The 61,423-nt window shown below is 35.3% G+C and overlaps 5 protein-coding genes across 6 annotated transcripts; 4 read left to right on the top strand and 1 right to left on the bottom strand.

Annotated features, from left to right (window-relative positions):
- The first annotated feature begins 20,661 nt into the window (after nt 1-20,661).
- LOC113779626 lies at nt 20,662-23,928 on the top strand. Of its 2 annotated transcripts, XM_027325277.1 has the most exons (5): nt 20,662-20,953; nt 21,266-21,421; nt 22,288-22,359; nt 23,218-23,359; nt 23,499-23,588. In XM_027325277.1, exons 1-5 carry the CDS (start codon nt 20,732-20,734, stop codon nt 23,549-23,551), a joined length of 645 nt encoding a protein of 214 aa, XP_027181078.1. In that variant the 5' UTR covers nt 20,662-20,731; the 3' UTR covers nt 23,552-23,588. The 2 variants fall into 2 exon arrangements, with proteins under 2 accessions (XP_027181078.1, XP_027181077.1); XM_027325276.1 differs by having other exon boundaries at nt 23,218-23,928.
- Nucleotides 23,929-26,858: 2,930 nt separating this feature from the next.
- On the top strand, nt 26,859-34,378 carry LOC113781204 (nuclear valosin-containing protein-like). The gene is made up of 16 exons (XM_027327079.1): nt 26,859-27,070; nt 28,114-28,235; nt 28,324-28,412; nt 28,655-28,690; nt 28,826-28,919; nt 30,173-30,215; nt 30,313-30,413; nt 30,871-30,935; nt 31,075-31,571; nt 31,666-31,753; nt 31,834-31,950; nt 32,320-32,888; nt 33,103-33,241; nt 33,578-33,646; nt 33,749-33,877; nt 33,975-34,378. Exons 1-16 carry the CDS (start codon nt 26,859-26,861, stop codon nt 34,089-34,091), a joined length of 2,487 nt encoding a protein of 828 aa, XP_027182880.1. The 3' UTR covers nt 34,092-34,378.
- A 606-nt stretch (nt 34,379-34,984) lies between these two features.
- On the bottom strand, nt 34,985-37,590 carry LOC113779619 (reticulon-like protein B2). The gene is made up of 5 exons (XM_027325268.1): nt 37,146-37,590; nt 36,079-36,259; nt 35,824-35,965; nt 35,488-35,557; nt 34,985-35,398 (listed from the first exon to the last, which is right to left on the bottom strand). The coding sequence occupies exons 1-5, from the start codon at nt 37,339-37,341 to the stop codon at nt 35,229-35,231; spliced, it is 759 nt and encodes a 252-aa protein (XP_027181069.1). The 5' UTR covers nt 37,342-37,590; the 3' UTR covers nt 34,985-35,228.
- Nucleotides 37,591-39,944: 2,354 nt separating this feature from the next.
- On the top strand, nt 39,945-42,765 carry LOC113779957 (50S ribosomal protein L25). Its single transcript, XM_027325756.1, has 3 exons — nt 39,945-40,436; nt 41,635-41,764; nt 42,247-42,765. The coding sequence occupies exons 1-3, from the start codon at nt 40,008-40,010 to the stop codon at nt 42,465-42,467; spliced, it is 780 nt and encodes a 259-aa protein (XP_027181557.1). The 5' UTR covers nt 39,945-40,007; the 3' UTR covers nt 42,468-42,765.
- A 12,258-nt stretch (nt 42,766-55,023) lies between these two features.
- On the top strand, nt 55,024-56,993 carry LOC113781545 (probable membrane-associated kinase regulator 2). Its single transcript, XM_027327502.1, has 2 exons — nt 55,024-56,438; nt 56,672-56,993. Exons 1-2 carry the CDS (start codon nt 55,130-55,132, stop codon nt 56,734-56,736), a joined length of 1,374 nt encoding a protein of 457 aa, XP_027183303.1. The 5' UTR covers nt 55,024-55,129; the 3' UTR covers nt 56,737-56,993.
- Nucleotides 56,994-61,423: the final 4,430 nt, after the last annotated feature.

Here is a 61,423-nt window from a genome sequence, read left to right as displayed (position 1 = left end):
GCTTAGGAGTAAGTTTACAAAATCCGAGTCTAAGAGTCTGAAGGTTAACACAAGAGGACAACATTCTCGGTAATTCTCCATCACTCAGGTGAACCAAGTCTAAATAAAGGCCCTCAAGGGAATTAAATTGGGTAGGGAAACTTGGTTGCAAAGAACAAGCCAATAAGCGCAAATGTTTCATTGTAGCTACTGCAGTAAGAAGCTGAAATGAGACAGGGAAAAGCTCACCCATGTTGGATTTTACACGTTCATAAAGAGGCAAAGAAGAACAGATAAATTTGAGGTCAAGTTCCTGAACATCTAAAGTAGCTACAACCTGCATCCATTGAGTGAATTTGGGCTCAAATTCTTTCATGAAACAGCATGAAATTCTCAAATAAGTTATGCTTTGATCTGAATAAAGCTGTAAAGACTGATCTACAGCTTCCAAAAACCTACACTTTACCCGATGGCTACCCATATCGTGAGAGCAATTAGGCCTAAACATGTCAAGGCAATCTAGGTGGAGTTCAGACATAACTTTGCAAACAATTTTCCACCTTCTTGACAAAATTCTTGTCCCAACGGCCTCTATCAGGTCCAAACGTGAAAGGACATCTGACAGCAAATCATCTGGCAGTCGACTGATACTATCCTCATTCGCAAGACCATCATCAGCCTGATTCAAAATTCCAAGCAGAACACAATGTACATGTTAGGAAAAAGAATCTATCAATACATCATACCCACTAGATAAACTAGCAAACATTATAATAACAAACTTTTTGTGATAAACAACTTATCCTTTCCAAAAATACACTTTCAAATTGCTTAACATAATAGAGCAACAATTACTTCTTTTCCAGAGGAAAACAATAAGATTTAGCAGATATGATTACAAATGCATTACTATGGGGCTGTTTCGCTCGCTTTACATTTAACAAAAAGGTGTTTAATCAGAATTAGCAAAAGATACTATTGGGAAGATTCAGGATTTCAGTTCTCAGTTCATTTGCCAATTACAAATAATCTAAAATGTAGACACAAAAGCAAACAAGAACATAGATGCTGGAAAATTAGAATCTAAAATCAGTTGAAAAGTCAATTGAGAACACCCCCCATTAACGTAACAAGAGTGCCCTGCCACTTTTTCCAATGCCAATGTTTGATTACGTCTTTACCCACTCGAAATCTTCATCCTTTCATTATTATTACAGAAAATATATCTCAATGTTCACAGAAAAGACACCCAGATTCAACTTGAATAGTTACAGTCTACTCAAGAGTTAAACCAAACTGTAATCAAGTTAAAACTAAAGACATAGATTAAACACAATTCACCAGGTTTTTCATCAGAATCTTAAAACTGTTATTACAGTCTAAGAAAGAGCAATTGAAAGTTTATCCTAACTAATAATGGTGGGTCACCTGGATTTTTTGACAACTCATACTTACCTGACCATTTTATTGAGTCAAACTAAAACTCAATTTTCACAAAACTTCTCAATAAGCACAATAAATTGGTCCCTATCAACCAAGTCTCTTTCAGTTTTTGAATGTATGTCCTATTATTACAGAATAGATTTTCTCTTCCATAATATTGATTCCTTGAGCAGCGCCATACTATAACTGTCCAAACAGCAGAACAAGCAAACATCTTTCTTGTGGAAGCAAGACCTATCAATATTTGCCCACTAATGGGTGGTCACCCCCTATTCCATATTGAAAATAATGGCCCTTTGACCAACTGTAATTTTTTAGTCTTGACTTCATTAATAGAATCTACAACAGCATCCACTGTCTCCTTGCCGTACTCCCCGACGTCACGCATCATTCTGTTTGCATTCCTCCCAGCAACAGACAGCATAAAAAAGGTTCCACCGATGGCAGCTGCATTCAGCAACAGCCTTGCCCATTCAACATGGAACCGCCTTTTTCCAGTAGAAGAAATCTGCATTTGGTACATGCAAAACAATGAATAAAACAATGGTACATGCAATACAAAGGAACAAGGAATAAAAGAAAACTGATGAAATGTGAAGCTGACCTGGTTAAGATCTTTCCTAATCGAAGTTTCTGTCCCCTTCATTTCTTTTATTATTTGTGTCTCCAGCTTCTCAATTCGCTCCAGAATAGCTTTCTCCACCTTTTCGATCCCATCCATATATTTCCTGTAATCGTGGAAGTGATCACGAACAGTTGGTTCAGCTTCAGCACTTTCTACCACATTAACTGCTTCTCGCTCAGCTGAAGACAGACAAAACAAAAGCATATAGACAAGAACAACAGTTTGGTGTAGCAGAACATATCTTAAAGGAGAATTGCTAGTCATACCTTTCAAATCAGGTTTCCTTTCCACCTTTGTCCGGTTTAATCTATTAACTATCTCATTTATTCGTTTCTCCACTTTGACGATACGAACCTAAAGCAGAACCAAGATCAGATATAGGTAAATTTTTTGTCTACCATCAACAGAGAATGGAACTTCATATCCTGAAGCACAAGGCACAATGAGAATCATACTCCAGCTATTTAAAAATAATATAGACTCACCATTTTTGAGTTGTGGAAACCAACATGGCCAACGTCCATGGAGGCAGTTTTTTTAAGATTATGCCATGGAGTATAAACAACATCAATATTGTTCACCTCATTTCCTGCCACATGACAATGTCAGGCTAATTATGAATGAATAAGAGATTAAGAAAAGGAGATGTGTCCATATTTTCTCCCCATTCGATTAAATTTTTATACGTTACACACTCTCATTTATTCCTCAAAAACCGGGGCAAAATAAATTTCACCAGCTTTTGAAGCTGAAGACTAATTCCATTAAACAAAAAGAGTTTCTCTTTGAAACAGCACATAACAGGAAAATAAGAATTTACCTTCGATGGAATTTGCTTTGACTAATTGTGCACAATCTTCCAGTACACCTTCTGGTATATCATCAAATGTTTGGCCCTTGTGCAATCTCAGAAAGACATGGGCGGATGGCATTTCATCCACATGGAACCTGCAAGGCGACTTCAGGTTTTCAATAAGTGGCAAACAGGTATGAAAAACAATGCACTGAAACAAACGGCACATAACCTCCTTGCCCATCAAAAGACACATATATCCCTTGGGAAATCTATAGCATGACACCATGATTCACAGGTATAATAAAATTATGAAAGGAAAGGAAGTTCATGCACTTACTAGTTACACCTACCACCTAAGAACATATCAACTTAACTACAATTTCATGATTTCCTCAAACACATGGCTATGTCATTCTAAAATTGTAACAGAATAGTTGCTGGTAGACACTGTCCTGAATGCAACATTGTTGAGAAACAAACAGCTTAAAGCATTAAAGTGGTTAAATAAAGGACCAATACAATGGTTTCCTTCAAGAATTCAAGAACAGCTTTAAATTTAGGTCCGAGAATTCAAGAACAAAATTAAATAGCCACTAATCTAAATCAACATTTTCCAGGAGACGTACTTTTTCAACCGATAACCAAAAACTCAACGGAGCACTAAAATTCTCAACTCAATACAATCTCAAAATACAAAATTAGATGCTAATAAACAACACGTAAAACATCAAGAAAACCATTTTACACTCCAAAATCCAAACAAAAATCTAAAATTTCACACAATGTATACGCTACCTAAATTAGAAAAAAGCTAGGGTTTGAGAATTACCAAACGTCTTCAGGGAAGCCGTCTTTGAAGAGCTCCTCGTTCTCGTGATTGTCGAGGCTCATGAAGATGGTGTAATCTCCGGCCTCAGGTCTCGCTTTGAAGTAGTACACCATTTTTGCTTCCTCCTTTTCCCCTTTTCTTTCCTTTCGTTTTTTTTCTTTTTGTGGTTAGCGGAGACTCGAGAGTTGAGAGTATAAGTGTCAGGTACCTGACCTGATCTTGGATGTCTGAAGGGAGAAATCAGAGAAATCAGGAATTGGGGAAATTAGGGAAAGGGTTTCAGACGAGGGAGAGAGAAGAGCAGAGGAGAGAAGGGAGGGAAAGTTGAGAAGAGAATGATTAATCATGCAATTGGCAGTGATTAACCATTCAATTGGAAAGGATTAAGAGATAAGAAGAAATGAGAGAAAGAGAGGGAGAATGCGAGAGAGAGAAGTTGAGAAAGAAAGAAACAGATTTCTGTTATTACTCTTGTGCCTTGCCAAGCAGTGGGCCCCGCTTTTATTACAGCGTCCGTGACTCAGCCACTAATTAACTAACTGACTTTTAAATCCCTATTTAATCAAAACGACAACGTTTGGCCCTCCCCAATTTACAATCCTGATTCAATTACCCGCCATCCAATGTTTTAAAAACCGGACCGTTAATTGAACCGGTGAAATGAAATGGTCGAGGTTTAACCGGTCGGATCGGTTCAATCTCGGTTCAATGAATTTTTTTAAAAATTATTTATATAAATGTATATGTACAAAATAAGACATGTAATGGATTAATTTAATACTTTATATGATGAAAGGTTTACTATTTTTTAATAACTTGGATTTTTTAAAAATAAAATTTTAAATTATAAGTTAAAACAAATAATTTCATCTCGATTTCAATTATGTCTAAATCCAATCCAAAAATATCACAATATTTTGAAATTATACAAAATTCACGTCTATGAGAATTTAGATATTGTGAACTTAAATTTTAATTTACGTTTTAGAGATTGCAATTTAAAAAAGGAAGTTTAGAGTTCGAAGGAAGTCAAGAAAATCGAAAATAGAAATGTAAACTTGATAAGAAACAAAAAATGAGATAAAAGAGAGTGGTTGTAGCATTAAATAATTTGGGTTAAAAAAAATAATTCTTTTTTAACTTTTTTCAATTTAATGGACAAAAACCAAATTAAAAGATGGAAGAAAACGTCAATAAATTAAAAATAAAGAGATTTGATTAAAAAGGGAGTGACAAAAAAAAAGATGATAGAGAAAGAGAGAGAGTTGAAAATTAAAAAGAAAGAGCCATGAGAGGATGAGATTTTGTAAGAAAAATAGAAAAAAGAAATATAAGTGTTTGCTTTATATAAATAAGTTATCAAAAAAAACTAATAAGATGTGATGGTGCAACAGTTAATACATTGGTCTTCTATTACAAAAGTCTTGACTCTTGAGTTCGAATCTTGATAGCTGCATTTTACAAAAAAAAAAAAAAAAAAAAAAAAAAAAGAGGAAGGTTGAAAACCGGTTCAATAGCGGTTCAATCGCGATTTTTACGGTTCGACCGGTTCTTGACCGGTTTTCTGACAAAGTCAACTATGGCATTGAACCGGACCGGTGCCATTGCCGGTTCACGGTTCAATCGGTCGAACCGGCCGGTCTGGTGTTTTCAAAACATTGCCGCCATCCTAACAAACCACTTCCCACCAATTAGGGCTGCAAACGAATCGAGCCACTCGCGAGCGGCTCGAGTCAAACTCGAGCTCGAACTCGAATTCAGAATATTAAGCCCGGCTCGCGAGCTTGAATATATATAATTTTTTTTATTTTTATTTTTATTTAATAATAAAATTACGTATATTATATATATTTTTTTATTTTTTATTTTCATAGTGAAATTACGTATATAACCTTAATATTTTATTATTTATTCAGAAAAAATATTATTTTATTTATTTTTTAAAAAATAAAATAATTATTTTTTATTTTTTTCGAGCTCGAGCTCGAGTTCGAGCTTGGTAAAATTTAGTCGAGACTCGGCTCGATTAACTCAAAGCTCGACTCGACTCGGCTCGTTTGCAACCCTACCACCAATTGCATGAGTACAAATAGACAAGCTAACCGACTAAACTAATTTCTTATTTGGCTATCAAAACGACGCCGTTCCACTTAAGCCCTAATTTCATCTGATTTCAAGCCATTACGACGCCGTCTTACTTATGCGTTGTTTCCTTCCTTTTACTTATACAAATTGCTTAAAACGGTGACGTAGCACTCCCAATTCCTGACAATAAGGGTTATTATGTTAGGACCGAAGGCTCTAATGACCGGAATATTCACCGGAATCCGAGAGTAAAGGGTCTGAAAAGGGAAGAGAGAGAGAGAGAGAAAAGGAGAGAGAACATGACAGAAGAAAGGAAAGAAAAAAACAGATTAACCAATTTGGTATTAATTGCTTAACAGAATTGCTGTTACAAGCTAGGGTTTTATGCAAATATCTGTAACTAACTACAATTAATGACCAACGGACAGCTTTAAGTAGGACGACACCGTTTCGTGCATCCTTCAGTGTATTTGGCTAAACGCAAGCTTTATTGAATAAAACGACACTACTCCTAAATCAGTTCCTGACATATTATCACTTTACCCTCTTAGGGCCGCAAACGAATCGAGCTCGAGTTGGCTTGAGTCGAAATCGAGCTCAAAATATTAAGCCAGCTCGCGAGTTCGAATATATATATAATATTATTTATTTTTTTTAATTTTAAGTATATATATTTTTAATTTTAAGTATATATATTTTTATTTTCTTATTTTAATAGTAAAATTACATATATATTCTTAATATTTTATTATTTATTAGGAAAAAAATATTATTTTATTTATTTTTTTTAAAATAAAATATTTATTTTTTATTTTTTTTCAAGTTCGAGCTCGAGTTTTAAATTGTCGGCTCGTCGAACTCGAGCTCGAGTTCGAACTTGGTAAAATTTAGTCGAGACTCGGCTTGATTAGCCAAAAACTTGACTCGACTCGATTCGTTTGTAGCCCTAATCTTCTACAACAAATGTTTTGAAAATCGGACCGGACCGGCCGGTTCGACCGGTTGAACCGCGAACCGGCCATGGCACCGGTCCGGTTCAATGACATTGTTGACTTTGCTAGAAAACCGGTCAAAGACCGGTTGAACAGTGAAAACCGCCGAACCGGATTAAACCGGCGGTTTTTCGATTTTCAGCATTCCCTCTTCTTTTTTTTTTTTTTAAAGTTTTGCTAAATGCAGCTGTAGACACCAAATTTTTGTCAATTTTTAATATTTTCTCAGGATTTTTCTATTTAATAAGTTATTTATTTTCTTGCATTTTAATGTGCATTTTCTCATTTTTGCAGGTTTGCTTTACGAAAAGGAAAAAAAACAAAACAAAACAAAACAACAAAAATCAAAAAAATCAAAAAAATCATTTTGATCATTTTGTTTCACCAAATTAACTATTAACCCATTTCACACTCAATGGCCATGGACTTGTCTTTTCATTAGTTGAGAAATCATCATTTTGGCAAAATTGAGGACAAGCTCCACTTTCTCTCCCAATAGACATCTCTCGGCTCTATTTTTGCTCTAAAGACAAGAAACAAAAAGGGGGACAGAAGAAGAAAAAAAGCTCTCTCGGCTCTTTCTCTGGTCTCTGGACCGAAAAAAAAGAAAAAAGAAAAGCTCCTCACCTCACTCTCTCCCTCTCTCGGACTTGGGCAGAAGAAAGAAGACAAGAGGAACAAAAAAAAAGGGCTCCCTCTACACATTTTCTTCCACAAAATCCAAACACAAAAAAGGGAAAAGGCAGCTATCGGTCAAGGCTTGGAAATTTCATCAAAACTTCAACCGAAAGATTTTCATATTTATTGAGGTATACTTTTAGTAATTTTTTTGTCATATTAAATCAATGCTGCATTGTTTAGTTTTCTTTCGTTTCTGCTGGCTGCCTTGCATTGTTGTTGTTGTATTGTTAAAAATTGGGAAATGGCATGAACCAGATTTAGAAAAAGGAAATGTTTCTTGTGAATGCATGTTAATTGTTTGAAAAAATGCCAAAAGGAATTTTAGGGACTGTTTTGCCTTAATTTAGCCTTTTTATGTTGTTTTCTTGTCCAACTTAGATTATAGTTATAATGTAGAAGTTATAAGGAGGGTTTTGGCATAATTTTTATGATTTTTAGTGAAGATTATAGTGTTTTAAAAAATAAAAAAACTGGACTGACTTTTTGCTTTTCGGCCACCTTCGGGTCATCTTTTGTAAAAATTAACTCCGGAAATGGAACCTACGCGAAAAATGGAGTGAGGGGGTGCATTTTGAGAAATTTTGGCGACCGGAGAAGTCACCGGCGACCGGCGGCGGCGCCACCGGCAGCCTCCATGGCCACCGGCTGAAGTTTTCTTCAGCTGGCCGAACAAGAAGAAGAGGAAACGGATGGGGAGAAGGAGAAAGAAAAGAAAAGAAGAAGAAAAAGGAAATGGGCTATTTGTTTTAGGTGGGCTTGTGGTTATTTTGGTTGGGTTTGGGGAATGGACTTTTGTTTTATTTCTTTTGGGTTTCGTTTGGGCTAGAAGGTCAGAGCCCATGCCTTTATTTTGGTTGGATCTGAGTGACAAAAGACGGGCTGGCCTTGTGTTTTGGTTTGGACTTTCCGTTGGGCTTAGGTAGTTTTCGGCCCAAAGAAATAGAGAGTGGCCCGATGCCCTTTATCTTGCCCAGATCTGGTTACGATTTGCACTTTTGCCCTTGATCTTTGGAGTAGTTTTACTACGGCCCATAACACTTTAAATTCTTTTCAACTCGGTCCTTATAGTAATTGCACTTTGGTCCCTGAATTTTATCTTTTATTTAATTTTTGACCTCTAAACTTTGGAAAAATATAATTTTTATCCCTGAAAGTTTTTTCAATTTTTGCAATTCAGTCCCTGATGAATTTTGACTCTCTTTATTATGATTGTTTCTTTTCTTTAATAGCTAATTATGCTACTTTTGAATATACTTAACTTGTAATTTTTAGATTTGCTTAAATTTCTTTATGTCTGACATATTAGTGTGAATTTAGTGCTTGTATTATTATTTTCTTTTTCAATTAAATTGGTGCCATGATCCTTTTGTTCATTGTGAGTATAAATAGGACAATTTGACTTCATTTAGTCACCACTTCAAACGGGAGGTACCCCTATTTTTATTATTTCAATATCAATTACGTGCTCTTATGTGCTCTTATGTGTTCCTATGTGTTTATATTTTTATATGCTTTATTTATTTGATTTAAATATTCATTCAAATTTTCTTATATATGTTTTAGTTAATTTTTACAATGATTCAAGAGGCATTTAAATACCTAAAAAATGTAATAGATAGGATAATTAGATTTGTTTTATTATATTTTTCCCTTCTAGATTATAGTTAGGCGCTCCCCGATGTAATAGATAGGTTGCGTGTTTATGTGGCTTATGTGTTATGTGTTTTATCCGCTTTTCTTAGGATTTTGACATCTAGATATTATGTTTACATGTTATGTGCTACGTGCTCTTATGTGTTTATTTGTTTTAATTTGTGCTTTATTTGTTTCACTATGAATTGTTAATGCATGACGTCACCACACTAGTCCAACGCTAGTTGTGAGTCCTCCCTCCGCTTACTTGCTAGTCCAACGCTAGTAAAGATTTTTAGAAATGGGCTAGTCCAATGCTAGACCCTTTAGGCCGTCTTGCGCTAGATTCATCTTTGTGTGCTATTCACTACATTTTCATGCATATTTTTATTGTTAGGATCTTTTCTCATTCATATGATATCCCCTATTATATTATCCCCTACCCTCTATAGGTGCTAATCATTGCATTTAGAATTGCATCTCATTTAAGCTAGTTCATTTGCTTGTTAATGTTAAGATAATTATTTTCAAACATGGGAAATTGGTGATTATAACTTTTTAGTTTAAATACCCTATTAATCCATGTATAAGATAATTATGTCACGAGTTTTTGCCTCCCGTACCCTTTATGTTGCATTCCCTTTTTCTTTGATCACTTATATCTATGTATATAATTTAATTTCTTTTCTTTACTTTTAATTTCATCATTTGCATACTCGTGACACCTTCAAGGAATTATTTTGGCATTCGCAATTAATGCGATTGGCTCAATTAAACCCTTGAATTAACATTTTGTCCCTTTCGATATTTTTATAAATTTAGATTTGCATCCATGTAGGAAACATCCAAATGTGATAAAATTAAGGGTTAGATTAGGAAAATTTTGACTAAACCTCGCAACTAGCTTCGACTAGGTTGAAAGGGTGCCTTAGGTTTGAATTAATCGAGCTTTTGCCTTCCCTTTCTTCAACCGTGACTCCCGAATCCATTTTCTCTGTTTTTTCAAAGACCTGGAGTTGTCAAAAAAGGGTTTTATTTTATTTTACTTTATTTTTTGGTGACTTGGTACACCAAAACTCAATACCAAGTGGCGACTCTTATTTTTCTTAAAAACCCTTTTAGACTAAATTTTGGACCCAAATTGTCGCATTTTTTTAAGTCCCATTCTAGGTCCTTTTTCACTTGTTTTAAAATAAAATCACATCTTTTTATAAATCTTTTTATTTCTTTTATCATCGCGAAAAAATGGGGCGCGACAATTTGGCGACTCCACTGGGGACGCTGGAGAGTCCAAGCACTTGGTTTAGTCGTCTTTTCTCTTTTTAACCCTTATATTTATCATATTTGGGTGTTTTAGGTTGCATTTTTCTTTTTTAGGATGTTTTTCATTTCACACTCGTAATCGTTCCTCGTCTTGCGTGTATGTGATGAATGGCTTATTTATTTACTTATATGTATCGCGCTTTGCATTTGGGGTGGAGAATTTTACCCTAGAGCCTCGCATTGGTTCTCGATCCCTCCCCTCCAAACCGAGCACTAGCATACGTGCATACGTTTTATTTTTTATCCCTCATGTTTTTCTTTTAGTGGCTTCTCACGCCACTCTTCCTTGTTAGGATTAGGCGACCCACTTGGACGTGTGATCGCGACACGACGTGTGCGTAGCATGATCCGAGGGGTCACTCAATCTTCCATTTTAAGCTTTGGGTTGATAGCCTTTAGCTTTTAGTCGAAGATTGAGGATTTTGATAGATTCACTTGGACATGTGGCCGTGGCACGACGTGCACGTAGCAATGTCTGGGGAATCGCTCGAGCCACCGACAAAGAACCTTGGGATTGATGACCCTTGGTTTCCAAGTCTGAAGGCTCGGGGACCTAAAACCTATCGAGTCTAGATGCATTAGTGAGCTGATACCTCATGCATCCATGATAATTTACCTAAGGTAGAGTTTGCCTTACCCTATTAGGGCACTATTCACGAGGGGAGGGATCCAACCCCTCTTTTCCTTTTATTGCTTTCTCTCTTTGTATTGTTTTGTTACAACGTGTTATGTGTATTTGTCTGATTAAACTAACTTTTCTTGATTTTGTCTCCATTGCATTCTTAAACCCTAGAAAATAAGAGTCCTGGCATGGTACTCTCTAGGAGCCTACCCTATTTGATATGACACGTTTAAATTCAATGCTTCGCATTTAAAGCATGAATACATTTTATGATAGGCTCACCCCGGCATACAAAAGGAGGTTCTTTTAGGTCATGTTTCATTTGTATGCTGCATATTTAGTCGCTTTGATAAATTGGCATCATGCATAAACTTTAGAGGGAATGCTATGTAGGGGATCCCATGATAGGAATAAACCGCCTTGTGTCTCGGATATGTAATCCAATGAGACTTGCACGTTTATATTTTTTGTACCATCCAAAGGGGTAGTGCACAAGGTAAGGTAGGATTCGATCCCTTCCGTGTGACGACATTGAAAATGATGGAACAGTTTTTACGCATTAGAATATGAGCATCTAACAATCATCTTTTGGCCATTTTAACATATTTGGTAAAATTTCTTTGCGCAAAAGATATTAATTTGAAGAAATTCACAAAAAATTTCACATTGTTGAGATGATAAGTATGTTAAGACCAAATCTTGATTTTCGAAGGCTCATAGACTAATAAATCACAATGAATTTTTTGAAACTACTAATGGGCAGACAATTCCATCGATTTTGATAAATCATCAATTTCATTCATTCCATTTTTACATCTAAGATGATTGAATTGATTTTTTCATAGATCATTCGATCCTTACAATTTTGCTTATTTTTCTAATTTCATTTTCATTCAATTTCATTTTGGATAAATCATCAATTCCATTCTGTTCATTTGGCTAGTGATCCAGTCGATTTTTGAATAAACTGTCAATTCTATCCAATCCATTTGACCAATTTATTCATTTTTAGGACAATACAATCAATTTTGAATAAATCATCAATTCTATCCAATTCATTATTCATTTAGTCAATTTTATTTATTTATTTATTTTTGAATAAATTCTCAATTTCATCCATTCCATTGGATCAGTTTTATTCACTTTCAGGATAATCCAGTCAATTTTTGAACTAATCATCAATTTCATTCGATTCATTTAACCTATTTATTCTCTTTTAAAGTTTCGATCTATGGTTCACCGAATAAACTAGTTGGGACATTTCAATCCTTTCAAAAGTAAGTTTTACACACTAAATTGATTTTGACATCATTATATGTGTCAATCAAAGCAATCAATCCATTCGGACTTTGTCCTCATTTTGTTAGGACAAATTGTCTCTTGTCACTCCAATTATTTAGTTTTTTCAAAATTGTCTTTTCATTGAATCTTAATAAGTCGATCGGATCCATCAGGTATTGTATGGTGCCTACCCCAGAGGATTGCATTTTTTAGGGCAACCCTTGGCATAAAAGGGTTCCCCCATAGGACATGCATACCAATTTTGCAGTTTTGCTTACTAATTCTGGGTATTTTGCTTTTATTTTTTCCCCCTCCCCTGCATTTATAAAAGTTGTTTCAACAAGGTAAAATTTTTTTTTTCCTATATCTGATAATATTTTTGGTCTGATAAATTTTGAAAATTACAAGTGTTACTTGATTCTTGGGCAGATCCTACAATGTAAAAAAAAAAAAAAAAAATGAAGATGAAAAAAATGAATGAAAAATCCATTTGAAAATGCTAGTGTAAAGTATCTCAAAAATCTTTTGATTCATTGTTTCTAATATATTTTGTCTCAAAAGATAGAAAGAGAAAGTGTGTATATATTTGAAAATGTATTCTTTAGAGATTTTTATTTGCTCACATGTATTATATTTGAAAAAAAAAAATTCAAACATTTGAATAATAAAGTTTTTATTTAGACAATTATTGTTTTGTATATATTCATTCTTTATTTGCTCATTGAGAGATTTCATGATAGATTTTAAGGAATAAGGTTAAATTGAAATTTTTCAACCTCTTGTTCGAAATTCATGAGTGCATGTCAAATTCCCAAAATTCTTTGCATACACTAGATTTGTGGCCTAAACTATTCAATGAGTATAGTCGGAAATAAAAGGGGTCATTCAAATTTGATAGCTTGTCATAAAAGATCAACCCCAACACTTTTCATTTTCATTTTTTGTCCACTTTTATTGAACCTCCAAGATCAGTCGCATTGGCTGACTAGTTTCAAAGTGAGATAATTTTTTCCGTGAAAATGTCCGGTGTGTCTAACCAGATTCAATCCACATCTAAGTGAAAGCAAAAATGCACATTACTTCTTATTTTGTTTTGAAAATTTGGAATGATACTTTAGGTTTTCGTTTCTCTATCTATACAGATTTTATCATTTGTTTCCCCATTTGAGACTTCAAAAAATAGAATTTCGTTTCAAATAAAAGCCTCAATGATCATGACCCTCCATGGAAAAATTTTCGAATGTCAAATGGAAATGGATTTTCCCAACGGGTTATTCTTTACTTTGGTTGTCATGAGAAATAAGAATGATGCTTTGGCCATCGTTTCTACCATCTAAATACTTTTATCCTTTGCATCCTCATTTGAGCCTAAATTGGTGGTTCATTTCAAAAGCACTTATGATTGCACCCTCACACTGGGGAAGGAGATTTCAAAAAAAAAATAAAAAATAAAAAAAAGAAGAAAGGAGAAAATGCCACAAGTTGGGGAAATTTGACTCTACCATTGATATTTGGTCTTCAATATCAAAAAGAAAGAGGGGCCACCTACACTCCAAATTAGGGAGTTTTCAATTTTATCATTGACATTGGGATATCAGTATTGGTAAAAGAAAAAAAAAATTTTAAAAAAATTTAAAAAAAAAAGAAAAAGAGAGAAAAGAAAATTGTGGAAAAATGATGAAAAAAGAAAAAGAAAAATGCGAAGACATCCAATGCTGCATTCCCCTTAGTGATTGTTGAAGAAAAAAGAGGATTGATGAGAAAAAGGGAGTCAAAATGGGATTCCGGATTTTAAGTCCCAAACTGTGGCAATTTTTGGGAAAGAAGGCGATCTTAAGTGCGTTATCCTTGAAAATTTTATTTCTTTTAACTATCGTTGTCAAGCCACCTTACAAGCTCATAAAGTCCATTGTTGACTTATTTTTCATGACAATTTGAAGTGAAAATATTGTCTCTAAGGAATCTACCAATCACTCATGATCATAAGGCCATAACCTGTTTTCATATGTTTAGCTATCGTTTCTACCCATATATTACAAGCCTATACAGCTTATATGTTGACTGAGTTTTCTCAAAAAATAAGAGTGACAAGTTATTTGCTTTCACCAAGATGTGATATTGAATGTGTTGGATACAATTTGGGCACAAAAAAAAAAAGAAAAAAAAAAGACAGATCTTGACATACCATTCCCCTGAGCCATCTCAAAATCCTGAATAATATCTATTTGATTGGTCCTAAAAGATGAGCTCATAAGAAAAGTGATCATTTTCCCTCAACACCAATCCCAAAACAAGGAAGAGATCTTTTTCAATTTGGTCTTATTTTGAGGGATTTATCATGGAATCTTCTACATGAGTTTGGATATGATATTTAAATTCTTCATTTGAAAAATTGTAGTTTCTATTCACATTGTATGTGATTATTTTGCAACTAAAATAAGCCCAAATCGGGGCAATTTTTTTTGTAATATCTGTGAGATTTCACCAAATAAGTTCAAATTGAGGCAAAATTTTATAATACATTTGTAGGGTATGTCCAAGGTCAAGTATATATTTTTTAAAATCTTGATAGGTCAATACTTTGCATGAATCTTAATTGTTACATCATTGCTCAAAACAAAACAAACAAACAAACAAACAAAATTTGAAAAATTCAAGTGCTTTGAAAAATTCCCCTTATGCAGGTGTTTATGGTTGAGATCGAGGAAAAAGTGCAATTCAAAACTTGCAAATTTGGAGATTAATCACGAATAAAAATGGAGCAATGATGCTACATTACAAAGTGGAGGATCGGCTATTTGCTCAAAAGGAGTACATACTTCAGCAGCCAACTAGAAAAAAAAAAGAAGAAAAAAAAAAGAAAAAAGAAAAAATGGGGAATGAAAGAGAAAAAAAAAAAAGAAACGAGGGAGGAATAAAATAAAATAGAAAAGAAAATAAAGGGAAAATAAAAAAAAAGGAGAAAAGAAAAGAAAGGGGAATGAAAAAAAAAAAGAAGAGAATAATAAAAAAGGAGGAAAAAAATGGAAAAACGAAAAAAAGAGAGAATAATAAAAAAAGGGGATTGAAAAAAAAAAAAGAGTTTTTCCTTCGATTTTGCAAATTTTGCAATTGAACTTTGGGAGCATTTCATTGGAGATTACATTTCTAAGTTGGGGAAACACCTTGCCCTCTTATGCTGAAATGGAAGTGGTAATACATGCCAAAACCGAGATCCTGTCCTTGCACATTTTGACAAAGGCTCAGGCAGAAGAAATCAAATGGATTAAGGAGCACAATGAGTTGCTGTCTCTGATTGATGAAAAAAGAGGTTGAATGTTTGTCATGGACAATGCTATCATCAAAGGATGGTTCGTTAGTTATGACAAGAAAGACAAATCTTGCTTATTTGAAGTGAGGGATAAGGTTTTGAAGTAAATTCTTCCGATTCAAGAGGAGGTTAAAGAAAAGTTTGCTCCGACTTGGCAAGGGCCATTTATTGTTCAAAGAGTGCTATCCGGAGGAACGTCCATTCTTACAGAACTGGATGGACAGGTCTTTCCTCTGCCAATCAATTCAGACATGTGAAATAAATTCTTTATCTGATTATATGATTTTTCTTTTTGAAATACCATCTATGGCGGATCAAAGGCGAGCCTTCTTCTTTTCTCTTTGAACATCTTATCCCTAGTTTTCCCCATTGAACCTCCAGAATAATTCAACCTTTCATTTGACAGCCCTCCTAAAGATTGCAAACCCCATACTGGGGTAAATTTTTATCTCTTATTTGTCATGAAAAAAAAAAGGAAAAAAAAAAAGAAAAAAAGAAGTCAAAAGCCAAACTGGGGCAATTTTTTTCGGTTTTAATACCCTCATACTGGGGCAAATATTGATAGGATGCGATTTTAGGGTTTTTAAAACCTCTTTGAAGATTTTGCTTTGAAACCTTAACACTTTTTCTACACCTCACATGACCCCATCATAAAAATCATAAAGTCTCGACCTCCGCTTTAGTGGTATTTCTAATAAAAATCACTTAATCAAAAAAGGGTTTTATTTTATTTTACTTTATTTTTTGGTGACTTGGTACACCAAAACTCAATACCAAGTGGCGACTCTTATTTTTCTTAAAAACCCTTTTAGACTAAATTTTGGACCCAAATTGTCGCATTTTTTTAAGTCCCATTCTAGGTCCTTTTTCACTTGTTTTAAAATAAAATCACATCTTTTTATAAACCTTTTTATTTCTTTTATCATCGCGAAAAAATGGGGCGCGACAGCAGCTATCAAGATTCGAACCAAGACCTTTGTAATAAAAGACCAATGTATTAACCGTTGCACCATCACATCTTATTAGTTTTTTTTGATAACTTATTTATATAAAGCAAACACTCATATTTTTTTTCCCTTTTTCTTACAAAATCTCATCCCCTCATGGCTCTTTCTTTTTAATTTTCAACTCTCTCTCTTTCTCTCTATATCCTCTTTTCTTTTGTCACTCCCTTTTTAATCAAACCTCTTTATTTTTAATTTATTGATGTTTTCTTCCATCTTTTAATTTTGTTTTTGTCCATTAAATTGAAAAAAGTTAAAAAAGAATTTTTTTAACCCAAATTATTTAATGCCACAACCACTCACTTTTATCTTATTTTTTGTTTCTTATCAAGTTTACATTTCTATTTTCAATTTTCTTGACTTCCTTCGAACTCTAAATTTTCTTTTTTAAATTGCAATCTCTAAATTCCAAAACGTAAATTAAAATTTAAGTTCATAATATCTAAATTCTCAGAGACATTAATTTTGTATAATTTCAAAATATTGTGATATTTTGGGGTTGGATTTAGATATAATTGAAATTGAGATGAAATTTATTTGTTTTAATTTATAATTTAAAAAATTTATTTTTAAAAATCCAAGTTATTAAAAAATAGTAAACTTTTCATCATATAAAATATTTAATTAGTCCATTACATGTCTTATTTTGTACATATATATATTTATATAAATTATTTTTTAAAAAATTCATTGAACCGAGGTTGAATCAGTCCGACCGGTTGAATCTCGACCCTTTCACTTCACCGGTTCAATTAACGGTCCGATTTTTAAAACATTGTCTACAACTAGAGAGAGAAGGCTAGGGTTTCGAAATTTGCTTCCTCCTTTCCCCCTTTACTTTCCTTTCATTTTTTTTTTTTGTGATTAGCGGTGACTCGAGAGTAGAGAGTATAAGGGTTATTATTACTTTACCCCCTTAAACTATATCACTACTATCAGTTTACCCCCTAACATTATCTTTTAGTCACTTTACCCCCATAAGTAATTCAACTCAACATGTTAATAATTTTTGGACAAAAATACCCTTTTATTTTGTAGCATTACTACATTGTTATTATCGCTTTATTCATTTAGATTATAGTGATACAATCACTTTCCTAACATTATTTTCTAGGCATTTTACCTCATCATTAATCTAACTAGTATGGTTAAAAAATTTTAAATATATTTACCTTTTTTATATATATTTAAAAATAAAAATTGGAATAGTTATTTTTCCTTTTTTTTTCGCTTTAAGAAATCAAAAAATATAAAAATAACAGGATTTTCTCAAAATTTTTTCACACTTATTAATACTAGGAAAAGAAAAAGAGATAAAAAAGAAGAAGAAAGAAAATTAGATTTTGCAAAGAAAGAAAATAAACAAAAGTCTAACATTATCATATTACATTAAAGTTGTCGGGATTAGGATTGGAATTTGTTAGTAAATAGAAAAGTGAAATAATTTTAAAAAAATAAAAATATTTAATTCTTTCTTATTTGTAATTTTTTTAAAAAAAATTGAGCTATCTTCCTCTTCCCCTTCCCCTCTCCATCTTTCTATTCTTTTTTGATATTAATAAGATTGTCAAGAAAAAAGAAATTAATACTTTGACTTTTTTCTTGATACTAAAAATGAGAAGAGTCAGTCTAAATTTTTTATTATTTTATTATAAAAAGAGGAGGGTATTTTCTTCTAAAATTTTTTAACTTGCTAAGTTGATTTAATGGTAGAATAAATTGCCTAAAAATAACTCTAGGGGGTAAATTAATAATGAAACTATAGTTTATGGGGATAAAGTGATAATATTTTTAATGGTTAAATATGTCTTTTCACTTTAATTAACAAACTCTGTTAAGTTTGGCAACTAGTTTTGGAGGTAAAGTGACTAAAAAATAATGTTAAGGGAAAAATTGATAATGGTATCAAACGTTAATAGGGTAAAATGATAATAACCTAGAGTATAAATTGGTATGGTATAGGTTGAGTTTTTATTCGGAGAAATTGGCTTCGGTTTTTGCTGACTCTGTGACACGTCAGGTATGGGTGGCTTCATGAGCCCCCGCTCTACCGTACAACGATATTTGCATGTGGTACAACACTTGTTTTTGGCTTTGTACTCCTTGTTGAGTGTCGAGTATTTCGTATTTTCAATGCACGCCCAAAAGTTAAACATGCAGCTCCGTTTGGATTAGCTGTTTTTGGGTTTGTTTTTCAAAAACACCACTGTAGCATTTTGAATCTGAAAAACAAGTCCGTTTGGATTAGTTGTTTTTGGGGTTGTTTTTCAAAAACTATATGAAAAACTTTTACTGTAGATTTTTTTGGATTATTTTTAGAGGTATTTTTGAAACATATTTTTGAGTATTTTTAGAATATTATAATTTTTATATTTTTATATAAATATACATTTATGCATTTATAATACATTTATATTTACAAATGTATAGATGTATATTATTATAAATGAATAAATTATAAATGAATATTATATAAATGTATAAATGTATAAATTATAATTTTTATATTTTTATATAAATATGCATTTATAATACATTTATAGATATTTATAAATAAATATATTTATATATTCATATAAAAATATATAAATGTATTATATTATATATAATACATAATATAAATATATTTATAAATGTGTAAGTGTATATTATTATAAATGTATAAATTATAAATGAATATTATAAATGTATAAATGAATATATTATAAATATATATTAATATTTTGTAGAAATGTATTTATATAATTAATATAAATGTATATATGTATTGATATTATGTATAAATGTAAAATTAATATTATGTATATTAACATAAATGCATAAATGTATTATATTATATATAATACATAATATAAATGTATATTTAAATGTATAAGTGTATATTATTAAAAATGTATAAATAATAAATGAATATTATATAAATGTATAAATTAATAAATTATAAATATATATAATATTATGTAGAAATGTATTAATATAATTAATATAAATGTATACATGTATTAATATTATGTATAAATGTAAAGTTAATATTATGTATATTAATATAAATGTATAAATGTATTATATTATATATTATACATAATATAAATGTATATTATAAATATACATAAATATTTATATATTATGTATAAATGTACATTTATATAAATGTATAATGTATTATATATTATATTATATATAATTTATATAACATATAATATTTATGTAAATATATTGTAAATATATAAAAATATATTATAAATAAAATAAAATATTTATAATATGTATGTATAAATATATAATATTAGAAATGTATAATATATATAATATACATTATTATTAATATAATTTATGTATAATATACATAATTGAAATATAAATATTAATATATATTATAAAACAAAATTGAATAAATATATTTATAAATTTATATATAAATAAATGTATTTATATAAATATATAATATTTATTTCAATTGATATAATATATATAATATTATACATAATTGAAATAAATATATTTATATTAATAATATATATATATAATACATAATTGAAATATACATATTAAAATATATTAAAATATAATTGAAATATACATATTAAAATACATAATTAAAATATACAAATTGAAATATACTTATTAAAATATACAAATTAAATATACATAATTGAAATATATTTGGAGTTGTTTTTGATATATTGTTTGGATATGGTGTTTTTGAAGTTGTTTTTGAAATACACATTACTGTAGCATTTGGAATGTGAAAAACAGTTTTTCAAAAACAAGTGCAAAAACACTCAATCCAAACGCAGCCGTAGTGTTAAATCCTTTTGCTAAACAAGTCTTTTTCACAAAAGGAAGGACAATAAATACATGGATCAAATCAACAATCTACCTAAGTTTGTCCTGCATAAATATTTTAGACCAATCCTTTTTCCTTCTTGCTTTTTCTTGGACACAAAGCCCCAAGAAAAACTGTGAAAAAAAATACTGGTCCAACCAAAAAATAAACCAATTATTTATTGTGAAGCACGGGGGTGACTGGTGAGATCGGACTTTCCTGGTACCCTCCCAAGTGAGAAACCACGAATTTAATTCACCACGTTCATCATTGAACTACACTGAGAGAAATGCATAGAGCCCCATGTGTTCAATCGCTAATGCCCCCTCTTCTAGATTAAGGGCTTTTCCTCCTCCTCCGATTAATCTTATGCTCAGCTCCACTTCTTTGAATTGCCCCAAAACTTTCCCCCGAAGACCTCTCCGTTCCATTCCAGCCCCTCCATTTTTTAGGGCTTCTAAATTGAGCCCAAATATCAAATCTGTAGCTGGACTTACTCATACCTTCAGACCCTCCTGTACGAAGGTAATTTATCATAGAAATCTAATCCTGATGATGTCTGGGTACCTAAAAAGTAGGTTTCTTCTGGGGTGATAATTACTAGTAGTTGGGTTTCTTTAGCTTGATGGGTTGTAAGGGTTGGATGCATTATATCTGCATTTATATGAACTTACTAAGTAATCTAGCATGAAAATCCGACATTTGCTTTTCCTTTATTTTGTTCTTTGCATTACTGTACATTTTTGTGTGCGTTTCTGTTTATGCATACGCGTGTTTTGGATTCTTGGCATATGTATTACGTGATTAGGATTTTGTTGCATATGGAAATTCTTGCAGAAGTGGAAAATATCGTGCTTCAGGCATGAGGAATGTTCTTCAGCGGGAATCAATCGAGAGTCTCTTGGGGAGGAGAGTCGACATGAAGATTTGCGGAAAACAGAAGTTGAAAAGCCAAGTACTGGGAAAAGAAGTTGGATATCAAGTCTTGGAGAGGTAATACTAACTCCTCCATTGCTATTTCCCAATAATGTTGTCAATAGGATTCCATTTTGGTAATTAGTGATACAATGAGGTAAACCTATGTGCAAATGATATATCAAGTGGCATTATGAAATCTATTGGATGGGTACTATTGCCTTTATGCAATACTGCCTTGCTAACTGGATTTCACTATACTTATTAGCTTTGGTATTTAGTGGTAGATGAGGTAGAATTGTGTGCATTTGATGTATGGAGTTGCGTTACTGTATCTCCTTAGTTTGCCATTAAATAATCGTTCATAATGGGATTGCAGACTAGTGCTTCTTTTTGATAACTAGTGGTGGTTGAGGTGAACTTGTTATCTATGATATACAGAGTAGCACTATTAGCAACCTGTTCTTTATCATGTTGAGAATCCGAAATTGTCTGCTTTGTGTGTGTGTGTGTGTTTTTTTTTAAAAAAAAAAAACTTTGGCTAGCACCTATTAAAGATTACAAGAGGCAACTTCTAACTTTGTCACGTCTTTGTCTTCTGCATAAGTTGACTCTTATTGTCATTCTGTAGTTTACGTGGTGATGACTGCACATTGTTTTGGATGCTTCCTTGGTTGGCAGAGCAGACTAAGGAAAAGAAAATTTTACAGATTGCAACTTCTTTTTAAGATTTTGGATTTCAAGGTTTCATTTCTATGTAGTGATACTGTTGCATGGCAATGCAAACAGTTTATGCCTTTTGTTTTCCCTTGACTACTAACTACAGAGACTTTCTTAGTTATTTTTATCTTCTTGGATGTGACATTTCAATTAAACAGATTGGCTTATCTTGGAAATACTATTATTTTTTTGATGCTTTTCTCATGAACTCCTTACTATTTCAGTGGGTAGATGCTGTGTTAAGAGTGATTGGAAAACCGTGGACTGTACCATGGACAGCAGAGACCATCCTACAGGTGAGGCTTTCATTGTGATGGCATATTACATCTTCTTGAGATCCCAAATTATGTGTTTGCAGACTTCCCAGGAATCTGGCGCACTTGGAGAGCAAAAAGTTTAGAAAAATTTCTTATGTGGAGAATATCTTTACTTCAAAAATTATAATTTAAAGACAGATTTGAGAACTTTAATATATATGACTAGTTGGAAAGTATGTGTGCCATTGCTTTTTGGGATATATGCTTCTTGCAAAGCCTTTTGACTTTGCAAAAAGGAGTAGGCAGATAATCTTCGATGTATGGAACCTTGCAAACTCTCCTTTACTGGCGAAATGCCATTGAATGTTTTATCCACTTGTGTAGTGGAAGAATATCATTCGTGAGACTTCCAAACTGTAGGGTCTAAAAAGGGCTGAAAGTTGTCGCAGCCTTCCTACTCATGCAGAGTAGTTGTACCATACATCAAACCAGTGGTACATCAATTTCTCTAGCTGCCATATTTAATTCTCGCTCACTCCTTCATATTGTGTCCTCACATCATGTTCATGTTTCAGCCTGCCTTATTCCCTGAAACCTTGTTGACCAAATGTAGTTTAACTTGAATTCTGGGCTTTATCATTAAGTACACTTTTTAGCTTTGGTTGAACTAGCCTTGCATCACATTCTTCTGAAGAACATAAAATTTCCAACTTCCACTTGTTAATTGATTTTCTTTCCTCAATACTGCTGTTCAGTCTCCATTTTAATGACACACATATTTGACGAATATGATTAAGCTCTGATGCAAGTTTTACTAGTGACAATAGTGAATGGGATATTTTCTTTTGGTGACCGAGAGTAAATCATCTCTCATCAAGATCCGCTATGGTGATGCAGGTTACACTCCTCTGGGTTGTCTCATTCTGGTTCGTAGGTTCTTGGATGATTCCGTTTGGAGCTCATATGGTGGGATTCAACAAGGAATCACTAACTTATAGAGGGCAAGCTTTGTTCAGCCTTTTGACTGATGTGACTGAAGGTCTTGCTGGAATTTTAATTCTTCATCGTTGTCTGTCTAGATTTCGCCCACTTCCATCAGATTGGTTTAAATTTAGCCTCAAAGGGAAGTGGCTGTTGGATGTTGTTCTGGGATGCTTGATGTTTCCATTGGTTAACAGGCTGTCACAGTTCAACCTTGATTTATTGCCTGTTCTGCCTTCAACTCCTGTAACTCTATCAACTGTGGAGCAGTCAATCATGGCACGAGATCCGGTGGCAATGGGGTTGTACGCATTGGTACTTGTTGTGTGTGCTCCGTTGTGGGAAGAAATTGTGTTTCGTGGTTTCCTTCTGCCTTCCTTGACTAAATACATGCCCGTCTGGTGTTCAGTCCTAATGAGTTCTGTTGCTTTTGCTTTAGCACATTTTAATGTACAGAGAATGTTGCCACTAATTTTTCTAGGGGTTGTGATGGGTGTAATTTATGCACGGTCTAGGAGTCTACTACCATCAATTCTCTTGCATAGTTTGTGGAATGGGTTTGTATTCTTAGATTTGATGAAATAAAATTTCATGTCTTCAATTTATATCACTCTCTGTCTCACTCTCATATTGAATTGAGCACAGAATGAGGATTGTTTTGTTTCTTTGGGCTTTGAAGAGTTAATTTGGGTGCTACTGCTGAAAAGCAGATTATGCGATATGTATGCGGGTTGTATTACAAATAGGGACGCTGTTATATGCCAGCTTGTGAAGATCAGGAGAATGTGAATCGAAGCCGGCGTACTAAAAATTTTGGACAGGCTAAAACTGCTATGGCAATTACTACAGTAGCTGACTAATTAAGAAAACACCATAGAATTGAGCGAGAGGGATGAAATGGAGGCAGTGTCATTGATTCGTTCGTTCGCATGGGGCGGACTTAGCTAAAAAGGTAAGAAGAAACTTGTCAGAAGTGGGATTTGAACCCACACCCCCTCTCACAAGCCTGGCGCCTTGGACCACTCGGCCATCTTGACAGCAACGGATTGTGGTGACACTAACTTTATGAAAGAATCGCATCCAACATCTCCTTGTCGTCCCTCCCTACTCGGTTGTGCATTCCAGTAGCCATTCAGTTTACAGCTTCTTGTCGATCCGCATTTAATTTATTGTTAATTAGCTTGTCAAATTCTACCTGTCAAGGAACAAAAATTGGTAGCATTATACTACAAAGAGATGAAACCGCCAATGGTTTTTGGCCCTGAAATTCCTTTCAAACTCAATATGCATGTATACAAGTCAAAATTCAAGAATTCATCATTTACAGCCCAAGGCACGCATAGCACTTTTACATTACGTGTGGAACCGTGCCTGTTGTGAGAGTATCCAATATAATATACCTTGACGTCGCTTATGCATTGTCAAATAGTAGAAGTGAACAAAATTTATCTTTTTGCGTTGCTTTTCAACCAAAAAAAAAAAAAAAAAAGAAGAGAATGTAGTCGTGACTTGTGACTCCAGGATAGAACTGCAAACGAGTCAATTTGAAATTGTTAATGTGCGAGCTCATCGAGTAAAAAAAAAAAAAATGAAATTAGAGCTCGACTCGATTTAAGAAAAGAAAAATTCAAACTTGATTCGTTTCTGACTCGCGAGTTTGGCTCAATTTCTAGCTCGAGATGTCAGCTTAATATTTTGGCTCGCAAGGAGTTCGAAATCAGCTCGATTTTAATTGATATAGGAGCATTTTTGTAATTTTACGTCAACTCCAGCTTTTCGAGCGGCTCTTTGAGTAATCGAGTCTAACAAATAGATACTCGAATTCGACTCAAATGTTTTAACACTCGGCTGGAGCTCAGTGCTTGGTGCAGCCCTACTCCAGGAGCAGTGCAAGATGGAAGGCCAGCCTAGGGAATCTGCAATTGTCAATCTATCGCGTGCGTGATTCGTTGATGCAGCTGGTTCAATAGCCTTCTAGCGTCGAATGGTTACAGTATATTTGCATAAACTATCAACTATATTTCACGTTTGATTATTGATGTCGAACTACTCTCACTGCGTTTTTGTTAGAACCATCATGATCGGAATACTATGAATGCTGCTTTGTTTTCGTCCTGTGTTACATGTACTCAATGCCTGGTGGGGGTGGCACTGACCTCGCCAACTTGAAGCAGCCATCAACATGGAACCAAAAAAAAAAAAAAAAAGAAATACATTTTCATTGGATTTTGAACGGACTTCAACAAATTCCTGAGAGAGTCGATCAAATAAAATATTATCCAAAACCAGTAGCGTACACTAGCCAAAAATAGAAAGATATTTTCTGTCCCAGTTGTTGAAAGGATAAGGGCCAAAAACGTCACTCGGTTGTACTTCAATTTTCAAAGGCCCGTTCTGGTAAAACCAGTCCTCTCTTCTGCACGACCTTTTACTACCAAATCCTGATTGGATAAGCAGATCGGCGTATCAGGCGACGGGCAATTTTCTGTGTGCATCGCCACTACATGAGGATGACTGTAGCTACCAGGAAGAAAACATCTCAACCAACCGACGGAACTAGTAATGGTTACGCTACTGTGAGGTTGCATTGCGCACTGGACAAGTACACATTTAAAAATGTGTACTTTTGCGGCTTTGCGCACTTTTAAAAATGCCGGTACGCCAGGACCTGAAAAGGCGGGAACCAACCGACTTGGGAGTTACTTAGGACCATAACGTAACCAACTCCTCTCTCCCCTCTCTCGTGTCTGTGACAAGCTTCCACCTGTGCCTCCATTCCTCCCTTCATTTCTCCACCCTTTGGACCACCGTTTCTCCGCCATTTCTTCGCATCAACAATAATAGGAAATGTCAAAAAAAGAGAGAAAATTTCTGCTTTTACTCTCTCAATCACTAATTAGTTCCACTCACAGATATCTCCCTTTCTCTTGTTTGCTGCCTTGAAAATTTTCTACAACTTTTCCCACTGAATCCACCACCATAACAGAAGGAAAAAACGCTAACCAAGCATTTCGAAGAGTTTGTGAGGGAGAAACAAAAGGAAAGAAGAAAAACTCATTAAGATAAAAAGGCCAACAGCCACCACTCAGGGACAAACAGTCACCCACTGAGAGTGAGATGGAGATCGGAGGTGTTTGGTTTCGGTTTTGAATTCAGAAGATAATTTTCGTGTCAAAAGAAACCGTTTTTCCATTCTAATTTCTTATTCAAGCTCTCTTTTTTTAATTGTTTATTCTTTTATCTTTTGAATTTTTTGGTTTGATAAAAATTCTGTACCGTTTGGACAATGTTCACTGCTGTTGCTTCCAGTTTCTATTGAAATCGGTTGAGATCACGGAAAGTTTCACATTTACATGTTATAGAAATTAGAATCTGCTCATTTCTTCCTTTTTCTTAAATTTTTTTTTTTAAAATTATCGTTTCTACCTGTGTTGCTCTGTTTCCTCGGCACCTCTTTTGTTCGTGAAATTTAATCATATCCTCTTTCTTTTCCCATAAATTGAAGTGATTTTGGTTTATCTGCGTTTGGATTATTAAAAAACCAAAAGGAAAAAAAAATGGAGTCTAAGCATATAATGATGTCAGCATTGAGTGTGGGAATAGGAGTAGGGATAGGATTGGCCTCTGGACAGACTGTTAGCAAGTGGACCGGTGGTGGCTCCTCTTCCAACGGCCTCACCCCACAGGTTATGGAGAAAGAGATGATGAATGTTTTGGTTGATGGCAAAGATAGCAAAGTCACCTTTGATCAATTCCCTTACTATCTTAGGTAGACAGGGCTTATGCAATTGATTACTAGTACTTTCTTATTCTGTTATTGTTTTCCATTTCTACATTCTTTTTGTGTTAGTGAATTTTCTGGAAATGTTAATTTAAAATCGCATTTCATAATTCCAAGATCTCCACAACAGAAGTGTTTTATGTGTTGACTATTTCTATTGTGCGCCTCAGCCATTTCTGGATGGCAGTTTTATATCTCATATCTGGTTAGGATGGCAGTGCAGTGGTGTTGGTGTCAGTGGTTTTCTTATATGCTGGTTGATGTACTTGTCTTGATTGACCACTGCCATCTTCTTATTACTACAATAATTTTTCTTTGTCAAAAGATTTTAGTTTCTTTGCTTGCCTAGTGTTTGGAGTCCTCGTTGACGTTTTTCTATTTTTTTTTTCTTTTGTTGGGGTCACTAGTGTCACTTGTAATAAAAATTTTAGCCATATGAAAACAAAAAAGAAAATGTTTTGAAGATAGTTTGCTGCACATAATGTTTATCATCTTAGTTGCCGTAATTTAGTGATGGTTTTTATATCATATGTTTGTGTGCACAATTTTAAGGACTTTTAATAGGTCAAAAAGAAATTCCGCCTCCATGTTCCTTCATTTAGCGTCTTGTTGAGAAGAATGTGACTTTTGATCTGTTGATTCTCTCATGATGAAAGAAGAGAAGGCCTAAATTTTTTCTGCAGAATCTCACTGAAATAGATTAGAATTAGGAAGAAAGCCCAATATCTTTTAAATGTGTTGCATACACTAGCAAAGTTCTCATCTTGTCTCGCCATGTCGACTCTTGTTCTGAGTCTCTTTCATGACTAGATGGTGAACTGAAAATCCTGAATGGATGATGTGCTGAACTTCCTCTAAATGGAATGGTTAGGCTACCATATTGGCATAGACTTGATTATTCAAGCTGTTCTAGTTGTTGACTGCAAGTTCTTAGGAGGGATGCACCTTTTCCTATGCTTATTCCCTCTGCTACAAGTAGCTACATTGTATTATTTACTGCAGCACTAAATTGCTTTTACTGGTTATGACAGTGAGCAGACAAGAGTTTTGCTAACAAGTGCAGCCTTTTTTCATTTGAAGAAAGCTGAATTTCATAAACACGCAAGGAATCTTTCTCCTGCAAGTCGTACAATATTGCTTTCGGGACCTGCTGGTTAGTTATCTAAAACAGTCCCATTTTGTTCGACCTCCACGGTATTCTAATCTTTGGATGGCATAATTGTTGCATTCATGTTTCTCAGAAACTTACCAGCAGATGCTTGCGAAGGCTTTGGCTCATTACTTTGAGGCCAAGTTGTTGCTATTAGACGTAACCGACTTCTCTCTCAAGGTGAGTTGTCTCAGCTTGAAAATTACCATTGGTTTTTTTAAGGAAAAGAATGGACAAACCCCATCATGTCATCAATTTGCTAGCAAAAACTATGATAAACATGCACTTATGCATTAAACGATGCAGTTATGCTTGATTATTAATAAACATACATCCCTCGTACATGTTATGGCGGCATTTCATCTGCTTTGGTCTAAGCTGTTCTTAATTTATTCATGTCATTACTTCTTGGTGCCTTACAGATTCAGAGCAAATACGGGTGCACCAGTAAGGAAACTGTAAGTCTAGCCTGACAGCTTGTTTATTATATTTTATAGCATGCACTACTTTAATGTGGTATTTTCTGTTCTAAATGCTTTTGTCCCTGAAAGTTTAACTATAAAGCTTCATAATATTCATACCTTATTTTTCAGTCTTTCAAAAGGTCTATATCTGAAGCGACTTTGGGCCGAGTATCTGATTTGTTTGGATCATTTTCAATGCTTCAACCCAAGGAAGAATACAAAGGTACGAAATTGTCTGGTTCTTTCTAATATTTCATGAAGCTGAATTTTTCTTGGATATCCACAGTTTATTGCTAGGGTTGTTCTAATGCATAACTGGTGTTAATTCCCTAGACTTTGCTTCTTTCACTCAATCATCTGCATCATCATAGTGTAAATTTAGTTCATAGTGACCCCTCTTTTTAGCATCACCAAACGAAACCTTTTGAACTAAGCAGCCTGTTTTGCCTTTATATCTTTCTCATCTTGCAGATTCATTTTTTAGTTGCTACATCCTTTCACTTAAAATTTCACTTATACTGTTTAAGTGTCATTTTTTCTGTTTTGAGTGAGCACAATAAAAGAAAAGCTTATGTTAGTTTTGCTTTTATAGATGTGGATTTAGACCAGCCTTCCGAAGGAGATCATCTAGAACTTCCTTTGTTATGTTTTCAGTTGTACAACTCCTATGCCTTGTGCCTTTCGTTTTACTGGTTTATGTGAAAGAAGCTTCTTCAAATGGCATACTAATAGGCTGCAGATATGGTAAAGCAAGTAGTTTTGGTTGATCTTGCAGGTGGCTTCATCATCTTTCATTTAAAAAATAAAAAATTAAACAAATCATCATTCATCATACACTATCTTGACTGCGTGGTATTTCATCCTCATTTAATCACATGTGATTACATATCATTGTTTTTTTATTTGGAAAATGTTATTCAAAAATTATTTCACTGCACAGTCACTTCTATGATGCTTGACATGGATTAAGTTTTAGTTTTATATTGGATGATTTTAGAATTCTTTTAACTGTGTTGTGGAACTGACCAAAAAAATGTGGTTTAGTTTGATTCCAATCTCCTGCATACTGAAGTACTTGGCCAGCTGTTTACTGTATTACTTATTGATGCCAAAATGTTATTATTGAGTATAGAAACCATTATTTACTATTTTGGATATTAATAATAATTTTTTAAGCTCATGGCCCTTTAGAGTGTATGTGTGTTTACATGCAACTGTTCCTCTGCAACCGCATGTGATAGTAATTCTTTTCAGTTTTTCCTTGCGTTTGAGAGGCATCTGTACTTTTGAGAATTCGGAGTGCCCTGCATGTTTGTTCCCCTTTCCAATTCCTCTGGTGGTTCTGTATTTTTTTCCTTTTTCATTTTTCTTGACATTCTGTAGCATTGATACTTGAACGTGTTCATTGGTTGATTCATTTTCATTTTTGTTTGTCTTGGTTCTCTCTTAAGATTCAGTACTTCTTTGGTGTTGCAGGAACGTTACGTAGACAGAGCAGCGGGGTAGATATTGAATCAAAGTATGTCCGTAGTTGATCCTCAGATTTGAAAATATTGGACTAATGGAATTTGCCTCGTGTTCGTCTTTCATATTTTTGCTTCTGCCTTTGTGTGCAGGGGAACCGAAGGGTCACTTAATGTTCCAAAATTGCGTAGAAATGCATCTGCTTCTGCTAACATGAGTAGTCTTACTTCAAATACATCATCTGTGATACCAGGTTTTTTCTAATTTTTCTATAGTTGTTATAATAACATTTATACAATTGATGCTTAGCTGTTATAAGATTTGGCTTCTAGACTATTGCTGTCACTGCTTAGATTTAGATGATCTCCATATTCTTGTGCAAAATGTCATGTTGGAAAACTCCAAATTGTGTGAGTGAGCAAGCACGAGCAGGTATGTTATCATGGCACCTCTAAACATGCTTCTGATTCCGAGATGTTTTTCAACCGACCTGTCTGTTTATCAGTTGTATGCAAAATAATAATCTTTAATGCTATGGAGCAATCTAAGATATTAGCTCTAGGTTTTACCTTTTTACTTCTATCACAATGCTGATTAGGATTTCCAGTTGAGTATGCTAACGTTCATATAACGTGCACCTATATGCTTAAAGTAGCACAAAGTACTGCTTTTGTTCTTTTTGCTTGTTAATTCTGGAACTCTTTTTGCAGCTCCTCTCAAGCGGACAAGCGGTTGGTCTTTTGATGATAAACTTCTTATACAGACACTATACAAGGTCCTACACTTCAATTAATTCTGTATTTTAAGTTTGACCAACTTTTGTGCTCAATTATATAAATGGTTTTGCTTAAGAAAGATTACTTAATCCCTTTATAAATATGCTGATTGCTGTCCAATTTTGTCTTTATAAATAGGTGTTGGCCAAAGTCTCAAAGAGCCATCCTATCATCCTCTATCTCAGGGATGTGGAGATGCTGCTTTGTAGGTCAGAAAGAGTGTATGTCTTGTTCCAGAAAATGTTGAAAAGATTGAGTGGATCAGTGTTGATCATTGGTTCAAGAATTGTAGATGCTAGTAGTGACTATAGAGAATTGGATGAAAGGCTTTCTTCTGTATTCCCTTACAATATTGAAATTAAAGCCCCAGAGGATGAAACACATCTTGTAAATTGGAATTCCCAGCTGGAGGAGGATATGAAAATGATCCAATACCAAGATACTAAGAACCACATTGTTGAAGTACTTGCAGCTAATGACATTATGTGTGATGATCTTGGTTCACTTCGGATGGCAGACACAATGGTCCTCAGTAATTATGTAGAAGAAATTGTGGTATCAGCAATCTCTTACCATCTCATGCATACCAAAGATCCTGAGTACAGAAATGGAAAACTTGTTATTTCTTCTTCGAGGTCACTTCAGCCTTCTGGTTCTATTATGTTATTTTACCTTTTGCGGTTGTCTTTGTATTAGACTTCCGCTGACTTGCTGTTTGTCATGCTTTAGTTTGTCCCATGGATCGAGCATATTTCAGGAAGGTAAATCTGCTGGAAAGGACACTTTAAAGCTTGAAGCCCAAGCTGAAATGCCAAAGGTTTGTATTTGGTTGGTGTTATTTGTTGTTGGACTAATTGAATTCATGTATGCTGATGCTCTCTCATAAATGATGTACAGAATGGAGGGGGTGTCAATGCAATTGCAGAAGCAAAGCCCGGAAGCAAAACTGATACTGAAGCAACAGTTACAACTGCAAAGGATGGTGATGCTTCGGACTCAGCTTCTAAAGCTCCAGTGAGTGAAGTGATATTTCTATTATCCAAAGAAAGAATACCCCAGTTAAACAACTCAACTTTGACTAATGTGATCATTTGTTGTTGAGGACTAAATGTGGGGTTGTCTAAACTAAATGATACCATTTTTGGCAAAGTAAAATAGAATGAAATGTTGGGCCAACCAGCTATCAGACGTCTATGCAGCAGATGGTATTAGTATGACAGAATTTCTCGAATCAAATGGCAATTGGCTTACGTTGATCCAAATGATGGAAAAGTTAAAAAAGAGTCTTGGATGTTGTCAAACCCTGCGACAGGGGGGTGCCTTTTGCAAAATTTCTATACCTCAACTGTTGAAGCTTACAGGTTTTTTTGTTCAATTTTACAGGAAGTTCCTCCTGACAATGAATTTGAAAAGCGCATAAGGCCAGAAGTGATACCTGCAAGTGAAATAAATGTGACATTTGAGGACATTGGTGCCTTGGAAGAAATTAAACGATCTCTTCAAGAATTAGTGATGCTCCCTCTCAGACGGCCTGACCTTTTTAAGGGTGGCATCTTAAAGCCATGCAGAGGAATATTGTTGTTTGGACCCCCTGGTACAGGAAAGACTATGTTGGCCAAGGCCATTGCCAGGGAAGCCGGAGCAAGCTTTATTAATGCCTCCATGTCTACCATTACATCCAAATGGTTTGGTGAAGATGAGAAGAATGTTAGGGCCTTGTTCACTCTTGCAGCTAAGGTTTCTCCAACTATAATATTTGTGGATGAAGTTGATAGCATGCTTGGACAGCGATCAAGAGCTGGGGAACATGAAGCCATGCGGAAAATAAAAAATGAGTTCATGACCCATTGGGATGGATTAATGACAAAATCAGGTGAGAGAATTCTTGTTCTTGCTGCAACAAACAGGCCATTTGATCTGGATGAAGCAATCATTAGACGTTTTGAGAGAAGGTACTTGCTGCTTTTACCATTTTCTTTTACCTAACACTAGTAGCATTGAGCACCGTTTTCTGGTTGCACAAAAATTTGTGTCATCGGTGAATGACTTAATCTTATGCACGTTTCGTTTCAGTCCTCAGCAGTGATTTGATTTGTGTCTGACGAAAAATGTTCTCTCTCTCTCTCTTCTTTTATCTCTTTTTCTCTATTGGTGGTGGGGGAGCAGGATCATGGTTGGTCTACCATCTGTGGAGAATAGAGAAATGATACTAAAAACTCTCCTCTCGAAGGAGTGTGTTGATGAAAGCTTAGATTTCAAGGAGCTTGCAGCCATGACAGAAGGATACAGCGGAAGTGATCTAAAGGTCCTGCTTTGGCTAGATTATTACATTTACTTTCTCAGAAGCTTATCATAATTAAAGTGGTGTGTTTCTTGAATTGTTTGAAACTATATTGATGTCCTCAAATTGCTTAATCTGGAATTGCGGAAAGAGGTGGCCATCGTGCCATCGAGATGAGGACTATACTCTCACAGTTATCTCATGTTTAGTGTAATTTGGAAAACCTTAGGGGAGGTTCCTATGATTGTGAGCAAACCTTCCTTTTTTTTTTTTTTTCATTTTGAAAAGTGAGCATACCTCATATATTTGGCGTGCTTGACATTATTCACTATCTAAACTGAAATAAATGATCTGAAACAGAACTTCTGCACAACTGCTGCTTATCGGCCAGTAAGAGAGTTAATACACCAGGAATGCCTAAAGGACCTTGTGAGTACATAATCTGTTTTTATCTGTAAGCTACGTTTTGTTTAATGCCCAGTCAGCCAATTTTTCAAGTAATAGGTTATTAATAGCTTCCAATTGATGCAGGAGAAGAAGCTTGGAGAGGAAGAACGTGTAAATTGCGAAGGCGCTACCTCTACAGAAGAAGATAAAGAAGAAAGGGTAATTACTATCAGGCCGTTGAACATGGAAGATTTCAAGGAAGCTAAAAACCAGGTAAATGAGTGCATTCGAATTTATGACTCTTTTTATGGGATGTTACTTTTACGCTGATGGCGTTGTTCTTGAGTAACGCTACGTACTTCTGTTATAGGTTGCCGCTAGCTTTGCAGCCGAGGGACCCATAATGACAGAGCTGAGGCAATGGAATGAATTGTACGGGGAAGGTGGTTCAAGGAAGACAACAGAGCAATTATCGTACTTCTTGTAGGCATAGACACGGAGTTGGTTACTCAAGCATGCTAATTTATGGTGCAAAGGCGTAATCAATCTAGATGTGAAAGGTGTGAGTTTGAGGATGGTTGCAAAGCTGCTAATTAAGATAAAGTTAGCTCTTTTAATCTGCTAGAACGCAGCATTGTAATCACTCGAGTGAGTCAATATTTAGATAGTTTGCCTAGTTAGACAACAGTTCTGTGGAACTGATTAAGGTTATTACATGGCATGCTTCGGAGGAAATTAAACAGTTATTACACAAGCTATATAAAATGTTTTGTAACTGATAATTACTCAGATTTGTTATAGATAGAACGCAACCTTTTCTTATCAGAAAGTTTGCAGAGTCGGTCGTTGTTCGAACGTGGACCTGCTAACAAATTGCGGAACTGATGCAGGCCGACATTTCCTTTCAATGATGTTCAACTGACCCTATTTCTATCAGCAAGCTACAGTACGGACACGTAGCGTGATGATGATAGTAGCGTCTACTTTTCACAGGTTTAGGGACAGAATGAAATGAAGTGCTTTTACCAAAGAAAGAAATAAAGAAAAGAAAAGAAGATTAATAACAGTTGAATGCCATCAAACACAAACTAGTCTGTTTGATAACTCGATCGTATTTCTGGTTTTACTATTGATTGCTTCAATCCGCGTGCAGAGTTCTCAGGGGAAACGGCTATCGAATGCAGAGGAGCGCAAACTACAGATTGGTGATATTATTGCGAACCTATGATGTATCCATACCGGAGAGGGGGGGGGGGGGCTAGGAGTCAATATTACATTCTTCGTGCGTGCCTAGTTCTTGTCAGTAAGAGCGTTACATGCACCCCGCCCAACGAACAGCCAGCCTGATTTCAGACCTGTGCACTCACCCAACAACAATAATAAGCATGAATTCAGATGAACATTTTTAAATAAGCGTGTGAGTGTGGCATATGATGCATGTACAGACCCACTCAAACTGCGGTCATGGTTTTGAGGCCAACCACCCAAATTAAAGACACGATTAAAGCAGGATTTTCAACTATTGTGTGCATAATTAACAAGCTATGGACACGCCCCATTAGGCTATTACACCACCATCAAATCTCTCATCAGAACTAACAGCCACAAGATCAGTCTTTTAAATTTAATCCGTCTTCTTGTCTTTCAATGGTCCCCTTGGGATTTTACTCAGCACCTTTTTATCAAACACAGCGTACTGTTTCTTGAGCTCCGCCAAAGCTTTCTCAGCAAACGAGTCCACCTGATCCTCGTATTTGTCATAAATCACAGGAACTGTGTGAAGCAGCACAGCAGCTGCTTCCAAAATCATCATCAACAGCATATCATTAGACCCAAACATTTATGTCAGTCATCAGTAATGATGAAGGGTTTAAGGACATTACATATGTAAAGCAAGGTCAAGAAATCACAGCAACTGCCCAGAATGGAAAAGATCCACAAGCCAGCAATCACCTGATTTTTCAGCAACGAAATTCAGCAAGAGTTGTCAACAATTGGAAATAAGAATGCCAAAACCGTAGGCTGAGGACCCAAAACTATTTTGGTACCAAAAACATATAAATTTTCATATGTTTCATAACAAAGACAAATCTTATCATCCCATTGTAACATAGCCTAGTAATTTTGAAAGTGCATTCAATGGGCACAACAGATATAAAGAGACCACTATAAAAACCATCAGGCTGGCTATATTTCATATGAGATAGGAAAAACCGTACAGACAGAAACTTCTTCAGATCCCTTCCTGATGCAACATCCCTCAAAAGTGCAAAAGTCTGGTTGATCGCGACCCTTGCATCAGATGCAAACTGTAAAACCGGCTTCTCAGGAACAGAAACTTCAGGAATGCGAGGTGGAGATCTAGTTAAGAAGACAACCAAAAAAAAAATTTCCGCGCTCAGAAACTACCATGTGCAAGAAAGACGGAGAGGGGGTGAAAAAAAAAAAAGGAATCTTCACTATGATTCTCTTACTTGTTGATGAAGGTGCTCGCATTGGACCACAAAAATAACACAGCCAGTACAATAATTAAACCATGGCAAACTAATGTGAGCAAATGGTATTCCAGAATTTCAAACAGAACCCAGATAGCAGTGGCAACACCTAGTACTCCTGCTGATATCTGTTTGTTCCTCCACATAAACACATCAGCAGCTGCACGGAAAAGAACATGTACTATTATAATCACCATCAATATGCATCAGATAACATTTCCCAATCTCCTTTTTGTTTTTTTAAATTGCCATTAGCCAATATCTATGTTAAAAAATGACAACCCATTAAAAAAGCTTAAACGATTAGAGAAACTTTTATCTAGTTGACAATCTCAACTTCAAAAGAAAAAGACGAGCACCAGCCAAGCTTTATGAGGTCTGCCCTGTTTGGATTGCCATTTTCTGCCAGAAAATTGCGTCGTTTTCCGTGATCACATTTCCCTATTATCTTTTTCCCTCACATACATCAAATCGCTACAGTAATTTTTCCATGAAAAATGACGAAAAATGCAATCCAAACGGGTACTTTTCTATAAACGACTCCAATCCAGATGATCATGAATACAAATAAACAGATAACTCGAAAAAAGGCAACATCTTTTTCAAAGTATCCTGGTACAACAAATTAGTACCGCACTTGAACAGATCCGGATCCATAACACACAATCAAAATTCCGAATCATCAGCGCCCTCTAATTACCAAAAACTCGATAAGTTACAAAAGAAGTACAGTTTGCAAAACATGAAAATCAACATAGTAAAAATAGATTTCACACGCTAAAATTAACACCAAAAAAAACATCACAAAACCCAAAATGGGAAAACAATTTGCCCATTTGAGCTACATCTTAACCAACTAAGAACAGAGGAAGTAACAATTTCATTTCCGACACCAAATCCCACAAAGGAAAAAAAATGACTTCACCGAAAACAAAGCAGTTGATGTTATGATATTACTATAGTGACAGTAAATTAAGGCAAAAGGAGGAAGGAAGAGGATGGGGAATTGGTAAGACTATGAAGAAGGGACGAAAGAAATAACGTACGTTTGCCCCCACCAAGGAGCTTGTGAACGGGCTTCTCTCTTCCGAAGAGGCGAAAAACCTTCGCCTTCAACGATGAGGTTTTGCCTTCGTCGTCGGAAGAAGACGAAGAAGAATCATCAGCACCATGAACTTTGTCCCTAGTTTTCTCAATCAAAGATTCCGCCTTTGCATCCTCCTCATGATGATGATCGGCCATCCTTACTTCCTTGCTTGTCTTTTCCAGAAAAAAGAAAAAGGTAAAACCCACAATATATATATATATATATACACGATATATCTGTGAAGATCCCAGAGCAAATATAGCCTAAGAATAGTAAATACAGAGAAATCCGGATTGTGAACTGGATGAGGGCAGAGGTTTTGGAGGAAAAAGGGTGAAGAAGGGAGAAATGAAGGGGATTTTTACGAACGTACTATTATTATTATATACGAGGAGGGAGGGGTCTGGGCTCTGGCTGTGAAAAGACTTGGTGATTAATATAAGAGAGACGGGGACTACGGGTAGTAATTTCGTTGGTGGCGACTAGTGAATGAAAATGAATCTGGGCCCTTGAGATTACGTTGTCTGATTTGACGTGAAGCTTTGCCGATTGGTTCCGAACTTACTCGAAGCTCGACTCGAGGGTGGGTGCTGATTAAGGAACGTAATGGAAATTGCGAAGGTCCTCTATTCTAGTGTAATAGATAGAAGATGTACTATAAAAGTTTGAAGGCTTTTCCAACGGATCCCATTAAACTCACTAAGTACATGCACATACCAACAACTAGCACCCTCTTTTACATGTATATAGTACTTTATCAATCTAATTTTATTTTTTCAAAAAAAAAAAAAGCTAATTCGAATGTTTGAACCCCATCATCTTGAATGTAAAACTCTCTATTGGTATGGGTTGGTTTTAATTCATACTTTGGCTAACAAGTGTTCATTGTGCGCTTGCTAAGAATGCTTATTTGTTGCAAGGGTGTAATTAATTTAAAATGTGCCTAAATTTAAAGGATGTAATAAATGTATAAACGTAAGCATATTCATTTACACAACAAATCAGGTAGATATGGGATCAAAACAGACTATCAGTACGCAGTTTTTACGTTTGGATTGTTGTTTTTACATAGAAAATTATAAATATAATTTTTTTATTATATACTCCCTCCGTCCCACTTTGATAGTCCTGATTTTTTTTTCACACAGTTTAAGAAAACGTAGTTAACTTTGTTAGAACAATCAATTTAGGTAGTTATTTTCCTAAAATACCCTCATATTAATTAGAGTACAACTTTTATGGAAACTTGAATTAATGATAAAAAAAGAATTAACTCTCATTAAATGGGGTAAGTTTATAGTAACAACAACTTACATTGAATAAGGGTATTTTAGAAAAATTAAAATACAACTATATTCTTCAATTGGAAAGTGGACTATAATTTGGGACAGACGAAAAGAAAAACAGAACTATTAAAGTGGGACGAAGGGAGTATATATATTAAATCATTACGATATATTTCTCTATAAATAAACCCTAAAAGTAGCAATCAAAGTATTGCTACATGAGCCTTAGCAATTAAGGAGGAGGAGAATGACAAGTTATTGCGTGCATGGGCTACCTTCCACGTATATTGTTGCATTGGTTAATTTATGTGTGAATCTTCTAAGAATCCCCACTAGGTGGGACACGTAGTTTTCCCGGTCGTCCCACTGGCGATCGTTTGTTTGTTTGTTTTTTTTTTTTTTGGGTCTTATTTAATTATTATTATCATTTTCTTTTCGTTTATTCTGACCCATTTCTCGGGGCAAACTGCCATTCATGAAATATGAGGGCCAGCTTCACAATTATGCATGAGAATGTGATCATTTACACATTCATCCATTTGGAGAAAGAGACAGGACATGCCAAACAACAACTAAATGATCAATCTGTACCCTCCAAATCGGTCTTACACAAAATTGTTTTCGAGTTTCTAGAAAGAAAGCAAGAGAAAAAGGACAACTCAGGATAAAAGATAGTAAATGAGAGAGAGTGAGATCAGTCTTCTCAATTTCTTTGGAGGTTAAGTGCAATCCTTCATTTTAGTGTCTTCGTTTGTTAACCACTGCCGAACAATGAGAAAGAACAATAGAATCACACACTTTTAAAGCAAACTTCTTATTCTTTTTTTTTTTATCCTTTTTCTTTTTGGTGCCAATCAGACACATATCACATCCACATTTTTTATACCTTTTTCTATTAAAAAAATTAGTAAGGGGGACGGACGAAATTTAAGAAACGAAAAAGGATAAGGAGCATTCGACACTTTCAATACATTTTCAAGTCATAGCGACAATTAAGTGGAAAAATAAATAATTTCATGACCAAAATAAACAAAACACCTATATTTCGCCAATGATTTTTTGTGGTTCTTCGCATTTTACCAAACTGCTCCTTATTTTTGCACCCCCATTTTTTTTGGGGGTCCAATGAGAGACCCCAAACCTTAGAAAGTTAGAAGGAGAAACCGGGAGTGTTTAAAAAGTCAAAATACAGACTGATGGCTTTTGGGGACACCACTTTTTTGGGCCAATACAAATCCTGTTTAAGCTCAGTGACACGAGTGTACAAGTAGCCCAAAGTTCATAAAACCAACCACTTTTCACCGTCATGACTCCAAAAGACAGCCCATTTGTAATGTCCCAAAAAAGGCAGAACCCCGGACCAATAACCCAAAAGTAATTTCGTGCAATATTCTCCATCACCAATTCTCCAATTGTCTCAGTCAGAAGTCAGAACCCTCCTAAAGCCCTCCTTCATCCTAACTCTACAAAATACAAATTCCTTTTTCCAATTTTTTATCATCATTTTCTGTAGGAAAACCGACCCAGAAATCCAAATGCTGGTCCAAAAATCACCGGCGGTGGTCAGAATCCTCCAGCACCACCTCCGCCACTTCACCCTGGCTCCACTTCTCCAAGAACGGGTCGAAGCTCCCTCCACACCGCCACTCGAATATCTTCCGGGATTCCCAAAACCCGACCCCAAATATGCAGAGACCATCCACGCTATCCCACGGGCCAAGAGCGGAAAGATCATTAGTGCTAAAGAAAGAAAAGTTGGTCGGGTTCCCAGCATAGTATTCGAGCAAGAAGATGGGCAGCACGGAGGCAACAAAAGGCTTATCTCTGTACAAAACAATCAGATCAAGAAGCTAGTTAATCAAATGGGTCGGTCATTTTTCCTCTCAAGGGTGTATGATCTTGAGGTCCGACCAGAATTCGAGTCCGAGGAAGTAATTGAGAAAGTTCGGGTCTTGCCCAGATTGGTATGTCATGTCTTGTCGTTTAGTTGTCTATAGGCAGATTCTGCATTGTATTTTCCATATTTCGTGAAGTTAGTTAAAGAAACGACTTTTGTGGCATTTTTTTTCGTAAAAGAAAAACTAGGTAATTTGTGGATACTTTAGCTGAGATTATAGTATAACTATAAGAAGCTTAATAATATTTGTTGTATAATACATAAACTAATTTTGAAAGGAATTGTATTTGGGGATTGGTAGATGGTGGCATTACTGCTAACTATGGTTTAAATGGTGATAATTATGTTATTCTGTAATTGGTTTGGTTGACGTTCAACAAGTTTATATTTTGAAGTTAGGAAAGACAATGCTTCCTGGAAGAATTCTAGCAATTGCACTTGCTAATTCTTATATGAGGATCGGGGAAGAAATAGCTGTGCGAAGTGCAGGTTATTTTTTGACTCTTTAGGAGAATAATAGAAGACCATAGGGGTGAAAAATGCTTATGATATTTGGATTGCAGGTCTGCAATTGTCGTTGTGGATAATGTTGGATGGAAAGCAGACTTGGTTGAGTCTGGGGTGTCTGTTATTCAGTCATTTTAATTAACAAAAGGAAAAGAAAATTTATATTGAATTGAGATTCTCTGATTGTGATTTCAAGCTACAAATACATGCCACTGAAAGCATAAGTGAGATCTTGGAGTCTTTAGCTTAAGCTTTTGGGATCTGGATGACAGAGGAGGGAAGTTGAATGGCCTGATGGAAGTTTATCAATTTCATTGAAAATTCACCTATAGAAACAGAAGTTGCATTTGGAGCTTTCACCATTGTCCTTCTGTTTTTGGGTTCAAATTTTGGTCCTCAAATTGGCATTCCATGCCCATGGCCGTTCACTGAGGGTATACGTAACAACCTAGATCTGGCATGCAGCATTCTTGTGGCAACACATCCTTTGCTACTACATACTTCATGCTGTGCACATATACCTTAGGCTATACATGCTCACTACTTAAAAAGAAATGTGAGTTTGAAGTGATTAATTAACTCAGTAACTATCCACACAAAAATTGGTCCTTAAAAGATTTTAGGACTATGTAATTGCCTTGTAGTCTCACGCGGTTCAAATCCTTTTTCGTGTATTTTGCACTACAAGTATTTTATTTGATATGGTTCAATGCTTTTCACTTATGTGTATCTTGACTCTATGTCTTTCTATGTGTCAGCTTCACCTGCATTCAGGAACTGACGCTGTGCTTAATGTTACTTTCATAAGAGCCCCATCAAGTGCTCTCTTAAAGGTTGATGTTCCTCTTGTATTCAGAGGAGAGGATGTCTGCCCTGGTCTGAAGCAAGGTATGAAACATCTTTGCAGTCATAGTCTTCCAGTTGTGAAGTTGTGAAATGTTTTTATTCATTTGAGACATATGCCTTCTACCAAGTCTGATTTCTGATTTCTAGCTTAGACATTCATGTGGATATATGTACCCGAGAAGTATTAAATTGCTGTTTTTTCTTTTCTTGCTTTTCGCTCAAGTTAAATTCTCCTCCAGAAGACTTAGAATTGTTGAGTTTGCAAGTGGTAAGTGTTTTCTTTGAATTTGTAGAGTAAGGCATAGTTGGTGGTACGCTGATGTTTCATCAAGCTACTCTTCACATCCAGTTGTCTTACACAAGCGGGGTTTCTTGTTCTAATTTGTTTTGATTCAATTGCTTTGCTTCTTTAGTTTAGCATCCTGTAGGTTGTACTGTTTCCTCATCTAAGTTGATGAGTATTTACTCTTTGGGAACAAAACACCTTCTTTTTTTTTTTTTTAACAGTGTCATCATTCTGGCAGGGGCTTATTTGAATATCATCAAGAGAACTGTTAAGTACCTCTGTCCACCGGATGTCATTCCTCCATATATAGATTTGGATTTGAGTGAGTTGGAAGTCGGCCAGAAGCTATCCATGGGTGACCTCAAAGTCCATCCTGCTCTAAAGCTTGTTCTGCCTGAAAATGAACCTGTTTGCAAGATTGTGGGAGCTCGGGTTTCTGACCAGAGGAAGTCCAAGTAGACATTCGGCTTGCGGATAAGTACTCTGTTATGGATTTTGGGACTACTAAATACTGCACGTTGGTACTTAGGTCCTTTGAGGTTTTGTATAATCGTTTCAGGTACATTATTTTGTCAATCCATAGTATTAATTGATGGAATAGGATAATGCAGTCGCAATGTCTCAGATTCCTGAGTTTTATCGGAACCGGATTGATTTTGCCCTTGGGATGGTGATGGTGATAGTGATAGTGGCAGATGATTTTTCAGATGAAAGGTACTCCCAACTTCGTAGTCTTACCTATAGGCAAGCATGTCAATGAGTACAGTTTGGATTGAATCCCTTTGATCTAGACTCAGTTAAATTTAGTTAAACCCCAAATTTAGACCTACACCCTTAAGGCTCTAAAAGAAATAAGTTCAAATTCAGACTCTTCTGAATTTGGGTATCCAATGGGTATCCGTTATATTTTTATAAATGCACTAAAATAAAAATATGTAAAAAATATAGTTTTCAAAAAAATATAAAAACCATATAATTTTTATTCTCAAATAACAGAATTAATTTTCAAGAAGTTAAATGCAATATCATAAACTCAAAAAAAAAAAACAAAAAAACTACTATTGACTGTTTCTATTTATTTTGAAAACGTCAATTGTATCTATGTCAAATTTTTCGTTTATTTACCTTTATTTTTTCTCCTTTTTCTGAAAAGATTTATACTAATTACAATGACAATTCGAATTAGTTTGAAAAAAAAATCATGAAGTTTATTGTATTCAATCCAATAACTATAGAATATTAAAATATTTATAAATTTTCTAATATATATACATAATTTAATTTTATATATATATATATATATATGGGTTTGAGCAAGATCTAATATGGGTTTGGATTTGAATATAAACTATAAAAAATTAGAACCTACCTAGACTCAGGATTTGGGTCTGGATAGAGTTTGAATTTGAGAAATTAAATCTAAATCATATTCAAATACATTAGATCGGGAGAAAATTCGATCCATTGACATACCTAACTACGAGTATCTGCTAACCAAGAAAGGAAAAAAACAAAGCTACCATAAGTATAACATAAATATTCAGATATTTAATCATTTTCTTCTGCTTCTTATGCTGGATGGAGTTCTTGCGCTATCAATTCGAGCAAATGGGCCAGCACCTACAAAGATGAACACCTACGGGAAGGTTGAGGTAACAAGTTATAAAATAAACGACAATGCAGCATGATTTCCCTTCTGCATGATTTCTTTGGTACAGAAATTTACGTGCAAAGCTAGATAGCAAGGGGGTGAAACGCCTACTTAAGATGGAGCTTTGGAAATTCAAACAGCTCAGATTCTTAAGCTTCAAGTCGTCAAGATACTTCATATCTAGCCCTATGTATATTGTTGCAAATATTTATTGCCTAATGGTATGGGAAAGACGACAACATTTTTAATTGATTCAAAGATGATAGTAGCGAATGAAAAACCCAACATGAAGGGGCAATCCGTCCACAGTCCACGAATGCTCTCATGGATGCAGGATGTAGGAATCACTTGCATAGTATTTTACCAGGAAATGGAACTATCAGTTTATTTTGCACCATTTTTCGACAAGAACAGTGCACTATGCATGAATATATAGCACCAAGCGAAACAATTAATTAGGTTAAGATATAGTGCCATGCCATGAGAACTACAACTTTTCCTTTCACATAATCCAACAGCAACAATCAATGACAAGACAATAACCAGATGGATCATGCTATGGACGTTCTATTTCTTGTTAACCACAATCGGCCCTAAATCTCAATTAGGGTTTGTAAAAATTGCACCCTAAACAATAATAATCAAGGAAAGGATCGATTATGGTTAACAAGAAATGGAACGTCCATGGCATGACCTCTTATAAATAAACTATTTTGAACTTCACTAGGTTCATTGAAATGGAATCAAAGTAACTAACTGCTAGAGTAGCATTTATTGCTTTTGTATATCCTTTGCGCTCTTCTGTTATCAAATCATTTTGCCATTCTTTTACGTACTTCTTTTTAACTGTAATCATAATTTCTTATGGGGAAGATCAAGTGCACTAGAATTTCAAAAAATTTAAGTGAATTTCCCTTTGACTTTAATTAGCTATACATGCCTTAGTTGCCAATTTTTTTTAATCTCCATCTGGTAAAGCTTTCTCCATCAATCTTTACATGATTAGAAGGATGATACCTCCAACGGTTTAGTTCTCCCTAACTACATCATTAGCTAGGAAACTATTCATTATTTCTCATGGGAAAGATCAAGAGCTCCATCAATCTTTACACCTCTAATGGTTTAGTTCTCCTTATCTACATCATTATCTGGTAAATTATTCATTATTTCTTATGGGGAAGATCAAGTGCAGTGGAATTAATTTCCAAAATTTAAGTGAATTTCCCTTTGACTTTAATTAGCTATGCATGCCTCAGTTGCCATTTTTTTTTTTTTTTATCTCTATCCAGTAAAGCTTCTTCAATTAAAGTTTCTCCATCGATCTTTACATGATTTAAATGATCATGCCTCTGACGGTTTAGTTCTCCTTATCGAGACCATTATCTAGGAAAATTGGTGATAGGCAGGATCATTTTCATAGGTAGATATATGTTAACAATTTTAATGAACATTAACCTCGTCCACTTGCACATCGTTAATGCAAAAACAGTAAGTAACTTACATGATCGCGCTTTCATGCTCTACTATACGAGTAAAGTTATGCTAACTAGACAAATGACGAGTAACTTCGTTTGCAGCAAGTCTTTTTATTAGTTCTATGGTCATTTCATGAACTAGTAGCATACCTTGGTGTTCAATAATTGTATAGTCTTTCATCGGTGTGCCAGATTTCGTTTGTTTTTAAAAGCATTATATGTATAGATAAAACAAAATTAGTTTGTTGATAAACGATAATGGCTGTATGACTAACAATAAAATCTTTGCTGTTGTCAATAATAATCTTCTTGAAATTGAAATTTTTAAAGTTGAAACTGAAATTGAATAGCAGCTGTTTTTCTTTTGTTTCTCGTTATTTTGAAACTCTTCAAAAATCATTTTGATGAGGTTATCATATCTTATCAGTTAGCTGGATAGCGCCTATAAAAGTAGCATTTGGCTTGGGAGGATTGAAGGGGGGAAAAAAAGAAACACTTTTTAGCCGGAAGAAACCAAGTGTGGGAAATTAGTCATGCAAATTCTTGTAGCAACTGTGCTCATTTTCTTTGCAGTCTCATCTCATGCAGTCCCTTTATCTACCAGATCCAGATGGATCATAGACGAGTCCACTGGGGATCGAGTGAAGCTCGTATGCGCCAACTGGGAAGGGCACGTCTCCATGTTGCCAGAAGGGCTAAGTAAAAGTCCCTTGGATGACATTTCTAGGCACGTTTCCTTGTTGGGATTCAACTGCATTCGTCTCACCTGGGCCGTCTACATGTACACCCGCCATGCACATGTAACAGTGGCTCAGCATCTGCAGGATCTGAACCTGACGGATGCCCTCGCCGGAATCCAAAGACATAATCCTCAACTTGCAAGCCTCACACTTGTGGATGCTCAGAAGGCTGTTATCGAGTCAGTTGCCTCCCATGGTGTAATGGTGTTACTTGATTGCCAAGTTAGCAAGCCTATGTGGTGTTGCAATGACAATGATGGGAATGGATTCTGGGGAGATGCGTATTTCGACCCTCATGAATGGTTACGAGCCTTGTCTACAGTAGCTAAAAGATACAAGGATATGCACATGGTATGGTTTTTTTTTTGGTGTCCCCCTTCCCTTTGCATACCCCTTATTCGATTTTGTTTCTTAGTTATGTTTTGTTTTGGGTTTTCTTTACACATTTTACTGCTGACTCAATATATTTTTGAAATAAAACATTTTTAACCGTCACAATTGGTGCAGGTCATGGCGATGAGCTTGAGGAATGAGCTCCGCGGTCCACGCCAGAATGAGACTCTCTGGTATCACTGGGTTGAGGAAGGAGCAAAAACGATCCACAGGGCAAATCCAAATGTCTTAGTACTTGTATCAGGTCTGAATTATGATCTGGATTTCAGGTTTCTCAAAACAAAGCCCTTGAAATTGGGGATTGGCAAAAAGATGGTCTACGAAGCACATCAGTACGCATTCAGCTATGGACAGGACGGTCTATGGTTAAACAAATCGGTGAACTGGATGTGTAAAAATATGATCCAGGATGTAGAGGATAGAGTAGGATTTCTGTTCAGGGGAAGACATCCTGCTCCTCTGTTTATTACTGAATTTGGTGGTGATCAGATGGGAGACAACACAGCCGACAACTATTTCTTGACTTGTTACATAAGTTGGTTAGCAGAGAATGATCTTGATTGGGCCCTCTGGGCTCTGCAAGGAAGCTACTACCTTAGGGGTGGAAAACACGATCCTGAGGAAACATTTGGACTGTTTAATTCCAGTTGGGGACCTCTGAGAAATCCACAATTTCACACCAAGCTGCAACTTATACAACGGACGCTCATTGGTACATATTTGTTTCCTACATGAAAAATATTCTTGGCACGCTTTCCTTGAATGGATATATCATATACTGTTAGATGGCCCGACTAAATAATTCTTGTACAAATTTAGCAGGTAACCAACTTGCGTTTTAATTTCTGATGCAGATCCCAGATCAAAGGTCAAAAATTACTTGATATTGTACCATCCACAGAGTGGTTACTGTGCCAAGGTTGCCGAGAATGAGGTTCGTGCGACTGATTGCTGGGATGCGAGTCAATGGAGCTATGAAGGAGAGGGAACCCCGATCAGATTGAAGGGAAGCGACTTGTGTTTGACAGCAACTGGGGATGGATTACCTGTGGCTCTTACGCGGGAATGCCTGACAGGGCAAAGTGCTTGGGAACTGGCTCCGAATTCCCAGTTCCAGTTAGCCAGCAGAGATGATTACGGGAATGACTTGTGCTTGGAATTCAACCCATACTATTCTAAAAGGATTCTAACCAGCAAGTGCATTGTTCCTGAGGAAGATGATCCCCAAAATCCCCAGGGCCAATGGTTCAAACTCATTCAATCAAATATACACTAGATTTTTTTTTTTTTTTTTTGGGTTAATTTCTTTTTTAGGAATTGGATCCTTAAGTTAGGATGAATTTCAGCAGAGTGGTGCAACTCCTGGTTGCGTTTTAAGTCAAGTTCGATTAGAGCGTGTCCATTCAGGAATCAATCTTTCAACTATGTTTTCTAGATAGCAAGGCAAGCCTTGATGTTGACTTTATATTTATTTGGAAGTCTTCAATTTCTTGTTGGAGTTTTAATTTATGTTTCTTTGATTTTCTTATATTTTGGTGGAATTTACGAATCAAACATGTACTACTATTTTGTTCTTTCATTATAACTGAAACATCTAGTCCATGTTAAACTGAACCGAAAATTGTCACGATTTCATCCTTGTGGTTTTTTTTTTTATTTTTTATTTTGGTAAGAGCGATATACTGTAAGTATAAATTATTTTTTCCTTGTTGGTTCACTTTTAGAAGTTGTAGCCATGCATGTACTTAATTTAGAGATCACTATATTTAGTTTCTTATTCACCGGCAACATGTACTGAAATGCTGTATTTGTAGCATCCAAAGCTAAGGCCTAGATAGGTAGTTTATGATTCCATTTTTTTTTTTCATATAATTTCCCGGATATGAAAATTACAATGAACGAAGAACATGCTTCAGAAGATATCCGGCAACGTGGTCGGCGATCAAGATCCTTACCTGTACCGCTGCTGTCGAATGCGCAAACAGAAATGAAAATCAAGAAAGTACTCCTGATTGGTAGATAACATAGCATGAAGCATCCCAAAATTACCCAATAATTGGTGAACACAATCCGACGTGGCCCCTTTGTACTGGTGCCATTCTGCCGTTGATAAAGATTATGAAAAAAAATGTTTGTGATGGGGTGGATGGTCTAGTTCATTTTGGAAAGAATGAAATTTGGGATGATTTACTCAGTCTTTATCAATTTTGAAACTTGAAAGCTGTGTTGGACTTGGATGGGATCATGGGAAACAACTATCATCTATCTATCGCGCATATCATCCTCCTTTAATGAGTTTAATCAGAGCCTGACAGGTCGTTGCGCAGTAATTAATTACCCATGGGAGAGTGTAAGAGTACGTCCCCTGCCACATTCAAAATTGTAGTACTACTAATTACTAGAAACTAGAATTGAAGATTTGAAGTTGTAGTAGTAGTCTTGTTCGTTCTGCATCTATTAAAATGGCTGAGAAAAACTCCTCTCATTTTCATACATTCTTACTATGGATTCTTCTTTTTTCATTTGCAAAACTCAGCAAATCGTTGCCTCTTTCAACAAGTTCAAGATGGATACTTGATGATAAAACTGGGAGCAGAGTGAAGCTAACTTGTGTCAACTGGGTAGGCCATTTAGAGCCCTTGATAGTAGAGGGGCTGCAGAAGAAGCCATTGCCCTATATTGTTGACAATGTAGCTTTGATGGGATTCAACTGCGTACGGCTAACGTGGGCTACTTTCATGTTCACCAGAGAAAACTACGGAAACCTCACAGTCAGAGAGTCCCTTAATCAGTTGAGCCTCGATGGATCCGTGGCAGGCATTGCAATGAATAATCCTCAATTGCTGGATGCCACCGTTGTTGAGGTCCAAAAGGCTGTTGTCTATGAGCTTGGGAGAAAGAACATCATGGTAATATTGGATAATCATGTCAGTAAACCTCAATGGTGCTGTGGTGGAGATGATGGAAATGGTTTCTTTGGAGATGAATTCTTTGATCCCAAGGAATGGTTACAAGGCCTTACTGCAGTTGCAAACCTGTACAAGGATGCTCCTAATGTAAGTAACATATGACATATATCCATGAACGCGGTCTGGTTACTGTAGTAATTATTAAGCTTTGGGAGGAAATCTACTGAGCTTATTGATCTACTAAACTGCTAATCATATTCATCGACTAAGCAACCAAGAATATGATTTATTTACTTTTAGTTTCATTTATACGACAGGTTGTAGCCATGAGCATGAGAAATGAGCTACGAGGTCCACGCCAGAACACAAATGATTGGTACGAGTACATCCCGCAAGGAGCAGCAGTCATTCATGGAGAAAACCCATCTTTGCTTATCATAGTTTCAGGTCTTGGGTACGAGACTGACCTTAGTTTTGTAAAGGAAAAGCCACTAGTACTGAATTTCACAAACAAGCTGGTGTACGAGGCGCATTGGTATGCATTTGATACTCCATGGCAAATCTGGTTGTCTCAAACCAATCAGATATGTGCACAAAGGAGCCAACGTTTTGCGGATCATTCTGCTTTTGTTGTCAGCAGCAGTAACCCTGTTCCTCTGTTTTTGAGTGAATTTGGAGCCGATCAAAGAGGTGGGAATGAGGCAGATAACAGGTATTTGAGTTGCTTGTTGGCATTTGTAGCCGAGCACGATTTGGATTGGGCCTTGTGGACATTGCAGGGAAGCTATATACTTAGGCAAGGCGTGGTTGAGTTGGAGGAAGTGTATGGGATGTTTGATGTCAACTGGGATCACATCAGGAACTCAACTCTTTCGCGGAGGCTGCAGCTTGTAAAACAGATTATTTGGGGTATGAATTATGATCACCAAACTTGTTTTTTTGACAAGATTTTCCGCATGAAAAAAAAAGTATGCATTTCTTTCAAATTTGTGCTAGCTGACGCTGGAAACAAAATAAATGTTCATTTTCTTAATGATGCTAAATGCTCTTTAATATATATATATATAGTGAATTTGTTTCTATGCCATGCAGATCCAAAGTCGAATAACACAACACATTCCAAGCTTTATCATCCCCAGAGTGGCCTATGTGCCCAGATTGGAAATAACGGTAGTGTCCGGGGTAGTGATTGCCAAAGTCCAGGTCGCTGGAAACAACAGGAAGCTGGGAGTTCAATTCAACTGGAGGCCGAGGGGACATTTGGGTGTTTAAGGGCTGTTGGTGATGGTCAGCCGGCAACTGTTTCAAGTGATTGTGGGAACCAAACGACTTTGTGGAAAATGGTTTCAAGCTCCCAGCTTCACATTGCTGCCCAAGGTGGATATTTGTGCTTGGAGATGAACTCTTCCGACTCGGTGGTTGTCACTAGGAAGTGTCTGTGCTTGGACGAGAATTCCAATGACGTTCCTAATTGTGCTGAAAATCCTGAGGGGCAATGGTTTAAGCTTGTTCCTACAAATGAAAGCTAATTTTTTTTTTTTTTTTTGGATAAAAAATGTGCAAACACTTTATTTAAACGGTGAGTAGGGCCTGAAGCGAGGCCATGTAATGTTTGGACTGTAAGGAAGGTGGGGCCGGGTGGGGGTGGGTGGAAACAAATGAGGAGGAGAAACAATCTACATTACTCCATGTGTCTTAAATTAAGTTTTTTTTTGAAAAAAAAAAAAAAGAAATTTCTAAGCTAGTTTTGTTGTAATTTCAAGTTCTAGAGAAAATCATCACGCGAAGAGCAAATAAGTAACATCTATGGGCCTGTTTGGAATCTCAGTTTTTTTCCAAATTTGTCTGCTACAAGTTTTTTAAAAATTTTAACTACAGTAACTTTAAAAAAAATTTCAAAATTTCTAAACTATACACTTTAAAATATTTAAAAATTTACATACACCCAAAAAATTTCTACAGTAAAGTTTTAGACAAACACCCAAAAAACTCACTTGCCAAACAGGGTCTATATAAAATGTTTTAGAAACTTGGACATTGTTAATTTGGATTGCCATTTTTCATCCAAAATTATTTATGTTTTCTTTAAATACAATTTTCAATCATCTTTTTATTTTATATATATTAAATTATTATAGTTCAATTTCTTTAATAAAAAATTCATAAAATAGCAATACAGATGGGCTCGCAAATATTTTGATGAAATGCCCTTAACTTTTTGGATGGTTGACCATAACAGAGAAAGAACAAAGGGAAAAAAAAAGAAAAGAAATGATAAAAGTAATAAGCAGGGGAAAGCTCCAAATTCCGGGATCTCCACCATGATTGTATTTTTATAGGAGTACTAAATAAGATGACCATGATTGTGGAGGTCGGAGGGAAACATGGTAATACCTTGAGTTGTAAAGTTTGTTGTTAGTAACCTAGTGGTGCTAGAGGTATTTCTTTTTTTTTTCTTTTTTTCTTTTTTTTTTGGAGCAGGAGCATAACAATAGGTAATTAAGGTTTGAAGCCAAGAAGACAAATAATAATAATGATAACATTTGATTGGTAGGACAAACGTAATACTTTAAAAAAAAAAAAAAAAAAAAGGGAGCAGAATGTTTGTTAGAGCATTGGAAATTGAGCTTCAATGTCACTACTCATTAGGCAAATTGGAGGCTGAGCTAAAGTGGCTTTAGGATGATGGTTTGCTACTATAGTGCCCAAAAAGAATTCAACTATTTCTGCGTGATGATTAAACTTTAGATAAAGAAGGATCCATAAAATAAAGATAACAAGACAATAATATAGCAATGTGTGAGTGACGCCTTTTGAATTTGTGAAATGGGTTATGGGGTCCAAAATCCATTCCTTTAGAACATTTTTCTTTTCGGCTCGAGTCAAACAGGCTTAAGTTTACTTGTTCATGGCAAAGGGTACCCCAAAGTTTGACCATCTCTTCGGAGCCAAACTGGAGGGACTTGGCGGAGACATTTCAGTTGAGTTGAATATGATTCTTGTAATCTGATGAATCTTAAGCCCTTTCCTTTACATTTTTTTGTTTCTAACAACTTGGTTTAGAGTTTTCTTCTTTAAAATAGAAAAGAAAATATGGGGAGAATGATAAATCAGCTGATAGGTTCTAGGTGGAAGATGGTGGGCTTGAATGACCCGACCCGGTAAAGAATTGTCTATCCCAGGATGGAAAAGAAAATAAAAAGAAAAAGGGTCCACAAGCCCATCCCAAAATGGAATGGAAATGGAGACCGAAAATATCTGCCTTCAATCCATTGCTGGATACATAATCCATCGCCGTTTCCGTTCTAATTAAATGTATGTCTATCTCATCCATTCCACAGTACAAAAATAACAACACACTACTAATATTAGCAACAGCTATAAATGGTATAATGAAAGTAAAGCACCGGCTACTTTATTTTATTTAGGTTTGAATTAAGTGACTGGAGCTTCGCTGTAAAAAAAGAAAGAGAGGTATCCCAAACGAGATACTCAACATTAACATTCTACCAGAATACCGCACATGTGGATGATTGATTTTGGCATTAGAAAACGAGGCTGACCATTATTGAATGGAAGGGGCCTCAATAAATAATTGCGTCCTTTTTAGGCTACTATTTGTAAATTACCCTACACCTTAAGGCACTACCAACCAAATTCCTGAAAAAAGGAGTACTGAGAGATGTATTTTGGAAGGGCCTAAAATTAAATAAATGATCCATTGAAGGCTTTCTATTGCTACTCACTGCACATTCGTGCCTGCATTTGCATTGCATTGCATTGCAGCCGTAAACATACTGACATCTGACGCGGGCTCTGCCTGCAATCACATGACTCTTTCTTCTGCAGCCAAACCACCTTACAAAGTTACCACAGTAATTTCAGTGTACTATACTACTATTATCATTTTTAACCCTCGTACCCTTTGCTTTGGCGCACTCTTTTTCCACCTCTATCTATCAATAATGGTTGGATTTGAGTCTTAAATTTGACAGCGAGAACATACTTACCAATCCTCTCCTAATAATTGGACTGATTCCAATAATTTTATATATACAATATAATTAATATTATTATTAGTTAAATATTATGATTGTTTTTGGTCTTTCTAAGCAATTATTAAATGGTTGGATTAAGGCACTTCTGAAAATCTATTTACCTAACTACGTAACATTTTACCACTTAGCTAATTCTGGTATTTTCATTCCAGCCACATATAGAAGTGATATAAAGAATGTTTTAATGATTATTTATTTCATTCCAGCCACATATAGGGTTGCAGTTTTGAAACTTCGATTTCGATTTTAATTCTGATTAAAGTTTCGGTTCCTTTTAATTACAGCTACTCAATTATAGTAATAAAATTGTAATTAAAAAAAAATGACAATGAGCTTTGAATGAAAAGAAAATATAGTCAAATGAATTTTACAAAATAAAATAAAACTTTCATGTTATTATTAGTAAAGGAAAAAAATAGTACATGGTAAAAAGAAAGATGAGACAGAATATATGAAAAAAAAATACCTCACACCATATTTAAAGAGCTAATTTGGTCTTTTTTCTTTTTTTTTTTTTTGGAAAATAAAAATGACTGTTCGAACTCAACCAAAATGGTCAATTTTAGCTTTAGTTCTAATTCATTATGAATCTAAATCGAAACATTTAACCAAGATTCCTGGCCTCGAATTTGATTCTCCAAATTCAATTTTGCTTCTGATTCAACAAATCATTGATCAGAGTGCTAAAATCTGAGTGCTAAATGAAAACTTCAGAGCTCAACTTTGGTTTAATTTTTCAATGAATTTGCTTTCAAATTATAGTAATGATATATGGTAAAACACTTCTTGTCAAATGCAAGTTCAAACTTTGATTACATAGTATAAACTTATTTTTTTTTCCCATCTAGTACGAGTTCTCATATTTGTAGGGCAAGTTATAACTTGTTAACAAAAGACTAGCAGTCAATTTGATTTGTTGTAATGTCAAATGAGTTGTGTTTAGATCTACTACAGAGTCTATTCGAGAATGAGCAGTGCATTACTCGAGTTCCAATTCGCTGAGTTTTTCAAAGTAACTTATTTTATATTATTTGAATTCAAGCTTCACCATGACCAAATACAATCAAGTTTAATCGAACTCGATTGAACTTAATCCATCTCATTCAAGTTCTCAAGATTGACGTTTTAGTAAATTATAAAATTAATCGATGCTGTTAAGGTATGTTATAATGCAATTGATCTCATTCATAATTTTATAATAAATAATTGAAATTTTATTATAAATACACTGGCCGATAAAATTCTTGAGTACTTGAGTTTTAATTTTTATATTCAAATTTAACTCAATTAATTTATCAAATAGCTCAAACTCAGCCATGTCGAGTTCGAACCAGGCTTTTCATGAAGTTACTTGCGAGTCCGAGTCTCTTAGATTGGTAAATTTACACCCATAAATTTGTGTTCATGTCGAAACCTATTCGAGGGATCCAATTTACATTGAACCAAGTCGTGTTCCAAACAAACAAACAAACAAACAAATGAAGTCCAATAGATTCTTCCCCGTTAGTCTTTGGTCCTTGGTGGCAAAGGTCTCACAACACTTTCAACATTCACGCCCGTCTTCTCCCTCTTTCCCGGTAAAAAAGGTTAATTAAAGCTTACCCTACAACCGTACTCCTCTCTTCAACCCCATACCATTTACCAGCACCCTTCCTTCCTCTGTCTCCTCAGTCCTCAGGCCCCTCTGCAGTATTCTGCCACACCCCTGCAACCCCTCCCCCCCTACTTAGTACCCACATTACACACTCTTTCTCTCTCATTTTCATTTTCTGTCTCCCAAAGCTCTTGATATTTTTTTTTTCTTTATCCTTTTTATCTCTATCTGTAATAGCTATTACAAAGTCTTGTTAACTAGCCGCAGAATAACAAAAACTTGTATACTGGCTTTACCAACAATGGAAGCATTTAGCTTACTCAAGTACTGGCGTGGTGGTGGTGCAGTTTTCAAATGTGACGGCCCTACTAACCTACGCGCTGCAGACTCCTCTTCCTCTTCTTCCGCCGCCACCACCACCATAGTCACCGCGGTCAGTCCTTTCTCCTCAGACTCCGACTCTGACGGCGGCGACGATGGTCCCTTCTTTGACTTGGAATTCACTCTTCCAGAAGAAGATGACGACAGTGACTCCGAGGAACAAATGAAGGACCACAGAGATTTGGTCCCGAATGTTGATGAACAAGTAGAAAATGTGAGTGAAAAGGTAAAGAGTGATGGAGGAGAAGTAGAAAATGACGAAGAAGAAGAAGAAGAAGAAGAAGAAGAAGAAGAAGGAGAGGAGATAAAATTCACGCTTTCCTCCAGCTCCAGCGGCGACTCTAACGATCCAAATGTCTCGCTTTCTCCTTCCGATGACTTGTTCTTCAAAGGCCGTCTCGTTCCCATAGATTCTTCCTCCATGATTCTCAACGCCGCCGAAGCTCTCCCAAAATTTCATCCAGTTTCCTCCATTTTAAAATCCGCTACCAAATTTCGCGTCCAGATGTTGAACTTCAACAAATCCAAGTCCAATTCCCGCGAAAACCACAAAAAATCCGAACCCCAGGAGAAACCGGAGAATCAAGAAAGAAAGCAACAGACTAGTAAACTCTTCACTGTCAAGTTGAAGGTTGAAGAAGTTCCTCTGGTTTCTCTGTTCACCAGAGATAATAGTTCCAAGGGAACAAACAGCAAGTCAATTAAGCGGAATGCTAGTAACGACGGCGTCGTTGAGAATACCACTGATTCGAATGGCCCTACAGATGAGAGGAAGTTTTCCAAAGATGTCATGCAAAAGTATCTGAAGAAAGTTAAGCCGCTCTATGTTCGCGTTTCAAAAAGGTATGGAGATAAGCTGAGATTTTCCGGGCAGTTGAGCTTTCCAAAGCCCGGAGCTGGTCCACCTCCGACGACGGCGGAGGTGAAGTCTCCGACGGAGAAACCCACTGCCATGAAAGGGAATGGCGGTGGTGAGGGGGGCGAGGTGGCGTGTGAAGTCGCGGGAGGGAGTAATGTAGTGAAGAGCACTCAGAAGCAGGGGAATTTACAGGCTGGGCTCCGCGTTGTCTGTAAGCATTTGGGCAAAAGTCGGTCGGCGTCGTCGTCGGTGGTGACGGCTCCGGCGGCGCCTGTAGCCTCGAATCGACGGGATGATTCCCTGTTGCAGCAACAGGATGGGATCCAAAGTGCCATCCTGCATTGCAAAAGATCTTTCAATGCTTCTAGAGGTAAACGAGAATTTACCCAGTAAATTGACAGTCATAGTAGTATTTCAGTTACATGCGTTCAAGGTTTTTTTTTAGTTTTCCAAATATGTGACTGAATAATCACCGGAAAAACAAACGGATATCAAAACTTGAGAAATTCTCAGAGGTGTAGGAGCTAAACCTCAAAAAGATGGTGTAATGTAGTAATGAATACTTATGTTCTTAATCATTTTAAACGATGACATGCATTGTAGAATTGGAGGCTTCGATTCTATCACGTTCAGTAAGCGATCCGTCACATGAGAAATCGGTGAGTTAGTAGTGAATCAACAGATTCTTGATCCCTTCTGTCCCTGTTCAGAGAGAAAGACAGAGAGATAGCCAGAGGGACATGCAATTGTAAGGAGACTCACCCCGTGATGGTTTACTTATTAGTAAATTCGTAGATTTATTTACAATTAATTGCTGTACTTGAGTAGGTTGTTTGTAAGTGCTTGATGGAGTAGTAGTAGCCGTAGATAAATATTAATTTATGTAAAGTGGTATCAAAACTTATTAATTAATGAAGTGAAAAGTAAGGAGTAGAGATGCCCTAGTTTGGTAGGCTGGTAGGGTAGGTCTTCTTTGATGTAAGCGACGGCATTGACTGGGAAATGAGTAATCAATTATCACCTCTGCTTCGTTTTGCTGTAAATATCTCAATTAATGTAAGTAATCAATTATTACTCCGGTATTTACTTGCAAAGTTGTGATGGGAAAGGAAGGGGTATGCTAGTAATATCACGTGTTAGAATTTTTCTGTATTTTGTAAGGATGGTCAGAAATTTGAGAGCACAATACTAGTGCTAGCTACATGTAATCAAGGACGAATTCAAGTGTTTGAACTGTGCTCTCAAATTTGGCACAGTTCATTTATTAGTAAAGGGTTTGATTTGATCTTTCCTGTTGAATTTCTTTGGAACAGCAAAATGATTTTGAAAAGCAGCACTTGGGATTTTTTTGTAGAGTTGAATTTTTGTAATTAACATTCTTTGAGGAAATGTTTGATTCACGTTAACAATGAAAAATGAGGAGGAAAATCGGAAAGTCCAGTTTCTTGGTGTTTGTTCATTATCGAACTCGCCGGTAAAGAAGAAAATGTCTTTTGGTCTCTCACTGGGGGAGTAGTTCAAGAAATTGGAGAAAGTACCTACAACAATAGCAGTGAGATTCTTCCTTTCCGCTTCACTTTTTCTTTTTACGCCTTTCCCTGTTCCTGTCCTGTCTTCCATTCAAAGAGGAGAAAATATACGATCGTGCGAGCTGCTGCAAGTGCAAACACGAAAGGTCGTAGAACTGGAAAAGGAACAGATTAGTGAGAAGATTGTGTGGGCGAGGATGAAACTTCAAGGACAAATATACGAAATTGTATATTGCGTCTTTACCTGACTAGTCCATTATTTACAGACCACGGACAAGTATAATTGGGACTTTTAATTATTATACTTGTTTACGTAATATAATGTACGGTGATATAATTTTATTATATTCATAATTTTATTCATGTACATCAAATCAATCCAACAGCATAGCAATGTTTTGAAAATTGAATCGGGTTAGCCGGCTCGACTTGTTGAATCGTGATCTGGCCATATTTTCGGTCCGATTCAATTATAAAACCAAAGAATTAATTGAACCGGTCAATAACTGGTTGAATCAGTCAAAATTGGGAGGTTTAATCGGTTTTTATTAAGTATTTATTTTTAAATTAAATATTTTAGTTTTATTCATAATTTTTAATATTAAAATGAATAAAAAATTATTAAACCTTTGAATCGAGATCGAATCGATTGAACCGATCGAATCGTAAATCGAAAGATTTTTCAGTTCGCTCTTCGGTTCAGGTTTAAAAACGTTGCAGCATAGCCGGGCCTACAAGCATATATCAAATTATAACATATGCAACGTTGCAACTACACCAAACACAGCCACGTCTGAAACTTTTAATGAGTCAAATATTCGTTTTCAAGTTTTGATCCTATATTATACGAATAGGGTTTAAGTCCAATTTGATTCACTTATTTGTATAAATACTTGAGTTCGAATTCGAAATCGACTAATTAAATTAAATGAGTCAAATTCAAACTTGAGCTCAAGATCGAATTTGAATTCGGAGATAATTTAATTATATTTTTAATATATAATGCGTTATTTAGAACAAGCTTAATTGTGTTTCTTGATTTAAAAAAACAAATAATATTAGACTAATTTATGTACAATTACTCCTTTTTAGTAAAATATAATATACATTTAATATAGTTATATATGTATCCATGAACTATTCGAATAAATTCGTATTAGACTTAATTATTAAATGAGTCTCATATTATATTTAAATTTGATTCATTTATTAAATAATTAAACTTTTTTCGAATTCAAACGAGTCCAAATTGGCTCTGTTTGTATTGTATATTATTTGAGATATTTTTACTATAATACTTTTTGTGATGTGATGTATGTAAGATAAAAAAGTAATTAGGAAGATAAAAAGGTGTGTTGAAAATTGTAATGATGATATAAACAAATAAAATTTGACAAATAATCCACTATCCAAACAAACCAACCTAGGTTGTTCAATTCCTTAAAAGGCTCTACCATTTCCCATATTTACTAAGCATGGTCCGCGACAGGACTCCATTCCTATTGGAACTCGTGAAGATACTTGATGTTGATACTTCCCTATTCCTATCTTGATGAAATGTACGTGGGAGATTCAATTTGTCTCCTTGTGGCGGGATTTGGTTTGGGGCTACTAAAGCAGTGAGAAAGCTTTGTCCCTCGCTCCTTTGACCATTAGCTTTGATATTCGCTACTGTAGTCTGGCATTATTGTAGTAGCAATGTAGCTTTATCCATCCGTTTATTTTTATTTTTATCAGATTTTTGAAGTTACTTAATTAAACTTAATCTCAAATTTAACCCTAAAAGCTGATAACTCTTGAGGTAAACTTGGGGACTTAACTATCCACCTGTCTACTTGACCGTTTATATATTAATGCAATTGTTCAAGGACCGGAAAGGTAGGGACTCGGATTAGATCATAAAGAAGAATCAGCTTGAAGTTGAAGGCCCTTGATTCAAAAGTGAGTTATTACCACTGAAGGACCTTGATTTCAATTCACTTTATCTAGGACTGTCAATGGAATCAAATCAATCTGATCTCGACTCGTTTGGCTTGAGAAAAAGTCCGATAAGTCCGACCTTTTATTGAGTCTGTCTAAATTTGAGTCTAAAAATTAAGTTCGAATTAAATATGAGTTAAGTTTGAATTTCATTAGACTCAAACCCAATATAGGTCCGACCCTTTAATTACCTATATATATATAATATTTATATTTTGATATTATGTATAATTATATATCCAAATATATTATTATTTAATACTAAATATATACAAATTATAAAACACAAAAATATATCTGAAAATTCTTCTACTAACTTTTCTTGAGACCAAAAATTAGTAATGCATAACTGAATATCTAACTTTTCTTATTGTTTGAGTAAATTTTTGTATTAGCATAATATTGGTTGATTTTTTTTTTGGTCTAGAAACACAAATCATCAAACATGTTTGGATTCAAATCACAAGGTGACAAAAAAGTCCAATATTTGAAAATGTATTGGTTTATGACCACATGTTTTATTACTATTTTTCATGTATTTTGAATGAATTAGATATAAATATTGTTGAAAATTTTTTGATTTATATACCTTTTAAAAACTATTACTTGTTCATATTTAGTTTTAATGTTGTAGTCTTGTAAATATTAAATTAATTTTACAACTTAATAGTTGTAGTAATTATATTAAGAAAATTAATGAGTAATAAGTGAGTTTGAACTAAATTCGAATAAGACTCGCAATTCAAATTTTATGTAAATTGAGTATGAGTTTCACATTTATTAATCTAAAAATCATATTTCAAAATCCAAAAATATTATAAATTAAATGAGTTGAATTCGATCCTATGAAAGTCGACTCATTGGATCCGATTGACAAGTCAAACTTTATCAAGAAAACAAATGATAAAAAAAATAAAAATAGAAGGGCAAGAGAAATTTTGCCTGGTCAAATCAATATGGATGTAGTACTAGGTTAAAATCTCTTCCAAAAGATGTGGTAGGTAAATTCAAGCGAGTTACTCCACCTACTTGACGAAACCCATATGACACGAAAAGCCGAAAGGAACCAAAGAAGAGCAGACACTAGACAGCAGAGCTCAGAGCACTGAATTGATGGGAGTGGTATTTTGCCTTGTTGGTGCGCGCGTGTTGGGGAGGGTTTCTGCGGGCCAAGGACCATGAGATATATACGTAATTAAGACTTGGATGGAAGCTCCAAACGCCTGGCTATCAACCCTTTCAAATTAAATCCCTTCAATGCCCAGAAATCATTCTCATGTACTACTAACATATTCACGGTCCCCCGGAAATGGGAGATCTCAAGGGTATTATATGTAGCTTAATCCGAGCTTAATCCGGGGTCCAGGTCGAGCATACAAATGCACTTCCCTAAAGTCTTAATGTCAAAATTTAGCATATTTTCCACTTTTAATTAATTCTATGAGTATTTGACTTTATTTTCTTTCTTTTTTTTTTTCTGACAAAAAAAATTTATGCAAAGAATGTTCTAAACAGATTTGATGAATCATGGCTCAAACTTCTTGGGCTGTTGGTACCACCAAGACATTTAAATCTTGGTGAGGGTGGGACTCCGACAATTTTTTCGTCGACTCCCTTTTCCGTTAGACTAAATTAAAGTAGATTATACAAGTATCATCGTTGCGTTAAAAAAAAATTCAGGTCTCAAAAGTCAAAACTGTAGGAGCTGATCATAAAAGTACAAATCCGCCACCCAAAGACAAAAGTGTTCCATATGCCCTTCGGGAGGGAAAAACCTTGCAAGTTCATGCATGGAAGGGATGTATATATATAATCATGTCCAAGAAAAGTGTGAAGCTGTAGTTGA

This window comes from Coffea eugenioides, chromosome 8 (genome assembly GCF_003713205.1).
Source record: "Coffea eugenioides isolate CCC68of chromosome 8, Ceug_1.0, whole genome shotgun sequence".
Lineage (NCBI taxonomy): Eukaryota > Viridiplantae > Streptophyta > Magnoliopsida > Gentianales > Rubiaceae > Coffea > Coffea eugenioides.
This window is presented reverse-complemented; position numbering and strand designations above follow the sequence as displayed.

Bases quoted from the DNA above. Each gene is read 5' to 3' on its own strand.
- LOC113779957 (XM_027325756.1), top strand. From the start codon at position 40,008: ATGCTGGTCCAAAAATCACCGGCGGTGGTCAGAATCCTCCAGCACCAC. The intron at 40,437-41,634 runs GTATGTCATGTC...TCTATGTGTCAG, and splicing joins TTCGGGTCTTGCCCAGATTG to CTTCACCTGCATTCAGGAAC. The intron at 41,765-42,246 runs GTATGAAACATC...TCATTCTGGCAG, and splicing joins CTGCCCTGGTCTGAAGCAAG to GGGCTTATTTGAATATCATC.
- LOC113781545 (XM_027327502.1), top strand. From the start codon at position 55,130: ATGGAAGCATTTAGCTTACTCAAGTACTGGCGTGGTGGTGGTGCAGTT. The intron at 56,439-56,671 runs GTAAACGAGAAT...CATGCATTGTAG, and splicing joins ATCTTTCAATGCTTCTAGAG to AATTGGAGGCTTCGATTCTA.
- LOC113779619 (XM_027325268.1), bottom strand. From the start codon at position 37,341: ATGGCCGATCATCATCATGAGGAGGATGCAAAGGCGGAATCTTTGATT. The intron at 36,260-37,145 runs GTACGTTATTTC...TTTTCCGTGCAG, and splicing joins GCTCCTTGGTGGGGGCAAAC to CTGCTGATGTGTTTATGTGG. The intron at 35,558-35,823 runs GTACGGTTTTTC...CTGAAAAATCAG, and splicing joins ATCTGAAGAAGTTTCTGTCT to GTGATTGCTGGCTTGTGGAT.
- LOC113781204 (XM_027327079.1), top strand. From the start codon at position 26,859: ATGGAGTCTAAGCATATAATGATGTCAGCATTGAGTGTGGGAATAGGA. The intron at 30,216-30,312 runs GTATGTCCGTAG...CTTTGTGTGCAG, and splicing joins GGGGTAGATATTGAATCAAA to GGGAACCGAAGGGTCACTTA. The intron at 33,647-33,748 runs GTGAGTACATAA...CAATTGATGCAG, and splicing joins AGGAATGCCTAAAGGACCTT to GAGAAGAAGCTTGGAGAGGA.
- LOC113779626 (XM_027325276.1), top strand. From the start codon at position 20,732: ATGTGTTCAATCGCTAATGCCCCCTCTTCTAGATTAAGGGCTTTTCCT. The intron at 21,422-22,287 runs GTAATACTAACT...TTACTATTTCAG, and splicing joins GGATATCAAGTCTTGGAGAG to TGGGTAGATGCTGTGTTAAG. The intron at 22,360-23,217 runs GTGAGGCTTTCA...ATGGTGATGCAG, and splicing joins CAGCAGAGACCATCCTACAG to GTTACACTCCTCTGGGTTGT.